This window comes from Lepidochelys kempii, chromosome 2 (genome assembly GCF_965140265.1).
Source record: "Lepidochelys kempii isolate rLepKem1 chromosome 2, rLepKem1.hap2, whole genome shotgun sequence".
In the NCBI taxonomy this organism is placed as follows: domain Eukaryota; kingdom Metazoa; phylum Chordata; order Testudines; family Cheloniidae; genus Lepidochelys; species Lepidochelys kempii.
The window spans coordinates 269452994-269509773 of NC_133257.1; the positions used below are offsets into that span (position 1 = coordinate 269452994).

The 56780-nt window shown below is 52.4% G+C and overlaps 3 protein-coding genes across 4 annotated transcripts; 2 read left to right on the forward strand and 1 right to left on the reverse strand.

Moving 5' to 3' along the window:
* Positions 1–2772: 2772 nt before the first annotated feature.
* Positions 2773–26132, forward strand: LOC140906203 (uncharacterized). Its single transcript, XM_073329695.1, has 4 exons — positions 2773–3173; positions 4568–5716; positions 6403–6412; positions 22768–26132. The coding sequence occupies exons 2-4, from the start codon at positions 4983–4985 to the stop codon at positions 23791–23793; spliced, it is 1770 nt and encodes a 589-aa protein (XP_073185796.1). The 5' UTR covers positions 2773–3173; positions 4568–4982; the 3' UTR covers positions 23794–26132.
* Positions 26133–28813: 2681 nt separating this feature from the next.
* On the reverse strand, positions 28814–35458 carry LOC140905795 (uncharacterized). Of its 2 annotated transcripts, XR_012156942.1 has the most exons (3): positions 34726–35458; positions 32172–33338; positions 28814–31099 (listed from the first exon to the last, which is right to left on the reverse strand). XR_012156942.1 is itself a non-coding variant. In XM_073329283.1 (2 exons), the coding sequence occupies exon 2, from the start codon at positions 33322–33324 to the stop codon at positions 32419–32421; it is 906 nt and encodes a 301-aa protein (XP_073185384.1). In that variant the 5' UTR covers positions 33325–33338; positions 34726–35458; the 3' UTR covers positions 28814–32418. The 2 variants fall into 2 exon arrangements, 1 of the variants encoding a protein (XP_073185384.1); XM_073329283.1 differs by having other exon boundaries at positions 28814–33338.
* A 4561-nt stretch (positions 35459–40019) lies between these two features.
* On the forward strand, positions 40020–53593 carry LOC140905760 (uncharacterized). The gene is made up of 4 exons (XM_073329188.1): positions 40020–40456; positions 42046–42172; positions 45730–45849; positions 48213–53593. The coding sequence occupies exons 1-4, from the start codon at positions 40433–40435 to the stop codon at positions 50585–50587; spliced, it is 2646 nt and encodes an 881-aa protein (XP_073185289.1). The 5' UTR covers positions 40020–40432; the 3' UTR covers positions 50588–53593.
* The last annotated feature ends 3187 nt before the right edge of the window (positions 53594–56780 follow it).

Consider the following 56780-nt stretch of genomic DNA (forward strand, 5'->3'; position numbering starts at 1 on the left):
CCCACACTAGTGCCCCTTGCTGGACATCTTAGGGATTAGCTCAGCAGGTCGGTACTCCCTCTCCCGGTGATGCCTCGCCTGCCATCACATCTTCTCTCTGACCCAGGTTACTCCAGGACCGTGGTTTAGACTCTCTGGCTGTAAGGCTCTGTCTACACTACAGCCTATGTTGGCAAAACTTATGTCACTCAGGGGTATGAATATTCCACCCCCCTGAGCAACATCAGTTACGCCGACATCAACGCTCGTGTGCACAGCGCTATATCAGTGGGAGAGCTTCTCTTGCCAACATAGCTTATGCCTCTCGTGGGGCCGGGGGTTTTATGTGGACGGGAGAGCTCTATCCCATTGGCATAGAGCATCTTCACCAGACGCACTGCAGTGCTGCAAGTGTAGACATGCCCTCAGAGTTCAAACAGCGAAGAGAGAGATGGAAAATTTTTCTGTGGCTTTGTTTTATTTCCTTCATTCAGCTCAGCATTTCGATAGGGTCATGAACCAATCCTTTGTATTGCAATGTTCCTTGATGGCCCATCTGATCTGATAGTCCTTCTGGATGGGTAGGGGACAGGGATGATTTCCTTGCCTGGGTTAACAAGTTCAGAGCAAACATTTTCAAAGTTATAAAGCAAAACTTGTGTATTTTCTTATAGCAGGGAATGCCAACATTACACATGAGATTAATGCAAACAACAACTTACAAACATTTCTTAGAGTCTGAACACTAAATATATTCTTATAAGATTAATAGTTTTGCTCAAAATAGATAACATACAGGTGAATTGGTTTGGTCTCCGGTGATAAGTTTGTTAGTTTTTAGCTACTGCCTGCAGTATTGGCAAGAGCTGGCCCCTGGTTTGCCAGCGACTCAAAATTAACCAAATGTTTGGAACAGTACAAACATACATGCATGGAAGAAGCTTACTGAAAATACAAATACTCAGTGGGAGGGAGAAACCTAGGACTTGTACTGCTTAGAGAAGCAGGGTGTTCAGTAGTAACTAATACCAATTCTGCACTATGGAGACTTTGGGCCAGATCCTCAGTTGGTGTAAATCTATGAAGTCAATGGATTTTGCTCATATGCATCAGATGAGGATCTGGCCGATTGTGTAGGGTCTAGGAGGACTGGAAGGATTGTATAATAAACTCTGTGCATTTCAGTGTAGCCAACACTCATGGTTTTATTGCAAGTCTCATGGTATTGGATGCTTTTCTTACAAGCCCCAGCTCTGGGAGTCATGTCAACGTGCGAATTTCAGCTAGTGCTCATGGCTTTGCAGGAAAGCTTGGAAACATGACCCATCCGCCTCTGAGGCTACGTGTACACAGCCGGTGGCAGCAAATCTCAGCACCTGGGCAGACTCAGGCTTGCATTACAGCTCTAAAATCAATTGCAGAGACATTCGAGCTGGAGCTTGGGCTCTGAAGCCCTTCCCCTTCCCTAGGCTCCAGAGCAGTTTTAGTGCGGAGTCGCCAGTCCTGTGAGTCTGAGCTGCCGACCGGGGGTCTGCAATTCACTGCCGCGGGCTGCCACTCACGGTGTAGATGCACCCTGAAAGGCTCACAAACCAGGCGGCAAATAAAAGAACCAGCCATTTGTGGGTATGAATTTCCATGATTTTTTTTAAAAAAGGAGTACTTGTGGCACCTTAGAGACTAACAAATTCATGAAAAAACTCATACAGATACAGACAGACATCATCTTCCTTTCCAAATGCAGACCAATGGACGTCGTACCAAAAGGAGTGAAGGAAAAAAATGTGTTAGTCTCTAAGGTGCCACAAGTCCTCCTTTTCTGTTTGCGGATACAGACGAACACGGCTGCTACTCTGACACCTGTCATGATTTTTAAGGCAGTCGCATCCTTTGGAGGACCTGGCTTATGTGTTTTGAACACTCGGGGTTTGTACTTTCTGGGATCTCAGGAGGCAGCATGGTGTTCTCTCCATTTCACTTACCGATGGGCCTCGGGAGCAGCGACTGGCTCACCACACTGCAGGAACCGGCTCATTTTGGCCACAGCACATTATATTCACTTTTATCAGACCAGCCTAATAACACGCCCCCCGTCCATTCTCTGTCTAGCTGACCTGTTCATTTCAGAGTGCCCACAGCCAAGTCTGATTATAGGAGGCAGGGAGGCTGCAGCCCCAAACAGCTGGAACCCGTTTCAGTGAGACAGGCAGCCACATTGTCTGGGTTTTAATTTTTAATCCCTTATTTTAAGAAGCCTCGTCAGTGCACAGTGCCATGACCTACCATTGGGCCGGGTATTTCATTGACACCAGGTGTGGATCTGGCGGATCCACAGATGACAGATGACAGAACGAGGAGTAATGGTCTCAAGTTGCAGTGGGGGAGGTTTAGATTGGATATTAGGAAAAACTTTTTCACTAGGAGGGTAGTGAAGCACTGGAATGCGTTACCTAGGGTGGTGGTAGAATCTCCTTCCTTAGAGGTTTTTAAGGTCAGGCTTGACAAAGCCCTGGCTGGGATGATTTAACTGGGAATTGGTCCTGCTTTGAGCAGGGGGTTGGACTAGATGACCTTCTGGGGTCCCTTCCAACCCTGATATTCTATGATTCTATGATTCTATGGCCCCGAGCATCCAGCACGCTATGGTCTGTGTTATACCAGTGCGATACACTCTGATCGGCCTGCGCGGAGGAAACAAAACCAGAAATCCCAACCATCCTCTGCACCAGTAAATCCTTCCAGGAAGGACTACAACTCCCAGGAATACCCTGCAAGAGAGCAGCTCTCCCAACAGAGCAGGCTGGGCGAATTAAACACAGCAACAAGGGAGACCAGAGCCCGGTCCTTCCCCGAGCAAAACCTCTGTGGATTATGCTCTAAATCTAGCCTCTATTTGCTCTCCAAGCAGGGACTAATCCCCCCCCCCCCCCCAGCTCAGCTGCGTTTCTGTTTGCTGTGCAGCTTCCCCTGGTACTTTACTGAGCTGCACACAAGCTGGTGGCCTGAGGCTGAGTTTGCAGCCATGATGAGCTGCAGTGAGAGCAGAGAGCAAGCAGGCATGAGGAATGCTAAGAGAACTGAACCCTGTCAGAGCATGGTCTGGAGCCTTCCTTATTTTCCATTTCTCTGCTGAGAAACCCAGTCTGGCCAGAGGAAGGAGAAGCAAGGAAACGCCTGGAGAGGTTTCTGCTCAGGTAGGAATCTTACCGTGATCTTGGGGCTAATCCAGCTTTCATTCAGATCAATGGGAGTCTTGCTGTGGGTGTTGTTAGAGCAGGACCAAGCATCACTGCATCCAAATGTACTACAGTCTCTGCAGTAAAAATCAGGGCAGCCTAGAGAAATTTGTTTAAGCATCTGCTGCCCACGTGATGGCTAATAACTAGTCAGGATCAGACTGCGGGCTCAGTTCTGCCGTGCAAACTTGGAGTAAATCCCCTGCCCTGCTTTCAAAAGAAATCGCCCAATTCGCACTGAGACCACACCATGACCTGTGCTAGTTTTAGAGAATTTAGAAGCTGTAAAACACAAAGTGATGAGTCAAATCCTGCTCTTGTTTACACCCATGTAAATCGTGAGTAACCCCACTGATGTCAATGGAGTTACTCTAGGTTTACAAGCGTGGAATTCAGAGCAGAGTTTATTATGGCTTCAGTTCTGCAGAGGCACTGAGCACCCCCAACACCCACTGAATTCAGTGCCGGTCCTGAGCACCTCTGTGAGTTTGGCCTAGGATTAGCACTCAGAGGGTCTGATTCACCTCTCACTTCCTGCAGTGCAAATAAGGAGCAGCCCCACTGACCTCACTGCTGTAAAACAGGTCTAAGTGACTGGAAAAACCGGGTCAAGAATTTTTGCTAGGGCCAGAGACATTCTTGCTAAACATTTCTGCCCAGCAAAGGGAGCTGGCTGACACCAACGGAGCTGGCCTTTGGTGTCTGTATGACAATTATTCTATTTTATTGTATTGCTGAGGGGCTTGGCCCTCAGACACACCAATTTAATGACAGGTTCAGTTCTTCTAGCAAGAGGAACACTTTCTGCCCCTGTTGCCCCCAGGGAGATGTAAGCCGTTATTCAAGAAAAAGCCCAGGTGGAGAATTAAGTATATCGTTCACTTTATAGTGAATTGATTTAGAATAAAGCTCTGGCCTTAATTCCCCCCTTGTTGTAAGAAAATAACCCGAATAGCAGCACCCTCTCCCCCTGCTGAAAGAGGGGCTCCACTGGCACCCGAGACTGCTTTGCGGTGGTGTCAGATCCGCGTTTGGGTCTCCGATGATGGTGTGTAACAGCACGCTTTCCTAACGGGCCCAGTCCTGCAGTGCTACTGGCAGAGCCCCATTTGAAACTGCTAAAGTGCGATGTAAGAAGCCCGAGATTGCATTCCCACTGCTCCTCTCCCCCAGTTGACTTTCATTCTGGGCAAGCAACAATTGCAAAACTAGGCTCAAATTATTCCAGTTTCATTCTCACTCACTTCAGCAGTGGGAGGTCTCATGTTTTCAGGCTTATGAAGATATATATGCTTCATGTTGGGACAATTGTATTGCATCACAGTAACCTCCAGAATATCTTTCTTCCCCAGTACCCGAAGGATCCATGAACAAAAAGAAGCAGCAGCATACAGAATACATTGAACTGCAGGGAACAGCCTCAGAAAGACACGATGAGAATGGTTTCTAGGGCTGTGAGAATGGGACAAGCTGCAGGAACTGGTGAAATCTGAAACCAAAGAGTAACCTAGGAGAGAAATCCACTCCTGGTGAAAGAAGACCCAGCACACTTGCTGATATTAGACTATGGAGACTATGTGATGTGGGGAGAGATTCCCAGAGCAGAATCTTCCTAATGCAGCCCCCACTAGACAGAAACCCTATGCATCTGTACAGCCCCTAGCACAATGGGGCCCTGACCAGGTTAAGGCCCCTAGGTGCCATTGCAGTATCAATGTTTAATACTAGAAATACCTTTCCTGTGCCGTAAGCCGGAGGGGAAGGAAGATGCTCAAAGCCCCGCAGAGCCCTGACCTGGACGACAGGCCGTACAAGTGCACCGAGTGCGAGAAGTGCTTCCGGCAGAAGAAAATCCTCAAAGCCCACCAGAGCATCCACACCGGAGAGAAACCGCACACGTGCGCCGAGTGCGGGAAGAGCTTCCGGCAGAAGAACAACCTGCGGAAGCACCAGTGGACCCACACCGGCCAGACTCCCCATCAGTGCGCCGAGTGCGGGAAGCGCTTCAGCGAGAAGCAGCGCCTGCGGAAGCACCAGAAGACGCACACGGGGGAGACGCCGTACGCCTGCCCCGAGTGCGGCACGCGCTTCAGCCACAAGCACAACCTGAAAACCCACCAGCGGGTGCACACCGGCGAGACGCCCTACAAGTGCCCCGAGTGCCAGAAAGGCTTCAAGCAGCAGAACCACCTCGTCAGCCACCTGCGCACCCACCGGGAGGAGAAGCTCTACAAGTGCACCCAGTGTGACAGGTTCTTCAGGAAGAAGCCCAACCTGCTGAAGCACCAGGAGAGCCACGTGGGGGACAGGCCCTATCGCTGCAAGGACTGCGGGAAGACCTTCAAGCAGAACAACCACCTGGTGAGTCACCAGAGGACCCATGCCGCAGGCAGCCTCTACATATGCACCGAGTGCGGGAAGAGCTACAGCCAGTGGGCGCACCTCACCACCCACGGGCAGGCCCACGCTGGGGCGGGCCCGCTGACCTGCAGCGAGTGCCGGTGAGGGCTTCGCACAGACCGTCTCAGAACACATGGATGAGAGACCATCAACAGAACTGAGCATGGTACAGCTTCGTGGAGCAGATGACTAAGGAAAGACCAGGAAAATCAAGACTTTACCCATTTAGATGATATGCTTTTGTTCTGAGTTTGTACAGTGCCTACCACATAGAGCCCTGGTCCATAGCGAGGGTCGTAGGCACTCTGGTAACACAAATAATAAATCATAATATACCCAGAGGTGAATAGGAAAGCTTCATTGTGAAGCCACTAGGATGGTAAGTGGCAGAGAATCATCCACGCAGGAGAGGAATTCTCTAGGTGTGATAATTACTAGACAGTTTCAGCAATAAATCTAATCTTAGTAGGACAGATGACTCTCCGGAGGAGAGGCGCTGTGTGCATTATGTGGAAATCTGAGTAGCAAGAAGTGTGCTGTTAGAATAGACACATGGAGCTGGATAGAGTGTCACTAATGAGTCCTCTCTGCCCCTGCAGAATTTCTAGCAGAGAGAATGGGTATCATTTTGTTAAAGTATTTCATGAAACACGATGGCTATCTGCTGCATTGTATGTAGTTATATGATGGTCATTTTGTTATTCTCCAGAATAACCATCAGGTTTACACACAGTTGTTGATCAGGTTTCCAATTAACAGCCTCTGTTTTCCTTTCTTGTTTATTCAGGAGTTTCCTGGTTTGCCCCAGAATGTTTCCATTTGCATGACTTTCCAGCCCATCCTTTTAAAAACACCATCTGTTCCCCATGGAAAGTTCTGCCTTATGTTTTTTCCCCAAAGATACTGAATTCAATTCCTTCTGGTGTTGTGTTTTATGGAAAAGCAAGGGGAATAACATAACATAAGAATGGCTCTACTGGGTCAGACCAAAGGTCCATCTAGCCCAGTATCCTGTCTTCCAACAGTGGCCAGTGCCAGGTGCCCCAAAGGGAATGAACGGAACAGGGAATCATCAAGTGATCCATCCCCTGTTGCTCATTCCCAGCTTCTGACAAACTGAGGCTAGGGACACCATCCCTGCCCATCCTGGCTAATAGCCATCGATGGACCTGTCCTCCAGGAATTTATCTAGTTCTTTTTTGAACCCTATTATGGTCTTGGCCTTCACAACATCCTCTGGCAAGGAGTTCCACAGGTTGACTGTGTGTTGTTTGAAGAAATACTTCCTTCTATTTGTTTTAAACCTGCTGCCTATTAATTTCATTTGATGACCCCTAGTTCTTGTGTTATGAGAAGTTGTAAACAACACTTCCTTATCTACTTTCTCTACACCAGTCATGATTTTATAGACCTTAATCATATCTCCCCTTAGCCGTCTCTTTTCCAAGCTGAAAAGTCCCAGTTTTATTAATCTCGCCTCATATGGAATCCGTTCCATACCCCTAATCATTTTTGTTGCCCTTTTCTGAACTTTTTCCAATTCCGATATATCTTTTTTGAGATGAGGCGACCACATCTGCACACAGTATTCAAGATGTGGGCGAACCATGGATTTATATAGAAGCAATACGATATTTTCTGTCCTATTATCTATCCCTTTCTTAATGATTCCCAGCATTCTGTTCGCTTTTTTGACTGTCGCTGCACATTGAGTGAATGTTTTCAGAGAACTCTCCACAATGACTCCAAGATCTCTTTCTTGAGTGGTAACAGCTAATTTAGACCCCATTATTTTATATGTAGAGTTGGGATTATGCTTTCCCAACTATACATGAGCGAAAATTGCTAAAATGAGATTCCACAGAGAGCAACATATTATGTGCCTAGTTCACCCTACTGGAACATGGATCAGTGCTCCGCAGGCCAAGTGCTTGGTCGAGTTCCATTCAGGGAATTCTTGTCATCCAGGAGTGAGGCGAGTGAGAAGGTTTAGGGCTTCTGTGTCCATGATGGGCACAGCTGTGACATGACGTGGCGTCTCCTGTCATTCTAGGCCCTGATCCTGGGAACATACTCATGTTTAACCCTTAGCACGTGAGCCACCCCTTTGCAGTCAGGGGGACGATTCACCTGGTTAAAGCCAAACACTTTTGTAAGTGTTTGAAGGATCAGGGCCCTAATTTGTAAACATATTTTTTTCCTTTCTGAGACTAGAAACCTCATTTGAGCCTGGGAAGAGGAACAGAAACAAAGGGATGAATTTTTAACTGTCCCAGCAAAGAACAGGGTGAACAATAGTTTGGGGTGAGTCATTTAAACAAAAGGGCTATTAAAGGGCTCATTGAGATGTATCTATTGTAGAACAATCCCAGCATCAGAGAAAAGATTAATCGGTTTTAAGGGCAATAGGAACCATTCAATCATCTAGTCTGATCCCCTGTATACGGTAGGCGAGAGAATTTCACCCAGTTACTCCTGAACTGAGCTTAAGCATGTTTTCAGGGAAGACAGACCATCCTGATTTGAAGTATCAAAGAATGGCGAAATCCACCACTTCCCTGGGTAATTTGTTCTAGTGTTAAAAATGCATGTCTCATTTCTCATTTTAATTTGTCTGGCTTCCGCTTCCAGCCATTAGTTCTTGTGATGACTTTCGCTGCTGGATTAAAGAGCCGAGCCTGCTAGTACCCAGTGTTTTCTCCCCAGAAGGGTACTTCCAGGCTGTAACCAAGTCAGCTCTCCGTCTTCTTTGTGATAAATTAAACAGACTGAGCTCTTTAACACTCTTGTGTGAAGGCATTTTCTCTAGCCGCTGAGAACCATTTTTATGGTTCTTTTCTGCACCTTCTCCAATTTTTGAACATCCTTTTTAAAATGTCAGTACCAAAATTGGACACAGTAGTCCAGTACCGGTCTCACCAATGCTGTGCACAGAGGTAAAAATTACCTCTCTACTTCTACTCACTGCTCCCCTGTTTATCGAAGGATCACACAGCCCTTTTGTTTGCCACACCATCGCACCAGGAGCTGATGGTTAGTTGTTTGCTCAGCTGACCCCTATGTTTTTTCAGGGTCACCGCTTTCCCGGGTACAGCCCGCAGTCTGTTGCTATGGCTTGCTGTGGCCCACTGCTGCATCCCCAGTCAGGCGCAAAAGACAAAAGGGGTTGAGTTAGCTGTCACCCCTTTCCAGCAGGGCACCACCAGCAACAGTGTTATGCAGCAAAGTCACTGGTAGCAAACCAAACAATCATCCCCCGTCAGGTCTGCTTCTCCTCGGGGAGGCTCTGGCAGGCGCGCTCCCTCGTCAGACTTCTCCTACCTGGCCCTAGCCAGACTTCTCTGGCTCACAGACGGAGAGCTGGAGGTCTGCTCTTCCTCCCAGCCAGTTCACAGCTGAGCTGGGATCTCCCCCTGGTAATTTCCCCCTGCTAGTCCCACACCTATTGCAGGGCTGAATGGGCCCGCAGCAGCTCGTTAAGGCTCTCCAGCCAGCATGGGGCATGTGTACCCCCTCACACCTGCATTCTTTGTTCCTAGCTGTATGACCTCACATGTATTTATCAAATATGGATATAAAATCCCCTCAAATTTCCACCCTTTCGTCTTTGATAATCAAACACTGCTACAAAATCACTCCAAATGTTTGCTTTTATCAAATATGGACATAAAATCCCCTCAGATTTTGATCCGTTTCTCTCATTATCAAATATCAATATAAATGGTATTTTAGATTTTTGCCATTATCCAATTCTCAAATACTGATAGAAAATTTCCTCAGATTTTGGCCCTTTTAATTCTATACTACTGTAAAACCGCTTCAGATGTTGCTTCTTCTCTTCAAAATTTTATTGAATACCCTTAGATTTCCCATTTGGTCTTTCTAATTATTTAATATTGATACAGAATCTCCTCACCCTGCACCAGTTTCCATCAGATTACTGAACTGTGATTAAAATCTCCTCAGATTATGCCATTTTTCATCCAATTTTCAAATATTGACATAAAACCCCCTGAAATGTTCCCTCTCTCTCAGTTATTGAAGAATTATTTAAAACTGCCTTTGCATATTGCCCCTTGTCACTAAATATCAAAATTTGATTTTAAAAGCCTCAAATTTTTCCCATGTTCTCCCCAGTTCTCAAATGTTGGTATAAAATCCACTCATGCTTTGCCTCTCCTCTCTAATTATTAAGTATTTATATAAAATCGCCTCTGTTTTCTATCTAATTTTCAAATACAAATATAAAACTCCCTCTGACTTGGGGTTTCCCATCCTGTCTAACTGCAACAACGTCTCCTCGTTTTGGAGGGAAACTGCTGGCCCTGTGTTTCTAACTCAGATGGGCCCTTGCTCTGGATTAACTGCACGGACGGGCTGACATTGAAACACTGGTGGGAGCGAGACTGGAACCCGGGGCTGCCAAGGCTCAGGCCCCTTCTGTGACACTCGTGCGCTGGGCACCGTGCCATGTCAGCCGCAGCCTGGCGGGACCCTCGCACACTCAGCCGGGCCGTGGGCAGCAGCTGCAGTTCCTGCTCTGGGGCACCTGGCCCTGGATTGGAGGCAGCCCAGTGGTCTCCTTGCCTCTTGGCGTTCTCTGACACCCCGCTCGCCGGCCCTTGGGGAGGAGGTGTAGCAATGGTAGTGGAAGATGATAAGCAGTGGGGGACCTGGGGATCAAGGGAGGGAAGAGAAGAGGGCTGGCGAAGGGGGAGAAAATGGGGCAGGGGCAGAATCATAGACTTTAAGGTCAGAAGGGACCGTTATGATCATCAAGTCTGACCCCCTGCACAACGCAGGCCACAGAATCTCACCCACCCACTCCTGTAACAAACCCCTAACCTATGTCTGAGCCATTGAAGTCCTCAAATCATGGTTTAAGAATGAGGGAGGCTGCCCCAGATCCCCCACTCCCTCAACAGATGCCTGGTTCCCACTGCCCCCTAAGACACTGCCTCTCCCTCTCAACACACACAGCCATTGCCAGGCTGCCACTGCCCTGGAAACCTCCAAGCTCATCTTTCCTCCCCCCACCACCAACAAGCTGTAACCATCACCCCCTGGGATTGCTGTGACACCAGCCCGGCTCCCTGGCAGTGCCCCGGGGGCATCTCTAACCAGGCCAGTGCTGCAAGCCCATATGACTCTAACAGCCGGAGCGGTCTGATACAGCCCTGTGCCAACCAGCTGCGATACTCCACGCTCCTGCTGGGGTCCCCAGACACCCCTTCTAACTCCTCACAGTCACACTGCCCCTTGCTGGTCCACAACCGCTCAGCAAAATCACCACAAATCCCTCTTCCACGCTCCCCACACCTCAGCAGCCCCTGGCTCCTCTCAGTACCTCCTCCCTATTGGCTCCCCAAACACCCCTGGCTCCCCTCCAGTTCCTGCCTCTCCCACACCTGCTCCCCCTGCTTGGAGGGTACCCTGACTTGGAATCAGTGACGATCGGTCCCCAGTGTCACACGTGGGGCTGCACCAGATTTTGCAACTGTAGGAATTGGGCACACTGGGCCCAGTTCTGCTCTCTGTGATAGCAGTGTAAATCCAGAGTAACCCCACTCACGGCACCAGAGTGACTCCAGGCTTACACCAATGTGCCTGGGAGTGGAGTTTTGGCTCATTTGCTGGGCGGGTGGCATGTGTTTGAATCCCAGCCCCTGAACCTCGGGCAATCCTTGTCCCTTTCGCTCCAAGCCAGAGAAACTTTAATTATGGGAGTGGGCCCATTGGACTTTGTTTCAAAATAGGGGTAAAATCCTCATTAGTTCAAATGGTGTAAATCCTTGTATCTCCCTGTACATGCTTAGGGGCCAGCATCTTTACAGCAATGCCGGTGGCTGAATTGGGGTTATTTATGAGGTTAGACAAAGCCACTGTGGTGGGCTGGGATGGGGAAAGCTACTTTGACCAGCCCTTCAGAGTCTGTGCGTCAGCAGCAGCTCCGAGACAGTTGTTTTCAGAATAGTTCCTCTGTTAGAAAGGTAAAATCAAGAGCACAGAAAGCTCCTGATTCAACAAACCTGGAAAACCAGCAGGGCCAGAGTTCACAAGCTCAAAAACAGTAGAGAGAAAGTATCAGAGGGGCGGCCGTGTTAGTCTGGATCTGTAAGAGCGGCAGAGAGTCCTGTGGCACCTGATAGACTAACAGACGTCTTGGAGCAGGAGCTTCCGTGGGTGAATACATGCCATGCAGCCGACGAAGTGGGGATTCACCCATGAGAGCTCATGCTCCAGTACGTCTGTTTGTCTGTCAGGTGCCACAGGACTCTCTGCCGCTTTAGTAGAGAGAAAGTGTCATACGTAAATAGATTTTTTTAAATTAACAATGTTTGTAGTAGCTGCCACTCCATGGGGGTTGCTGTATCGGCCTGTTAATGCACAACACAGCTGGTTACAGGCATTCAAACGCCATGTACCTGAGCCAAGTACTGTCTTAAAAGACCAATAAAATCCACCTTGTTGTGTATTAATGCTGAGTCATAACTTATTCACCATACTGCATGGGTTGATACTAACTAACTCAGGCAGAATGGACTCTTGGGGACCTATTATTAATCCAATTATTTGTTAGGAGAGAGAGCTTGTTTCTTACTAATGATCTTTTCTTTTTAGTACAGCAGATGATGCCGTGTTGAATGGAAAACAAAACAAAAATCAGCATAAAACTTGAGAGAACAACTGAAAGAAGATACAGTCTGCAATAGATATGAGAGAGGTTCGCAGAGCTGTCGTAGGAGAGCCAATGCAAAGTGAAAAATAAGAGGAATCACATCAAATATCAAACCAAATAAATCGATTTCAGCAAAGAATCCAAGACAAAGAGCCAAAAGCTTCATAATTCTAGGCAGAGAGACCAGACCAGAGAAGAACAACATAAATATACTGCAGAACTGAAGACGCAATCAGATTCCTCACTCTGTGGATTATCCAAATGGAAGAGAAACCATTCAAGAGCTCTGAGTGTGGGAAAATCTTCAATCTGAAATGAAATCAAAACACACAAGGCCAGTCACGCAGGAAAAAAAGCCATAAACGTGTACTGACTAATGGGGGGAAACAACATACAAACTGGAACTGGTCTGAAATTTTCCAGCTGGACAACTGTCAGTTCGAAACTGTTGATTCAACTAAATGAGCATATTGATTTCATCGAACATTTCAATTAAACAGTATCCAAACATTTTGTTTTGATTAAGTCCTAGCGCTTTGTCTCAATCATATAAACTATATTATTCATATATTATATCATATATTATATATCATATATATATCATATATCATATATCATATATATATCATATATATATCATATATCATATATCATATATCATATATTCATATTATATTACATTATGATATGATATTTGAATACGGTGGAAACAAAGTGCTTTGACAAGGTTGTTTCAACATTTCCGGAACAACACTCGATCTGAAGCAGGCCGCCCCAGCTCTGAAATAGTCCTGATGCTCCGCTCCTATATTAAACTGATCTCTGCATGTCCTTTACAGTTGTGCCCCCTTGTGTGACGTGTGCTGAACTAAGCCACAGGCTGGTACCCCCAAGCATCCTGCTCAGCCCTGAGCAGGCACTTGGCGTGGACCAGAAGCTGACACAGGCCGCAGCAGCTGCCCCAGATCTCCGCACCTAGTGCCCACCTCAGGGCTGCTGGGAAATGTAGTTTATTTTTTACATCAGCGACCAAGAGAAAGAACAGGAAACTACAGCAATTCCCCCCAGGAAGTGGTGCTGTGCAAGCCAGCCCCGACTGCATAGCGAGGGATGGAGCTCAGAGCATCTGGCGCCGCGCTAAGGATGGTCTGAATGGCTCACTCTGGGAATATCCCTTCCATAGATCTGCCTTCCCTTACCTCCCAGCCTTCCCCTCCCCTAGGCCCCAACATCCCTCCCGCTCGCTCGGTCCCTTTGTTCTACCCTTGCACTCACTGTAGCCTTAGGACAGTCAGACACTGCAAGAGGCAGGAGTGGAAACAGGCTCTCCTAACCCTGAAGAGAGGAGAGATCTGGGAACTCACAGCGGTTATAATCACAGCGTCATCAGGGAACCGGACAGGAAAACACCTGGTGAGATTTCAGCTCAGGTAGGACACTGACTTTCTTGTGTTTGCACCTGGACCATGATGACACAGAGGACTGAACAACGAGCTCTGTCTAGGGAACTGAGCTGCTCAGAAATTTAAAATCTCTTCCACATGTAACCTGCCTTTAAGGGAACAGCTGCATTCCAGGAGAGCTTTCTGCGGGCACTGGGTGGCGCAGGGATGGGTAACTGGGCTGTAGACATGTTTTAGCTCTAGGTTGCTAGTCAAATCCAGACCAAGGTGGCGGTGACTGAAGGTTGCTGCCATCTGAGGCTGTTTGCCGGACTAGCTGTTATACATTCTGGGGATCCCAGTGCAGTTCCTACAGGATGGCGATGGGGTTCTCCTCCCCAAGCCTACCATCACAACTGGCCCACGGTCACAGAGTCCCCGGGCGATGCTCTGGAACTGCTCCCCATGAAGCCAGGCAGGACTCTGGGGAAGTCTCCCTTCTGGGCGCAGCCTGTCTGCAGGACACACAGCTCACCCAGCTTCCACCTTCCTGGGTCTGACCTCGGAGCATTCAGCATCCTCTGCCCCTCCGTGCGCTTCCCACAGCCAGTCCGCCCAGGCGGGATTCTGGGGAAGCCAGAGGGTCCTGCCCCTCAACTCTGCAGTCAGACGGGACTCTCAGCCAGCCAGTAACACAGAAGTTTATTAGATGACAGGAACATGGTCTAACACAAAGCTTGTAGGTGCAGAGAACCGGACCCCTCAGCTGCGTCCATTTTAGGGGCCAGTGAGCCAGACAACCCCGTCTGCACTTCACTCCATGTCCCAGCCAGCCCCAAACTGAAACTCCTTCCAGCCCCTCCTCCTCTGGGCTTTGTCCCTTTCCCGGGCCAGGAGGTCACCTGATTCCTTTGTTCTCCAGCCCTTTAGCTCTCACCTTGCAGGGGGGAAGGGCCCAGGGCATCAGTGGCCAGGAAACAGGGTGTTGGCCATTCTCTGTGTCCAGACCCCTGCAGACACCTGCCCTCTAGGGCTCTGCAATGATCATACACCCTTACCCCACCCCCTAGAGACTTAAGAACTGCCTAGGGGAAACTGAGGCACCCCCACACTACTCAGAGGAAACATTAAGAACAGTCCCACTTCGTCACACCCATCGCAACAGAGCCACTGTAGACCGAACAGTGGCTCTCAACCTTCCCACACGACTGTGTCCCTTGCAGGAGTCTGATTTGTCTGGCGTACCCCCAAGTTTCACCTCACTTGAAAACAACATGCTCACAAAATCAGACATAAAAATACGGAATTGCCACAGCCACGCTGTTACGGAAACGTTGCTGACGTGCTCATTGTTACCATACGATTATCAAATACATCCATTGCAATATATTACTGTCCTTACATTTCAGTGAATAGTGTGCAGAGCAGTATAAACCAGTCATTGCCTGTATGACGTCTTCGCTAGTGCTTTCTATGTAACCTGCTATAAAACCAGGCAAATGTCTAGATGAGCTGATGTGGCCCCTGGAAGACCCCTGCGTCCCCCCAGGGGTACACGTCCCCCTGGCTGAGAACCGCTGGAATAGATCACAGCGAGTCCCCTGCCGCAGGCAGATTCCCGGTCGTTTATAGCTAAGGCACGTGGGCTGGCCCCCGTGGGAAGCGGAGCCCGCTGCTGCACCCGTCACTGGGTGAACCCAGGGTTTCAGTCTCTGGAGATGTCAGGCAGGCGCCTTTCACAAGCAGTCATGTATCTAAGCAGCTGGCTTTTATCCCACACACCTGAGCACACAGAATTTTGCTACCTATATAGGTTGTTTGCTACTCCAGGCAATGGAAACATCACTGACAAATATCTGTATACAACACAAGGGGCCAACCGTCTAATCACACAAACCCAAACATCCTTGCCCTGCCCCTGACCCTGCCCCACTCCTCCCCCAAGGCCATGCTCCTGCCCCGTCCCTTCTCTGAGGCCCCACCCCCCGCTCAGTCCATCCCCCCCTCCGTTGCTCGCTCTCCCCCCCACCCTCACTCACTTTCACCAGGCTGGAACAGGGAGTTGGGGTGCGGGCTCTGGGCTGGGGCTGAGGGGTTTGGAGTGTGGGAGGGGCTCAGGGCTGGGGCAAGAAGTTGGGGTGCAGGAGGGGGTGCAGGCTCTGTGCGGGAGTTTGGATGCAGGAGGAAGCTGAGGTCTGGAGTGCAGGAGGGGGTGAGGGGTGTGAGCTCTGGGAGGGATTTGGGGTCAGGAGGGGGCTCAGGGCTGGGGCAGGGGGTTGGGGTGCAGGAGGGGGTGAGGGATGTGGGCTCCAGATGGGAGTTTGGATGCAGGAGGGGGCTCACGGCTGGGGCCGGCAGGGGGTTGGGGTGCAGGAGGGGATGAAGGGTGCAGGCTCCAGCCGGGCAGTGCTTATCTAGGGCAGCTCCCGGAAGTGGCCAGCATATCTGGCTCCTAGGCTCAGAGGCAACCAGGTGGCTCTGCGCACTGCCCCTGCAGCTCCCCTTGGCTGAAGTTCCTGGCCAATGGGAGCTATGGAGTCTGCGCTCGGGGCGGGGACACCACACAGAGACCCCCTGGCCACCCCTGCACCTAGGAGCTGGACATGCCGGCCACTTCCAGGAGCCGCACGGGACCAGGGCAGGTAGGGAGCCTGCCTTAGTCCCGCTGTGCCGCCCACCGGACTGTTGGCCTATTAAAATCTCCCGGATAGCTTTCAATAGCCGCCGGGAGATTGAGGCCGATTCCGGTGGACTCCTGGCCAATCCAGGAGGGTGGGCAACCCTAGCTGCTGATGCCAGCACTGCCTGGCATTTGTGTTCTCCAAGATGCAGCGGGCGTTTGAGGGAGAGATCGGGGATGTCAAGGCCTCCTTGTCTTGGGAAATACTAAACAAGAAATTTTTATCCTAACCATAGTGTGATGCTTTTTGGGCTCTGCCCAGTGATGAGCTGCCAAAATCTTAACAACTGGTTCCCTATAAAAAGTTCTGATTTAAGGGATGTGCCCCAGTATGTATTTTTTTGTACCAACAGGGTTACCCTACGTCCGTATTTTCCCGGGAGGAATTTTTAAAATTTAAAAAATGTCCGGGGAAATACGGGTGTGTGTTAACCCTGTCGAAAGTTCCTTTTTAAAAAGATGGGCCTGACCTAGCAATGAGCTTGTTTCACATGTGTGGGGCCCCGCCACGCCCTGGGCATGTGCTAGGGTGACCAGATGTCCCGATTTTATAGGGACAGTCCCGGTTTTGGGGTCTTTTTCTTATATAGGCTCCTATTACCCCCCAACCCCTGTCCTGATTTTTCACACTTGCTGTCTGGTCACCCTAGGGTGTGCACAAGTGTGGGTCCCAGCTGCTCCCTTCCCCACTCATTGAAGCAGGTGTGCAGGGTTACTGCCCTGGGAACTGCAGGGCACCAGTGGATGTGGGGCCAGCTGCAGACAGGGGCGTGGGGCAGGGCTAGCTGGAGGCAGGGGGTGCGGAGCTGGCTGGAGACAGGAGGGTGGGGGGTTGGCTGCAGGCAAGGGGGTGCAGGGCTGGCTAGCGACAGGGCAGGGGCTGACTGCAGGCAGGGTAGGGGGGTGCAGGGCTGGCTGGAGACAGGGGCTGGCTGTAGGCAGGGCAGGGGGTGCGGCGGGGCTGGTACGGCAGGGCAGGGGTGCGGCAGAGGCAGAGGCTGGCTGCGGGCAGGGGTGCGGGGGTGGCTGGAGGCAGGGGTTAGCTGCCGGCAGGGCAGGGGGTGCAGCAGGGCCTGTCTGCGGGCAGGGCAGGGGGTGCGGTTATCTCAAGTGCTTATATACGAATGCACAAAGCCTTGGAAACAAGCAGGGAGAACTGGAGGTCCTGGTGATATCAAGGAATTATGACGTGATTGGAATAACAGAGACTTGGTGGGATAACTCACATGACTCGAGTACTGTCATGGATGGTTATAAACTGTTCAGGAAGGACAGGCAGGGCAGAAAAGGTGGGGGAGTTGCACTGTATGTAAGGGAACAGTATGACTGCTCAGAGCTCCGGTACGAAACTGCAGAAAAACCGGAGTGTCTCTGGATTAAGTTTAGAAGTGTGAGCAACAAGAGTGATGTAGTGGTGGGAGTCTGCTATAGCCCACCGGACCAGGGGGATGAGGTGGATGAGGCTTTCTTCTGGCAGCTTGTGGAAGCTACTAGATCGCACGCCCTGGTTCTCATGGGTGACTTTAATTTTCCTGATACCTGCTGGGAGAGCAATACAGCGGTGCACAGACAATCCAGGAAGTTTTTGGAAAGCGTAGGGGACAATTTCCTGGCGCAAGTGCTGGAGGAGCCAACTAGGGGGGGCGCTTTTCTTGACCTGCTGCTCACAAACCGAGTAGAATTAGTGGGGGAAGCAAAAGTGGATGGGAATCTGGGAGGCAGTGACCATGAGTTGGTTGAGTTCAGGATCCTGACACAGGGAAGAAAGGTAAGCAGCAGGATACGGACCCTGGACTTCAGGAAAGCAGACTTCGACTCCCTCAGGGAACGGATGGATAGGATCCCCTGGGGGGCTAACATGAAGGGGAAAGGAGTCCAGGAGAGCTGGCTATATTTCAAGGTATCCCTGTTGAGGTTACAGGGACAAACCATCCCGATGTGTCGAAAGAATAGTAAATATGGCAGGCGACCAGCTTGGCTTAACGGTGAAATCCTAGCGGATCTTAAACATAAAAAAGAAGCTTACAAGAAGTGGAAGGTTGGACATATGACCAGGGAAGAGTATAAAAATATTGCTCGGGCATGTAGGAATGAAATCAGGAGGGCCAAATCACACCTGGAGCTGCAGCTAGCGAGAGATGTTAAGAGTAACAAGAAGGGTTTCTTCAGGTATGTTGGCAACAAGAAGAAAGCCAAGGAAAGTGTGGGCCCCTTACTGAATGAGGGAGGTAACCTAGTGACAGAGGATGTGGAAAAAGCTAATGTACTCAATGCTTTTTTTGCCTCTGTCTTCACTAACAAGGTCAGCTCCCAGACTGCTGCGCAGGGCATCACAAAATGGGGAAGAGATGGCCAGCCCTCTGAGGAGAAAGAGGTGGTTAGGGACTATTTAGAAAAGCTGGACGTGCACAAGTCCATGGGGCCGGACGAGTTGCATCCGAGAGTGCTAAAGGAACTGGCAGCTGTGATTGCAGAGCCATTGGCCATTATCTTTGAAAACTCGTGGTGAACGGGGGAAGTCCCGGATGACTGGAAAAAGGCTAATGTAGTGCCAATCTTTAAAAAAGGGAAGAAGGAGGATCCTGGGAACTACAGGCCAGTCAGCCTCACTTCAGTCCCCGGAAAAATCATGGAGCAGGTCCTCAAAGAATCAATCCTGAAGCACTTACATGAGAGGGAAGTGATCAGGAACAGTCAGCATGGATTCACCAAGGGAAGGTCATGCCTGACTAATCTAATCGCCTCTATGATGAGATTACTGGTTCTGTGGATGAAAGGAAAGCAGTGGATGTATTGTTTCTTGACTTTAGCAAAGCTTTTGACACGGTCTCCCACAGTATTCTTGTCAGCAAGTTAAAGAAGTATGGGCTGGATGAATGCACTATAAGGTGGGTAGAAAGCTGGCTAGATTGTCAGGCTCAACGGGTAGTGATCAATGGCTCCATGTCTAGTTGGCAGCCAGTGTCAAGTGGAGTGCCCCAGGGGTCGGTCCTGGGGCCGGTTTTGTTCAATATCTTCATAAATGATCTGGAGGATGGTGTGGATTGCACTCTCAGCAAATTTGCGGATGATACTAAACTGGGAGGAGTGGTAGATATGCTGGAGGGCAGGGATAGGATACAGAGGGACCTAGACAAATTGGAGGATTGGGCCAAAAGAAATCTGATGAGGTTCAATAAGGATAAGTGCAGGGTCCTGCACTTAGGACGGAAGAACCCAATGCACAGCTACAGACTAGGGACCGAATGGCTAGGCAGCAGTTCTGCAGAAAAGGACCTAGGGGTGACAGTGGACGAGAAGCTGGATATGAGTCAGCAGTGTGCCCTTGTTGCCAAGAAGGCCAATGGCATTTTGGGATGTATAAGTAGGGGCATTGCCAGCAGATCGAGGGACGTGATCGTTCCCCTCTATTCCTCATTGGTGAGGCCTCATCTGGAGTACTGTGTCCAGTTTTGGGCCCCACACTACAAGAAGGATGTGGATAAATTGGAAAGAGTCCAGCGCAGGGCAACAAAAATGATTAGGGGTCTGGAACACATGACTTATGAGGAGAGGCTGAGGGAACTGGGATTGTTTAGTCTGCAGAAGAGAAGAATGAGGGGGGATTTGATAGCTGCTTTCAACTAACTGAGAGGTGGTTCCAGAGAGGATGGTTCTAGACTATTCTCAGTGGTGGAAGAGGACAGGACAAGGAGTAATGGTCTCAAGTTGCAGTGGGGGAGGTTTAGGTTGGATATTAGAAAAAACTTTTTCACTAGGAGGGTGGTGAAGCACTGGAATGTGTTGCCTAGGGAGGTGGTGGAATCTCCTTCCTTAAAAGATTTTAAGGTCAGGCTTGACAAAGCCTTGGCTGGGATGATTTAATTGGGGATTGGTCCTGATTTGAACAGGGGGTTGGACTAGATGACCTCCTGAGGTCCCTTCCAACCCTGATATTCTATGATTCTATGTGACAGGGGCTGGCTGTGAGCAGGGCAGGGGGTGCGGCAGGGGCTGGTGCGGGCGCGGCAGAGGGTGTGGCAGGGGCTGGCTGCGGGCAGGGCGGGGGTGCGGCAGGGGCTGGCTGCAGGCAGGAGGTGCAGGGGTAGCTGGAGACAGGGGCTGGTGCGGGCAGGGGGGCTGGGTGTGTGGCAGGGGCTGGCTGCAGGCAGGGCAGGGGGTGGCTGGAGACGGGGGCTGGCTGCAGGCAGGGCAGGGGGTGGCTGGAGACGGGGGCTGGCTGCAGGCAGGGGGTGTGGGGGTGGCTGGAGGCAGGGGCTGGCTGCAGGCAGGGCGTGCGGCAGTGGCTGGCTGGAGGCAGGGCAGGGGGTGACTGGAGTCAGGGGGTGCAGGGGTGGCTGGATACAGGGGCTGGTGCGGGCAGGGGGTACAGGGGGTGCAGCAGGGGCTGGCTGGAGACAGGGTCTGGCTGCAGGCATGGGGTGCGGGGGTGGCTGGAGGCAGGGGTTGGCTGCAGGCAGGGCAGGGGGTGGCTGGAGATGGGCTGGCTGCAGGCAGGGCAGGGGGTGGCTGGAGACAGGGGTTGGCTGCAGGCAGGGCAGGGGCTGGCTGGGGGCAGGGGCTGGCTGCGGGCAGGGCAGGGGGTGCAGGAGTGGCTGGAGACGGGCTGGCTGCAGGCTGGGCAGGGGGTGCGTGCGGCAGCAGCTGGCTGCAGGCAGGGCAGGGGGTGCGGCAGGGGGTTGCTGAAGGCAGGGCAGGGGATGGCTGGAGGCAGGGGCTGGCTGCAGGCAGGGGGTGCGAGAGTGGTTGGAGACGGGGACTGGCTGCAGGCAGGGCAGGAGCTGGCTGGGGGCAGGGACAGGCTGTGGGCAGGGCAGGGGGTGCAGGTGGCAGGGGCTGGCTGCGGGCAGGGCAGGGAGTGCGTGCGGCGGGGCTGGCTGCGGGCAGGGTGGTGGGGGCTCGCGGGGAGCAGCCCGAGCAGGAGGACGCAGCCCCGGCCCAGCAGAGCAGCCGGGGACCCCCCAGGCAGCAGCGGGAGCCCCAGGGCCGGGGGGGCAGCCCACGTCGCTCCCGCAGTGCAGCGCCCCCGGTGGCCGGAGGAGGAATCACATCACTTCCCGCCAGAGCCCAGCAAAGCCTCAGCGCCCCCTGCAGGGAAGCGGGTTAACAGCCGGTTCTAAAACTGGTTCAGAATTTAACAACCAGTTCGCGCGAACCGGTGCGAACCGGCTCCAGCTCACCCCTGGCTCTGCCATGGCTTTTAATGCCACAGCATGTAATGGGGCTAAAAGTGAACTTACCATGAGCATGCATGTTCCAAGCTATAAACACGTGTGTACACTGTAGGAAGCCACTGCTTTTGCTTTAAGAGGTTTGGTCGGTTAATTGAAGAGGTGACAGTGAGAGGTGTCTGAAATACGACACAAGGGAAATCTCTATACCCATTGGTCCAAATTACCACAGACTCTCAAACATTACACCCGAGAGGCAGCACTTTCAATGTAGCAACAACAGTGAAGAATCAAAAATTTTGGAGACCCCCCTGTGAATAAGAGTTTTCTGGATTATTTTTGCATTTGACGATAGCGCCATTGCTAGCAACAAAATAATTTGCTTTTTCCATTTTCATTACAGTGGGTAAAAGGTCCACGAGTGGAAACTAGAGAAGAGAAACACCATAAAAATATAAAGCAACTGGAGGAACGGGAGTTTCCGAGAGAAAGACACAAAGAGCTGGTTTCTGGAGCAGTGATAATGAGAGAAGCTGAAACAGCTGGAGGAGACTGAGAAAGAAGAGGAAGCCAGCAGAAAACAAGCCAGATACATTCACTGCTGGTGAAAGAAGTTTCAACAAACTCAGCAGCGTTTTTAAGATTCCCGGTGCCGTGCACACAGATCTGGTACACATACAATAATCACACCCATTAGACACCACAGAAAAAAAAACATGTCCGTTTGGGGGAAAAACTCATGGAGTCTTCACAGAATTAACAGAGCTGGTTGAATGATACGAAACATATTTTGGAGACTGGAAGCTATTAATTTGGTTCCATGTTATTCCTGCAGTCACATTCTTTGCTATTCACCAGTATTTGAATAACCATCGGGTATTTGTGAAAATGTCTGCGCACCGCCAGAGTTTCATGAATTTTAACTCCAGTGATTACCTGTCCAAATCTTCATCCGGGGAAACACATTTTTCATTATTTACTATTCATTATTTTTTTAGTTTAAACATTTCAGCCATCCAGTCAGGGAGCAGAAACAATCCCATGGGACCGAGGTGATCAGTCAAACCCCCACGAATAACGAATAGTAAATAACTTGTGGACAACCCATAGACTGAGATTTATTAGCACAAACCCGCTGGTGAACACATGCACATTGCAAAGATGCTCCGGCCGAGGAGAAAGGGCTGAATCCCCAGCACAGGCCGATCGCAATGACCCATCGTTCAGCCAGCTCTAGTAGATAATACCCTGTATGTGGGCCACGAACAGCAACACCATGTTCCAAGCTGCCCAGGTTCTCTGTGGGGATGAGAAGCCCTATAAATGCAGCGAGTGTGGGAAAGGCTTTGGCCAGGAGAAGATCCTCCGAGAGCACCGGCGAATCCACACAGGCGAGAGGCCGCACAAATGCGCTCACTGCGGGAAAAGCTTCACCTGGAGCACCAGCCTGATCAAGCACCAGCAGATCCACACGGGCGGCAAGCTGCACGCCTGCCCCGCGTGCGAGAAGAGCTTCCGGTGGCGGCATAGCCTCCTGCAGCACCAGGCGGTGCACACCGGCGCCAAGCCGCACACCTGCGCCCAGTGCGGCCGCAGCTTTGTGGAGAAGCAGGCGCTGAAGAAACACGAGAGCATCCACACAGGGGAGAAGCCCTTCACCTGCAGCGAGTGTGGGAAGAGCTTCCGGCAGAAGGGCAACCTGGTGTCGCACGAGAGGAGCCACCTGAAGGAGAAGCCGCACCGATGCCCCGAGTGCGGGAAGTGCTTCCGGGAGCAGCGCTTCCTGGCCACCCACCAGCACACCCACACCCAGGAGCGGCCCTACCAGTGCGCCCAGTGCCAGAAGAGCTTCGGTGCCAAGCAGGGGCTCCGCGTCCACCAGCGCCTGCACACCGGGGAGCGGCCCTTCCAGTGCCCCCTGTGCGGGAGGAGCTTCACCGAGAGGAAGAACCTCAACAAGCACCAGCGGACCCACAGCGGGGAGACGCCCTACACCTGCGGGGAGTGCGGGAACAGCTACACCCAGAAGTACAGCCTGAAGGTACACCAGCGAACCCACAGAGGGGAGACCTCCCACACCTGCGGGGACTGTGGGGAGCGCTTCAAGCAGAGGAACCACCTGGTGAGCCACCAGCGGGGCCACAAAGCCGGGAGCCTCTACATATGCGCCGAATGTGGAGAGAGCTACAGCCAGTGGGCGCATCTCACCGCCCACGAGAGAATCCACACCAGGCAGAGCCAGCCAGTGCGCACTGAATACGGGTAACAGAGGCAACGTATCTCAGAGCATGCCAAGGATCCACACGACAGCCCATATCCATACACCAGTTAAAGGCCCCGGCTACGCCCCAGGTATAGGGCATTAGCCAGAGCCATTCTGAAACAGAATGCTTCCCAGAGAGGCGTCAGGACGTCTGGGCCTTCCCGGTCTCTCTAAGGACCTGATCCAATCAATGGGAATCTTTCTGTTGACTTCAGTGAACACTGGATTGGGTCTCAGTTGTGTAGACTGGGTAGAACTTGCCATAAACCATTTTACTAGCCAACTAGGTAACAGTGATAAGCATCATGCACAATTTACGTAGTGTCCTAGACTTGCAGGTACTTGTAAACATCAATTAATTAAATGAGGCAGAATCCTAGTCTAGGAAGCCGTGTAGGTCAACCAGTTTGTCACACAGCCTGTAGCGGGCTGGGGATCCATTTGGAAGTTGTGTTCACGCCTTCCTGAAACAATTTTATTTCAGAAGAGCTCTGTCTAAAATGTTGTCCCTCTCGGGCAGGCAGGGCCAAAGAAACTGGTTCAAAACACAGAGAATGCTTCGCAGAGCCAGTCCTGCTCCCATTGAAGTCCATGGAGAATTTGCAATCGAGCCCTTTATGTTTGCTGTCTGCGCACATGCATTTGGAGTAGAAAGTGCACACTTTAAAGGAAAGTGATTCCATTTCTAAGGCACTTATCTCACACAAGAAACATCTGTCTTGACATTGATGCTGATGGTGTAAACAAAGCTAGAGCTGGGGCAGAGAAGACCTTTAAGCTATAACTTTCCCTGGGTTTAGCTGAGCCGGAAAGGCTGGATCCCCTGGCAGCAAACAGAACACCAGCATCTTCAGAAAAGGACAGTTGGTGAAAGAACTTCTGGGGGATCCTGGCAAGGATGGACCCATGACAAGCATCACTAACCTCCCTACTGGGTATACTTGAAGTCTTAAATTTAAAAAGCTAATGCCCTCAAGGGACAGGCAGTTTGAGACGGGCAACAAACCCAAACGCACAACATACACCATACAAAAACCCACCAGCCACAACTAGCAAAGAGATTACTCCAATAACACAATGTTGTTAATGTATGATTGTCTCCTAGAGAAGAGCCCTGTGATCCAGATTCTCGCTCATCATGAGTGAATGCTGGTATTCCAGTGGGGAAGGAAGCATCCAGTCCCGCCTATTTCATGGAGGAGTTTGAAGGGGACTTCCTGAATTTAGTTACCAAAGATCACCCTTTGCACGTAGAGAAATACCACATATATGCACCACTTTCTGGAGGTGCAGGTCTTGGTGGGACATTTATCAATGACCTTGCTGGACACGAGGGATGGGACCAAGTTCTGGCAGCCACTGGGCAGCAGAAAGCTTAGCTCGAAGCACATGCTAAGATGTTCATTCTTCCAGATTTAAGTCCAACCAGAGCAAATGGAAGCAGAGAGTGCCATGCTGTGAAGTAGAAGTCATGTGGGTGAGGACACAAGGGTTTCCATTCTGTGTCCTGCCAATGCATGGGCAATTCCTAACAAGTCCTTTACCTGTTGGGACGTCGGGTGATGAAATTGGGTGCTGGGAAACATCACACCAGACAAATGCCCGAGAAAAAGAAGGTTTGAAAGGTGACCCGGGAGATGAATGAGCTGTAACTGTGCCATTTGTATGACGCACACTCAGGCTGTGAATGCCGGCTTTCTTAGAATGTATTTCTATTATTTATTATTTGCATAATGGCAGCAGATGCTGAGCAGTTTACGGACAGGTGTAAAGGAAAGGCTTCGCCTCATTGACTTTACAGTTTCGAGTTCCTGTCTACTATATGGTCCTTAATGCACAAACATTAAAATCAGCACTAAGAGTTGCTGATGTCCGTTCCTTACCATTTAATTGTGTTGAGATGGAAGCTACTCGACCCATTGTTCCGTAGAAAGATGGAGCACAGAATTCTCTTTAAATGTGGTATTGATTTTCTAATGTGATAAGGAGAGTGATCCTGGCAATTAAGGTCTGTAACTCATAGCCTAGTAAAAACAGTAAAACATATATTACAGAAAAAAAATCACTGATCAGCCACAAGGAACAGAACCATGAGCAATAATGAGCTTGGGTTAATTATTATGAGGAATATCTTAGGCACAGAGAATGTGTTTCGTGTTGCACAAGACACAGATTGGTTGTCTATAACTAACCCTAAGAGGTGCTGATGGTCTGTAAGACGAATATAGAAAAGATGAGATGTATTCGGAGATTCTCTGTGAAAAGAATAAAATTTCCTGCATAAACACACCTGGCATTTTGGCAGAACGGTGAATTAGTGGGTGAAGTGACTGCAATAAATCAGAAATGTGAAATATATTTGGATTTTAGTCAAACATTTGATTCTGTGACTCACAAAATTTCCTTTCAAAAGTTCATTCAGATTGGTGTGGATTGAAAACCGGCTGGAAGACCAGTCAGTCTAACCTATCTATGTTCTTATTATGGTTCCCATCACTGGGGTATTTTCACAAAGAGTAATCAGAAATGGCCATGTAACCAGTTATAGGGAGGTGTCTCACAGGGTTTACAGGAACTGGTGAGAGGTCCTGTTTTAGTTAACATCTCAGTCAGTGATCTGAAAGATGAGATGACCAGCACACCAATGAAATCTGTACATGATACCAAATTGGAAGGACTTGCTAACATCAATAATCCCAAGGGTCCTAGTGGGATTAGAGACCTGGGCAGGAAATAACTAAATTAAGATCAACTTGGAAAAAAGCAGTTAGTACATGTCAAGGAAAGTAACCAGAATCTCACATACTCAGTGGGGAAGGAGACACCTGGGAAGCAGAAATGGCTGGAATGGACCCAGGTCTGACGGTGGTCAGCAAATTAGACATGTGATGTGGTGGCAAAAAGTTGTGTCCTGCATGCAATTGTTAGCACTGGTTTTCAAAAATCAAATGAGAAGAAAATTCCCAAAGTGACCAGATCATCAGTTATCAGAGCATTTCCTATTGGTCCTTGAAGACTTCATGTTACAATTTTTAAATGGGCTGGGAAGTTCTCGGATACGGCATAACGGTCCATGGCCACATGTCCATAGACGCCACCACAACCAACTCAGCTGCACTCCTGCAGCAGTGGGCTCCTCAAACCCAAGACCACAGGGATGGCCCTGAGAAGACAGTAGCAGCGAGGCTTTCCTCCCTCCCTGGCTCCAGACACACACTAGGGGGTAATGGTGCATGAACCTGCTAGCCTGGATACTGCACAGTTCTCCTTACCTGTGAGCTGAGGCTGGAGAATTTCTTTCTAGATAGTTAAGTGGTTAGAAGAAAATTCTCGGTTTTATTTGGGGTTGGTTTTTTTTTTTTTTGCTTTGTTTTATATAGTTCCTTGTTCTAGCAGCCATGTGGATGCCAGGGGCTGGGGCTCTTGGATTGGTCCCCTGCCCCCAGGCCGGGTAGACTTACCTGCCCCGGGTAGAACACTAAATGCCTCTTGACCCTGGACGTGCAACCCTGTTTCCAAGACAGCTCTGGCCAGAGTGGGGCCTTCCGAGGGTACACGGGAGGGAGTAAAAGAGATGAGCTGCAGGATGGCATCGGAGGACCGCACACTAGGTGTATGCGACTAGCTGAGAATTGCCCTCTCCCTCTCAGGCCATAGGCATACGGACTGGGCCGTTCCGTGGGGTTAAAAAACTTTTCCTCCCACCCCCGGGAAAGAAGCCAACACTTCATTGATTCATACACAGATAAAACAGATGGTGCCTCCTAGCAGCAGGCCCTGCGGCTCAGTACGCACAGAGAAATACCGGCCGGAGCAGCAGCTCAAAGACCCCAGCTGGTGCCATGGGGCTCATAGGGATCAAACCAGACCTGCGCGAGGAGCTGGGGCACATGGAGATGCTACTCTCATTAGCTGCGGCAGAGCCCTCCATCTTGGCTGCAACGGGATTGTGCGGAAGAACTACTCCAGTGGGAGGAGATTAGGTGACAAATTCAGATCCTGAAATGAGTTTCTCAGACTGGCGTTCGCATCGCATTAACAGCGAGGGCACGGAAAATGCGCTCAGTCACGCAGCTCCCCTTGGAAGTACTGTTTGGGAAACCCAGCGGGTGAGTCTTTGGCACATATGTTACGAGGGAGGTCTCTGATCTCCTGAAACTCCACCCTGAAGGCAAGTGATCTCCGAAGAAACCCAGTTTATTGTGTGGATCTCTTCCTTTCATCTGAATAAATCCCATTCGGCTACAGGCACAAGAATACGGCTTTGAGATCATTACTGAACAGAGGTGTTGGGCAGCAGGAGGGAACTGATGAAATAGAGAAAGCTGGGAGGGGGACAAGGGCTTGTTTTCTGCTCCACCCCATATTTGTTCTGGGCATCCCCCATCTTGGGGAGAGGGCCTGGTTTGGTTAACCTCTCAGGGAATGCTCTGGAAGAGAAGGTGACCAGCACACCTGTGGATGGCGTCCCCACGGGGCCTTGAGCTCACAGTGCTCGCTGGAGAAGCTTCCATTGGGGGGGATGATGTGAGGGTGTCATTCCCCCGCACCCAGCATCCCTCCTCCGCCAGCCCCCACGTCCCTTACGCTCATGGAAGCGGAGGGGAGGAACTAGACCGAAGTCTGTGCACTGTTGCATGTGGCCTGGAGTACATTCCATGGGTCCACAGGGCCTCCCACGTGCTGATGGGACGCTGCTTCCGAGGGCCATTGCAGCTCCAGGGCTCAAGGGTTCCCACTGGTTAAGCGCATGTGATTGTGTCTCCCAAGCCCCAGTGACCACCACAGTCTGCTACTGCCTCAAGCTAACGGAGCGTGGTTGTTTTTTTCCCCTTTAGCTGAACGGGTAGAAGCCAGTGGTTTAAGCGCTGATGTTCCTGGGCCGTGAGAGTGGGGATAGCCATATCTGTGCAGCCAGTTCGTTACACCTAACCAGGGGCTGATGCTGGAAGATCATGGGTGAGCCGCGATCAGGACAGATTTTCACATCAATCAATCATCACACAGCGCAAAGTTCCTTTCAAACACACCTTCCTTTATTGATCTCTAGCATTCCAGCTACAGTACCCGAGAGACACCCCCCATTTCACTGCTGCTTCCCCCCAGGATTAACCCTCAGCAGACATGCCCCTCCCCACCATGCTCCTGTCATATTTTCACACCCTTTAAATCAGCCCATCTCCTTCTGCCCAGGCAGGGGTCACTACAAGTATTCAAGCAGATAGTTAAAGACCCAGGATCCTCTATAGAAATACGAGCCATCACATGCCTCTTAATCAGGAATACGGCACTCTCCAGCCATAGAAAGGTCTTGGGGAAATGGTAGCCGTGCCTTCCCAAAGAGAAACTTACCCAGCCAATCCTCTGGGGTTACAGACAACATTCAGATTTTTTTTTTTAAATAAAGGGTGTTGGGAGGGTGAGGATCTCAAAAACCTCGTACCGATCGGAGTGTTTGCATGAATCTCTGACGATGAGATACACGTGCTCTCTCATCCAGGGTGGGTACCCTATCCCTTGGTAGGATAAGGGTGATCAGATTTTCTCCTCGATCACTAAGGCCTCAATCCTGCAAGGTGCTCAGCACTCTGACCCTGATCCAGTGAAGCACTTACGCCCTTGCTAAACCAGTGAGTAGTCCCACTGATGCCAATGCATGTGCCAAAGTGCTTTGCTTTGCTGGATCATGTCCAGAGTATTCAGCACCTTGAAGGATTGAGCCTTTCTGCTCCTGTTCCCACTGAAGTCAATGAGAGCCTGTCCATTTATTTCAACAGGAGTTGGACTGGGCCCTAAAGTCTGATCTATGATGTTAATCTCTGGATGTATCAGCTGTTATGACTTGAAATCCATGGGTTAATTTTACCCCAATACAGCTCCACTGAACCCAGTAACGATATGCCCATGGCGAGACCCGGAAAGTGAAAATGGCTAGAAACTAAAACTGACCAATCTGGTTTCCTTGCCCAGGCAGAGTGAGATGTAACACTGAGCAAACGGCAGAAAACCATGAAAGGAAAATTCATTTTTCCAAACCATTTCTCTTTACTCATCTGAACAGCTGAGTGACACAGGCAGGAACCGTTTGTGTTGGACATCTCTTGAGTTTTATGCTGACTGCACTGATGGCCTTTTCCAGCAGCTGCCTCTCCCAGGGGAAACAGACTGAATTCTTGCCCTCCTCACATGCAGCAGAAACTTGCCTCCTTTTGAAACATTAATGAAACCTTCCCCTTCTGCCCGAAATCTTCAGGCATAGAAAAGAAACATTACAAACACAAACAGAAAGGACCAGAAGAGACTAGAACAGGAGGTGGGAAATATCACAAAGGGAAAAATGTGGATGCAACTACATGCCACTGGCATAGCAACTCTCCTTGAACTGGCCTGTAACAGCAACCAGGGAGCAACACTCCAGTGCAGCCACTTGGAGATTTCTTGCTGTCCTGTACAGCAAGGGGAGCGAACAAGATTTTTCCAACGTACATGACATTTGTATGATGTCTATCCTTGTGTTTTATCAAAATATTTTCCCACCTTCAGGAGGTCTCAGGTGTATATTCAGAATTACAGATTCACAGAATTTAAAGCCAGAAGAAATCACTGTGCTCCTCTAGCCAGACCTCCTGCACCAGCCAGGTCACAGAACCATACCCAGTGATTCCGGCAGAGAGAATTATTCTTAGCTTATCTCTGCAGTTCCTTAGTTCTCCAGTTCTGGTTAAGTGATCTCACTCATGCAGATTCACTGGGGAAGTTTTATCTTATGAGGAGCGTGCCCTCCCTTGGGGCATTTAAATGGTCTCCTCTGGTACGGATTCTCTGGGGTATAATGACAGCTGAGGCATGTCCCGTGCTCAGAGCAGGTAAATGGGGCCCCTCCTTTGCGGATTTTCTCAGATGTCAGCAGGAATATCCTCAGACCAAGCCTCTCCCACATTCAGTTACCTGGGATGGTCTCTCCCAAGTGCAGGTTCTCTGGGGTTTTGTGAGCCTGCTTCTCCCTGAAGGTTTTGCAGCAAGGACTATATTTGCTCAGTCTCTGCTCCGTGTAGGGTCCCTGGTGATTTAGAAGAAATCTCTGGTCTCTGAAGTTTTTTTTTTTTTTAATCAATTATGAGGATAACACAGTTTCTCTGGGTTGGATTCCAGGGGGTGGGATGAGATCCTGCTCCAGGTGCCACCTTCTCTCCTGTGTGGTTTCTAGGAGAGGTGGCTGTGGGCTGAAGCTTTTCCCACATACAGTGTATGAATATTTCACATGAGTCATGAGCTCCTGCTTCTTTTTCACACTCATCCTTCTCGCTCCCTGGGTAAATGAACACATTCAGAGATTAATTCATGCGCTAGTGGAAAATTTCCAACGCAAACAATACCGAGCACATATAAATAGTGCTTTACGGGCCAGTGCCAGGGCCAAACACCCCAGAGCAAGAGCTGGGGGGGGGAAGCCGGGCAAACACGACTGACAACTGCTGTAATTTACACAGCTCTGCAATGGTCACAAGGCACTCTTAATTCAGCCAAGGGCTGGGATGGTGCAGCCACGTTTGCCTTCTCTGGGCACACTCCCCTCTGCTCTGTTCACTGGCACCAGCCACCCTGCCTGCATCCCCTAACGCAGAGCTGCTGGTACCTTCGTGCTTCCGCTGTCCCAAAAGGGGCTGCAGCAGACGCACCCCAACTGCCCAGCTAAGGGTATTTAACCAACAGCCTGGGAGCTGTGTCTAACTGGCAAGAAGTGAGTGCAGCTCCCCTAACCCTTGATATGGAGGAGGGGCTTACAGAGAGCCCCGATCCCAGCATGCCTGGCCTCGACTTGCTCTGAGCAGCCAGGCGAACGCCGTTTGGAAGACCAGGGCCCTTGTGGCCCACGCTGTAGAACACTGGGCCTGCAGTGATCCCAGGGCTGAATATTGGCCAGGCCAGAACTACGGGCTTTAAGGTCCTCAAGGCTGCAATGCTCCATGACAGAGAGAAAGTGAAGAGAGCTGTTCCTAGTTTTCAGGGGTGCTTGGCATTCACCGCTCCCATGGGAGCCAGCAGGAGGAGTGGGTGCTCAGCACCTCTGAAAAGCAGGCCAGACAGGTCTGACCCTGCAAGATGTCAGGTGTCTCCAATGGAGGCTGAAGGGTACTGACGGGACTCAGCACTTCACAGGATCAGTCCCTACAGCAGCAATAAAGAACTTCGCCAGGAGTTTCCCTCATTGTTTAGCTCATCTGCTCCCAAGCACAGGAAGCTGAGCGAGCCAGGACAGGGACAGGGAGCTGGGAGAGGGACGTGGGTGGAGGGCGAGGCCATCACCATGGAGTCGGGGCGCTGGGACTTGGGATTCCTTCTGGGGCTTCTATGTGGGGTGGGCACAGAAGAGCACGAACCTGACCGACCAATGGAAAGAGGAGCTGTACAGGGGGACCCAGAGTCAGTGCGTAAAGACAATCAGTATCCCCTGTGGGGACTCTGGGGTGCGTAAGGAGTGACTGAGGCCTTCTGGACACTCCGAACGTTCACATGGCGTCTCTGCCGTTCAGCCTCTCACGTCCAGTGCAGTCATGGGCCCCTCCAGGAGCTCCCAGTGGAGTTCAGAGCTATCCGCTCTGCAAAGCTTTTAGCACGACATCAGGCTCATGTCAGGGCTTTGTCTCCCAGGTGGGTTCTCTGGTGCGTAGTCAGGTTTATCTTCTGCGTGAAGGTTTTCCCGCACTCGGGGCATGTGAAGGGGGTCTCCCCAGTGTGGATTCTCTGGTGGATTTTCAGAGAGCCTTTCTGGCTGAAGCGCTTCCCGCAGTCGGGGCAGGCGAAGGGCCGCTCCCCGGTGTGGATGCGCTGGTGGGTGACGAGGCCGCTCTTGCAACTGAAGCTCTTCCCGCACTCGTCGCAGGTGAACGGGCTCCCCCCTTGGTGGGTCTTCTCGTGCGTCACCAGGAACGTGCGCTGGCTGAAGCTCTTCCCGCACTCGGTGCACTGGTACGGCCTGTCCCCGCTATGGGTCCTCTGGTGGCTGGCGAGTGTCTGCTTCTCCTTGAAGGCCTTGCCGCAGTCACTGCATTCGTAGGGCCGCTCCTCCGTGTGGGTCCTCTGGTGGTTGAGGAGGAATCGCTGCTCCCGGAAGCTCTTCCCACACTCGGGGCAGGCGAAGGGCCGCTCCCCGGTGTGGATGCGCTGGTGGGTGACGAGGTTCTGCTTCAGGCTGAAGCTCTTCTCGCAGACACTGCACTTGTAGGGCCGCTCGCCCGTGTGCGTGCGCTGATGGATAATCAGGTTGTGCTTGAGGCTGAAGCTCTTACCGCACTCGGGGCAGACGTAGGCCCTCTCCCCCGTGTGGTTCTTCTGGTGCCGGGTCAGGCTGGGCTGCTGGTTGAAGCATTTCCCGCACAGAATGCATTTGTACTCCCGTTCCTCCGCCTGGCTGTGAATTATGAGGTTTCTCTCATCGCTAAAGCTTTCGTCGCAAGCGGGAAACGTGAATGGCCTTTCTCCGGGGGGGGGCGTCAGGTGAGTCATGAGATCCTGCTTCTGATCCGCACTCATGGGACCGTCATCTCCTGGATAAACAAACACACTGCAGGTAGTAACCCAGGCCCCAGTGGAAAAGAGCCGTGAACACACCCTTAGACACTGAACAGACTCCTCACGATCACTTCCAGCATCAACAGCCATTAACTCTGCCTGAAGACAGCTGGGTTTTATTATTATTAACAACCCCCCCATTTCATTGATTTGTCCACTTCTACTCAGAATAGCCCCAGTGCGGTTTACAAATATAAACGGATACAGAGATGAAGGGGATCATGCTGAAACGCAGCCTCCTCCAGGGTGGAATACGAGAGCCCTGAAACACCACACAACAACAGCTAAGCACCCAAAAGGAAGACTCCAATTTCAGCTGTGGAGGGAATTTAAATAAAGACAGTGTAACCAATCAAGTCAAATAGGGCACTGACCCTTACCCAGCGTGCCATGGTTCCTGTAATGACTATCAGTGATCAGGGCCTGGCTGTCTTGTATACCTCACCTGAAGGATGGTACCTACAGCAACAGTGACCCGTGCATGTCTACACCCTGGTATTTATTCAGTACTGGAGTAGAGGGAAGAGTGACATCTATTCAGTCTCACCACATCTGTGTATCCTGGGAGGTCTCCAACTCTCCTAGCCTGACTGCTTAACGGGAAGGCATGAGGGGATCACAGCACAAGGTGGGGGGGGGGCTGATGGCTGGGGGGTTCCTCCTCATTGGAATATGTTGCAACCAGAGGGAAGTTGTCCCTCTGCTTGAATACGCTCAAGCAGCTGAATTAGGGTGCCCCAGCTTTCCCCAGCAGGCGACTGCATGGAGACCCAGGAGCCCAAGTGATGAAGGTCCTGCCCACAAAGTGGGGCTGGTAGCAGCCAAACTCCCCCTTCACAGTGCCGCCCACAGAGACTACAAGTCCCAGCATGCAACGAATCAGGCTTAGCCCTGGACCAGCAAGTGCTGCCCGCTGGGGGCAGCCTAGGACCCCGCACTGTGTCCGCACGGAGACAGGGCAGCCGCGTGTGACAGCCAGGAGCAAACGCGGAGCCCCACGATGCCCCCGCCAGGCGTGTTAGCCTCGCCCACGGCGAAGTGACTTGCCCAAGGCCGTGCAGCCAGGCGGTGGCAGAGCTCGCGCTCCACGGGAGCCGGGCAGCGCCTCGCACTCCCTTGGGCTGGCAGCCCGCTCGCGCCCGTGGGCCTGCGGCGTGGGCGGGACCCGTCTCCCCTCTGCTGGGCCGTGTGAATGCCCCGGCGCGTGCTGCCCCCCGACGCCCACCCGCGTCCAGCCCGGTACTGCCCCACCCCCACCCCTCGGCGCGGCCGCAGGGCCCCGGCCACGCAGAGCAGCCAGTCACTGGGCCGGGGTTCCCCCCCACGCGCCTTACTGCGGAATCCCCAAGCGACCGCTCTTACCCAGATCCGCTTTCACTCCGGCGTGGCCGCGCGCAGACGCTGCACCGGTGCGGGACCCGCAGCGAGCGCCGGGAGGTTTGTGTACAGCAACCCAGCCCGGGCTCTTCCCCGGGAGGCAGAGGCTGGGTCCCGGGTGCAACTCCCCGGCTCCCTCGGTGCAAGCAGGCGGCGAGCTGGCTGGAAGCGTCCGACGGGAGCGGAGGTGGCTGGGCCTTCCTCGGGCGGATTCCCCGCTTCGGCTCGGTGCGCCGGGCTCCCGGGCTCGGCTGCAATGCGGAGCTTGTGCCTCGCTCCGCTTCCTTCTCCTCCCCCAGCCCCGCGCCGCTGAGAGACTCCCCCGCGGGCAGGGGCGGAGAGGAGCTTGCGGAGCAAGAGGCGGCGTGTGGGAAGCAGGACAGGCTGGATTCACACCGCACGGGCGAGTGCGCCGGTGATGCCGGGAACTCAGCTCGCCCTTGGCGAGTCACACCGAGCCCGCTCCATTGTGCGGGGCTTCCAGCCTCCCAGCGCATCCCTGGGAGCCGCTGGATCACTTCCTGCGAGGGGAAGGAGGCTGGCGATTGCTGCGATTTCCTGTTTTATCACGGCGTGGGGACGGGCTGACAGGCCTCCGCCCTGGCGAGGAGACACCGGCCAGACAAACTGTGACCCCCCAGGGTCAGTCCGGAGAGAAGAGCTGGGTGTATTCAGAGAATCCTAGAATATCAGGGTGGGAAGGGACCTCAGGAGGTCATCTAGTCCAACCCCCTGCTCAAAGCAGGACCAATCCCCAGTTTTTGCCCCAGATCCATAAATGGCCCCCTCAAGGTGCTCCAAAGCTTCTCTTCCCCCCCCCCCCCGCCCCAGAAGTTGGTCCAATAAAAGATATGACCTTCCCCGCCTTGTCGCTGTCCCCCCCTGGCACCCACCGGCTACCACAACGCTGCCTACACACTTCTGTCCGCTGTGCAGTCATGTATGTTGTAGGTATGTATCCTCCCAGATCATCCCGCTTTCTGGGCCAAAGACCATCTGGTCACCGTGTGCAGATGAATCCAGAAAGCGAGCTGCAAAGGGGTGAAATGGGTTTGTGCCTTTTATAAAAAAACATTCTAAGATGTATTAAAAAAGTCAAGTGTCAGGGGGTAGCCATGTTAGTCTGTATCCACAAAAACAACCAGAAGTGCGGTGGCACCTCAAAGACTAACAGATTCATTTGGACATAAGCTTTCGTGGGTAAAAAACCACTTTTTTTTTATTTTGGCATCTGAAGAAGTGGGTTTTTTACCCACCAAAGCTTATGTCCAAATAAATCTGTGAGTCTTTAAGGTGCCTCCGGACTCCTCGCCTCCTCTCCTTGTTTTTTACCTTAGAAATTTAGGTCTTCTTTAATCTGTTTTTTTCGTGGAAGACTCTATGGATGACTAGAAAACTCTGAATCGCTGGAGATGTTCATACACTATGATGATGAGGATGGTATAAAAAGACAGGCAAACAGAACTAGACTTATGGCACTAGAGAGACCATTCAACTGACCCTTGATTAATTGAGTGGGGAGATAATTGTTATTCAGCACGTTTAAAACGCTTTGGTTTTTGTTTGCGTTTGTTGACACATTTAACTCAGATGCCCGAGAAACGCTTGGAAGAAAGATGTCTTTGTTAAAACTTCAGACCTGGCCCCGATCCCTTCCGTTAAGGGCTAGGGAAACTCACAATCCTTATTGGCCCCCTCTGAACACTGCTGCTAACAACACCTCTTTGTGACTTAGCCTCACCCTCTCTGATCTGGTATTTTACCCCACCTTTTCACTGACAAATAACCCAGCCTTTGCTGTCCACCACTCAGCTTCGAGCCTCAGACATGGCTCTGATTTCTTCAGCACCACCTAGTAAAAGTTCCCCAGCAAGGTGGGGATGAGGTGGATGAAGCTTTCTTCCGGCAACTCGCAGAAGCTACTAGATCGCAGGCCCTTGTTCTCATGGGCAACTTCAATCACCCTGATATCTGCTGGGAGAGCAATACAGCGGTGCACAGACAATCCAGGAAGTTTTTGCAAAATGTAGGGGACAATTTCCTGGTGCAAGTGCTGGAGGAACCAACTGGGGGGGAGCTTTTCTTGACCTGCTGCTCACAAACCAGGAAGAATCAGTAAGGAAAGCAAAAGTGGATGGGAATCTGGGAGACAGTGACCATGAGTTGGTCGAGTGCAGGATCCTGACACAGGGAAGAAAGGTAAGCAGCAGAATACGGACCCTGGACTTCAGGAAAGCAGACTTCGACTCCCTCAGGGAACGGATGGGTAGGATCCCCTGGGGGAATAACATGAGGAGGAAAGGAGTCCAGGAGAGCTGGCTGTATTTCAAAGAATCCCTACTGATGTTACAGGGACAAACCATCCCGATGTGTCGAAAGAATAGTAAACAGCAGGCGACCAGCTTGGCTTAACAGTGAAATCCTTGCGGATCTTAAACATAAAAAAGAAGCTTACAAGATGTGGAAGATTGGACAAATGACCAGGGAAGAGTATAAAAATGTTGCTCAGACATGTAGGAATGAAATCAGGAGGGCCAAATCGCACCTGGAGCTGCAGCTAGCAAGAGATGTTAAGAGTAACAAGAAGGGTTTCTTCAGGTATGTTGGCAACAAGAAGAAAGCCAAGGAAAGTGTGGGCCCCTTACTGAATGAGGGAGGCAACCTAGTGACAGAGGATGTGGAAACAGCCAATGTACTCAATGCTTTTTTTGCCTCTGTCTTCACGAACAAGATCAGCTCCCACACTGCTGCGCTGGGCAACACAGCATGGGGAGTAGGTGGCCAGCCCTCTGTGGAGAAAGAAGTGGTTCAGGACTATTTAGAAAAACTGGACGTGCACAAGTCCATGGGGCCGGACGAGTTGCATCCGAGAGTGCTGAAGGAGTTGGCGGCTGTGATTGCAGAGCCATTGGCCATTATCTTTAAAAACTCATGGCGATCGAGGGAAATCCTGGACGACTGGAAAAAGGCTAATGTAGTGCCCATCTTTTAAAAAGGGAGGAAGGAGGATCCTGGGAACTACAGGCCAGTCAGCCTCACATCAGTCCCCGGAAAAATCATGGAGCAGGTCCTCAAGGAATCAATCCTGAAGCACTTACACGAGAGGAAAGTGATCAGGAACAGTCAGCATGGATTCACCAAGGGAAGGTCATGCCTGACTAATCTAATCACCTTCTATGATGAGATTACTGCTTCTATGGATGAAGGGAAAGCAGTGGATGTATTGTTTCTTGACTTTAGCAAAGCTTTTGACACGGTCTCCCACAGTATTCTTGTCAGCAAGTTAAGGAAGTATGGGCTGGATGAATGCACTATAAGGTGGGTAGAAAGCTGGCTAGATTGTCAGGCTCAATGGGTAGTGATCAATGGCTCCATGTCTAGATGGCAGCCGGTATCATGTGGAGTGCCCCAAGGGTCGGTTCTGGGGCCGGTTTTCTTCAATATCTTCATAAATGATCTGGAGGATGGTGTGGATTGCACCCTCAGCAAATTTGCGGATGGTACTAAACTAGGAGGAGTGGTCGATACGGTGGCAGGTAGGGATAGGATACAGAGGAACCTAGATAAATTGGAGGATTGGGCCAAAAGAAATCTGATGAGGTTCAACAAGGATAAGTGCAGGGTCCTGCACTTAGGACGGAAGAACCCAATGCACAGCTACAGACTAGGGACCGAATGGCTAGGCAGCAGTTCTGTGGAAAAGGACCTAGGGGTGACAGTGGACGAGAAGCTGGATATGAGTCAGCAGTGTGCCCTTGTTGCCAAGAAGGGCAATGGCATTTTGGGATGTATAAGTAGGGGCATTGCCAGCAGATCGAGGGAGGTGATCGTTCCCCTCTATTCGACATTGGTGAGGCCTCATCTGGAGTACTGTGTCCAGTTTTGGGCCCCACACTACAAGAAGGATGTGGAAAAATTGGAGAGAGTCCAGCGAAGGGCAACAAAAATGATTAGGAGTCTGGAACACATGACTTATGAGGAGAGGCTGAGGGAACTGGGATTGTTTAGTCTGCAGAAGAGAAGAATGAGGGGGGATTTGATAGCTGCTTTCAACTACCTGAGAGGTGGTTCCAAAGAGGATGGTTCTAGACTATTCTCAGTTGTAGAAGATGACAGGACAAGGAGTAATGGTCTCAAGTTGCAGTGGGGGAGGTTTAGGTTGGATATTAGGAAAAACTTTTTCACTAGGAGGGTGGTGAAGCACTGGAATGAGTTACTTAGGGAGGGGGTGGAATCTCCTTCCTTAGAAATTTTTAAGGTCAGGCTTGACAAAGCCCTGGCTGGGATGATTTAATTGGGGATTGGTCCTGCTTTGAGCAGGGGGTTGGACTAGATGACCTCCTGAGGTCCCTTACAACCCTGATATTCTATGATTCTAAGGTCCGTTGACCTATCAGCCTCTGCCTGTAAATCCCCGAAAACTCACCTCTGCTGTGATGCCTACAGAGCTCTGCCAGCTGACAAAGGGAAGGGAGAGAGGATGAAATGTACAGACAAGGTTAGAGGGCAACTTGGATGTTGTATTTATAGATTCCAAGGCCAAAAGGGACCATTGTGATCATTTGGTCTGACCCCCTGTATAATACAGGCCAGAGGACAACCCCCAAAATAATTCCTAGAGAAGAGCTCTTTAGAAAAACATCCTACCTTGGTTTTAAAATGACCAGTAATAGAGAATCCACAGGACTAAATGGTGGTGAATCATCCTGCAATTTACATGGTCTAATCATATCCACACATTTATAACATGCCCATCACCATAGTATCTAAGCAAAACCAACACACTGGATTTGTAACGAAGCCTATACCAAGCCTCTTCCCCCCAAGTATGTTTGCACCTGCAGTATATAGTGCCAGACTGTTTGCCCCACACTTAAATCTGGGTGCAAGTACATCACTCTCTAAATGCTGCTCTACGTACCCACCGTTAAAAGGCGCCCACCAACATCGGAGGGGGGCCCTGAAAAGCTGGCTCAGACGCGTGCCCAAGTTTCACCAACTCTAGACCTCTGAGGACTCTACTCATGCAAGTGGGTCCATGGAGGGCTGGGGGATCAGACCCTTAGTCTCCTAAATGTAAAGAGACTGATTTGTAATGCAGAGGGGACGGGCTTTGCTGGCAGTGCAAGGGTGGGAAGGTTTGCCACAGCAGCCATGCAGAAAACAAAGGGTTTACATGACTGCTCCGTGGGCTGATGGGAAGTGTAGTTCTCCCTCTCTGATAAGGTTAAACATCTGTGCTGTGATCACAGGCAGCTTCAGTACCTTCCGGGGAAGGACTACAGCTCCCAGGAATGCTTTGCAGCTCTGTAGGAGTAAAAGCTTTACAATAGAAGGGACTCTATGGGGCTAAGACAGCTGCACATGTGATCTCTGTGGGTAACTGCCTTATTCCTCAGCATCCTTAGTTTGTCAGGGTTTGCTTTAAAAAAAAAATCCCTCATAGTCCTGCCTGCAGATCGCCCCCCTTTTTCTTCTGTCTAATCTTTCACTGCCTTTCCTGGTAACCTGAAATCAGACCAGAGTCTCTCTGCACTGGCAGCCATTAAGAGAGAAACAACGGGCAGGGGGAATAGGAATCTCTAAATACTGATTGATTAAAAAAAAAAACCGGATCTGGGGTCCTCATGGTCTGAGGAGTTCCAGCCAAGAAAGCCCATCTACACCCGGTTCATTCCAGCATCAGAGGGGAATGGCTGAGGAGATCTCCGCTCAGGTAGGACATTTACCTTGAACATCGTGTTTGCAGATAAATTAGAAATACACCGAAGAATCTGTCATGAAGCAGATGGCGATCTCAGTTACACTGGTGTAAATCCAGAGCAGCTCTTCTGAATTAAGTGGAGTAGCTCCAGATTTACACCAAGATCAGGATGTGTCTCTGTGTCCTGATACTCAGCCTGAGCCAACCAGTTAGGCTGCAGCTAGGGTGACCAGATAGCAAGTGCAAAAAATCAGGACAGGGATGGGGGGTGATAGGCGCCTGTATAAGACAAAGCCCTAAATATAGGGACTGTCCCTATAAAATCGTGACATCTGGTCACCCTAGCTGCAGCCTGCAGGTTTCTAAATACATAGGTTGAGACTTGGATTTCGTTCTACTTGAGCAGTTTCTAATGAAAGGGTAAAATACCTCTCGGCTGGGACTCCACTATAAAGTCATCGATTCCAATGCCAGGCGGGACTGTTCATTGTAATCATCTCGTCTGACCTCCTGGGTAACACAGGCCAGAGAACGGCCCCAGAGTAATTCCTGGAGCAGAGCTTTTAAAAAACCCTGCCTAGGAGCAGGGAACATATATATTCAAGCTGCCCCATCTGCCCTATGCAGGAAAGCAGTGCCAGGCTGTCATATCTGAGGGGATCTGACCTACAGCACTGCATCTCTCCATAGAGCATTTGTAGCCGTCGTCAGGTGCATGTTCCATTTAAAAACGTGGCCCGAGATGGCTGAGAAGTGCACTTGGGCTGAAGAACCTCATTTTGGAGATGGGGCATGGAAGGGGATAATCTAGATTAGTTTTAGACTGGAGCGCAGGTTAGAAGCTGAACCAGGACTCAGGGTTTATATTCAGCAGCACAGAGCCCGGCTGTTCTTGTGAGATTTCATCCCCAAACGGCAGAGAACTCACGGGAACAGCTGATCTCACAAGTCTTGTGCCACATGAGGCCAAAATCACATGAGAACAGGTTCCAGCTTCATCTTAGCCAGAAGAGGAAAATAAGACCCTGCCAGGTTTAGAATCCAACCTAGAATCAAAACCATAGGGCGAGCTTTGGAGCTGGGAATCCGTATCCAGCCCCTCGGCTTTCGAAGGGGTTTGGATCGTAGGTCGTGCAGCATTAATAGCTATGGTCTTTGGGAAGAGAATTAGAAAAATAACCTGTGGTTATGGTCACCTAAATGTGTTACTGTTCTGCAAAGGCTGGGCATGTTCTTTGGAGGAGCTCAAAGTAACGATCCCTGCAGACAAACCATTCCTTGGCAAGGCAATGCCATGTATTGTAGGTAACCAGCTCTGTATTTGCACCCACAAGACAAGGCATATGCCTGTAGCTAGTTGAAGGGCAAATGGCAGGTTTCAGGAAGGTAAGTACCGCACAAGGGTTCCAGAACTGAGCATTCTCACAATCCCGTTACAAACCCTCGGGTTCCCTGAATTTGTTCACCTGCTTCCTACTTCACACACTGTTAACCCCCCGCCCACACACACACACACACACAGCAGCTTTTAACCTCACACCGATACCATTAGCCCTTCATGTTCCAGGTGGGCACTGAGCGGGTTGCTGTTTGTGTTTCAGAGGCTGGTAACATTTGAGGATGTCAGTGTCTATTTCTCCCCGGAGGAGTGGGCGATTTTGGAAGAATGGCAGAGAGAGTTTTACCGGGACGTCATGAGGGAGAATTATGAGCTTCTGATCTCAATGGGTAAAAATCAACAATCGTTTTGCTTTCACTTTATGGATAGCCTGATTCTGGGCATGTCTGGGGGGACTTCAGTTTAGTCACTTTGGACCACATTTTTAAGGGTTTGATTTCAATAAGAGTTAGGCCCGTAGGTGCTTCTGAAATCCCACTAGGGGCCGATCTGCATCTTTAGGCACCTGAATATCTTTAAACATCTGGCCCTTTCTCTTTCTCCATCATGGTGAAGCTGTGGGCCTGATTCTGAGCTCAGTTACACTAATGTAAATCTGGAGTAACTCCAGTGAAGTCCATGGAGATTCACCACTGTAAACATGGTTTAAGTGAGAGTAGAATCATACTCTGTGAATGGAAATAAGGCAGTAACATGCCTGAAATCTGACCCACTAATCTGGAAATGGGGGTGAACAGTGAAATGGCAAAGTTTACAGATGATACAAAATTATTCAAGACAGTGAAGTTCAAAGCAGACTGTGAAGAGCTACAAAGGGATCTCACGAAGCTGGGTGATGAGGTAACAACATGGCAGATGAAATGCAACCTTGACACGTGCAAAGTAACGCACACTGGAAAAAATAATCCCTACTGCACATCTATAATGATGGGTTCTAAATTAGCTGTTACCACTTAGAGAGATCTTGGAGTCACCATGGATAGTTCAGCTCAATGTGCAGCAATGGTCAAAAAGGCGAAGAGATTGCTAGGAACTATTAGGAAAGGAATAGAAAATAAGGTAGAACATTTCACATACCATTATGTAAGTCCCTGGTGCCCCCACACCTGCTATACTGTGACCAATTCTGGTCACCCCATCTGAGAAAGGATACAGGGGAACTGGAAAAAGTTCAGAGAAGGGAAACAGAGACGATCAAGGGTATGTAACAGCTTCCATATGAGGAGAGACTAAAAAGATTAGGGCTGTTCATCTTAGCAGAGACGACTCATGGGGATATGATAGAGGTCTATAAAATCATGACTGGTGTGGAAAAAAGTGTTATTTGCCCTTTCCCACACTACAAAAACTAGGGATCACCCAATAAAATTAATAGGCAGCAGGTTTAATACAACCAAGAAGTACTTTGTCACACAATGCACAATTAACCTGTGGAACTCATTGCCAGGGGATGTTGTGAAGGCCAAAAATATAACTGGGTTAAAAAAAGAACTAGATAAGTTCATAGAGGATAGGTCCATCAGTCAAGATGGGCATGGATGCAAAACCATGCTCTGAAGTGTTTGCCAGAAGACGGGTGGATCACTCCAGCTGCCCTGTTTTTTACAGTTCCCTGAAGTTCTGGGACCAGCCATTGTTGGAAGACAGGATACTGGGCTAGCGGGACCATTGGTCTGACCCAGCACAGCCGTTCTCATGTTGTTAACTGCTGACTTGTGGCGTATCCCTCCTCAGTACAGTTCTCTGAAAAATGCCCTCTGAGTTGGTTTGTTTTGCAACTTTTTTTCTGCAGATCATCATCGCACTAGATGACGCGTGCAATAGAAACGCCCGTTCATTCATGCATTTACTCCAGAGCGTTCTTCCTCTAGGGCAGCCCACAAACCCACCACCATCCACCGGAACAAATATTCTCTTAAATATTCCTCTTCATTGCTGTAGAGCAGAGGTACCCTCAATTTCTTGCTGCACCCCTTCTCCACAGGAGTCACATAACAGCCCACCCCCAAACTCCCACCCAACTGGGGCAAAAGCAACTCACCAAGCAGGGCAGGCGGCTCACCCCGAGGTCAGGGCAGGACCTGGCTGGCTACGTCTCCAGAGAAGCCCACGGCAGCACAGTGCGGGACTAGACCAGGGCACCTTGTGCTTCCTCCCCCTGCCCAGAGCCTCTAGCTCCTGCAGGCTCCTGCAGCACATGGTGCTGGGGCAGGTCAGGCCTGTGGGCCAGGGCAGGACAGCAGCGGGGACAGTGCACAAGGAGTCCCCAGCAGTCCGGGAGCGGGAGGAAGAAGAGAGCAGCAGGCTGCTGCTAGGATGGGGTGGGGCTGCACTCCCCCTCCCACCCCGAGTGCTAGGGGCTTCCTGCATGTTATTTTTCCACATTTAAACTCCAGGGTCCTGATCTTTCAGAGATTTCGGACCAGGAGTGGTGCTGACTGCCTTGAAAGCAGTGGAATGACTCGTGGCAGTCAGCACCACTCCCTGTAGTGAGTTGTTCGCAAGATAAAACCCTTACACACACAGCAACAGCTCCACGGATGCCAGGTGTAGCAGAGTGCGGCATGGCCCCCTTGGCTCCTGCCCCTGCTAGGTCCATAAAGTCACTCGGTGCAGTTTGTTTACAGGCTTGTTCCCATCTGCAGGCCACCCTCCCTGCTTCCACTCTCTGCCTTTTCCCTGCGGCTTTTATACAGCCCCAGGTTAATCAGGCAGCAGCTGTCTCTGCTTCCCCAGTTAGGACCAGGTTAGCTCCAGCCAGCTCTAATTTATTCCCCTGAATGGGAGCTGGCCTGACAGAGGGCTGAATCAGCAACCCTTTGCCCAGCGCCCTGTCACACAAGGGGTGTTATAATCACTGACATCGGGGTGACTGTCCTTTATTCCACACACGCTGTGACTGGAACAATTCTCAGTGGAATACAGAAGTAGGACATTCTAGGTAACAGAGGGGTGGGTGGTGATGTGGTACTGGAAAGAGACCCTCCGGCCCACCCACCCAGCGGTGTCTGTGCACCACTGTCCCAGGCCACATCCACACCAGTGACCTGGCAGGCATGTTGCCCAGCGCCGGCCAGTCCCCCTGTGTGAGGCCACTGTATTCCCATGCCATGGACCACATTGCCAGCCAGGCTTGGCTGCCTGGCGAGTAGGCCCCGGGCTGCGGCTGTCCAGGCAAGACACCCCCTCCCCATTGAGTCCTGTTGCTGCATGAGGCCAGGAAGGGGATAGCACCATCTCACCCACTTCTCTTGCTGGTGAGATGGGGGGGGCAGGACCGGGAGCTGCAAACGGTGCCCACCCAGACTCCTGGGTTCCCTCCAATTTTGGGCACTGTCTCCCAAGCGGTTGCCATGGCACTGGCTGTCGAGGGTACCGGCCCTGAAGGATGCAGGGCAGCGCAGTGGATAGCCCTATGCTACGTAGGGGGCTGTATCTCTGTATCCAATCCAAGGGAGGGCAGGGGGCAGCCCGCTACACGGGCTCTCTGTGGTGGGAGAGCTGTGCGGGGTGGAGAGGCATGCTAGGCCCGGTCTCTGTGTCCCAGGAGGGTAGCCCCAGCTGGAGGGAGGCCCCTGCCAAGATGAGAGTCCCTGGGGGAGAAGGGGACCAGGCTGAGTGGAGAGATGCTCCCTCAGATGGGGTGGGGGCAACACACAACAAAGCAGGGGACCCTCCTGAGGGGCAGTGGAGCAGGGAAACCCACCCTCGGGAGGGATTAGGAAGAGTGGGGCTTGCAGAAGCAAGACCCTCTCTCGGAGGGGAGTTTTCACCTTGCCAGGGGGCACATTCACCAGGAGGAGGGGACCTTGTCAAGGGGCCACAGAAGACTCTGAAGCCTGGGAGATGCAAAAGGAAACTAACTGGGTCTGCCTTGCGCTCTCAGCAGGTCATTCTGTTACGAAACGTGACCTCCTGCCACAGACCGAGCGAGGGGAGGAGCCGTCACGTCCCAGGGCGTGGAGTGACGTAGAGGAAAAGGGGACTCTGCAGAGCTGCTTCACAGGTGAGGGATCAGACCTGCTCCAGAACGCAGAGGTGTAGGCCCTGCCAGCCCTAGCCAGCGGAAATGGGCTCACAGCTTCCTAGGGAGGAGCTGCATTTAAACACGAATCTCTGAGGGCTGCTCCACTGGTTCTTTCTTGGCGGATGCCGCCAGGGCAGAAACGGAGCAAGGCCACCATTCCACGAGCGCTTCAGGTTACAGGGTTTCTCTTCCGAGCTTCAGATTTTTACCTCTTCATTGTCACATCTTGGTGGGCTGAGCTTTCAAATGCCATTCAAAGATTTTGTTCACCTAGAGCTTCTTGAATTTTTTGCTACAAATTTAGCACCTCGTCGGTTAATCTCGCTCTCAGATCCATCCTTCGTTTCTTCAAATGGTTCGTTATTCTCTGGGCAGTGGGGATGTAGCGACACGGGACTCACTGGCACAGCGCCTCCCGCTGGTCATCCTGGGAATTAGCTCTCCAGCCTCCAGACCACCCCCTGCAGGCCAGGGTCCTGCTTGCCTCAGGCCCCCTGTCCCCCCCAGACCCCAGTGCCCCTCTACATCAGGGTTCTGCCCCCTGCAGTACCCCTGCACACTGGGTCTCCCCTCCCTGGGGAATCCCCACCCCATCTCAGCAGCTACTGCCAGTCCTCACCTAGCCCCCACACACTGGGGCAGACTGCAGCCATCATCGGCAAGGAGGGTTTGGACCTGCTGCCTTTGCCTAACCTTGGGCTGCCCCTTTGCAACCCCAGTACCTGCTTTAGACCTTCAGCAAGGCCTGCAGGCTGGGGATTTTCCAGCCTGGAGCCCCCCAGCTCCTCTGGCCTTTCCCCAGCCCTGCTCCACTTTGGGTACCCTGTTGAGCTCCCAGGCAGCCAGGCCCATCTCTCTCCACAGCTAGAGAGAGACTGCCTGAGCCCCTGGCCCACAGCCTTTTATAGGGCCAGCTGTGGCCTGATTGGGGCGTGGCCCCAGCTGTGGCTGCTTCCCCTTCAGCCTAGCCCTTGGCTCGCAGCCCCAGCCCTCTCCCAGGGCTGGCTGTAACCCTTTCAGGCCCGGAGTGGGTGACCACCCCGCTACAGGGGGCCTATAGTTTTCAGGCTGTTGGCTGTTCGCAAACTGTTCGTTTTGATGATTTCGATTCATTATTAGTGCTTCTTACAGTGCTATGTGGTTGGGAAAATTAAGACACATGACATTGTGTGTGCTTCCTGTCTGGGAGAATAGCAAATAAGAAATCAAGAATAGCACATGATTAATAGCACGCTTTCTGGTGTGGATTTTCCTACTCAATCTTTTCTGTGAAAATTTTTGGAATTTCGGGTAATTTTTACGATACGGTAGACTCTCAGAGTTATGAGCACCAGAGTTACGAACTGACCCATCAACCACACGCCGCATTTGGAACTGGAAGTGCGCAATCAGACAGCCGCAGAGACCTTGAAAAAAACCCCACCAAAGACAGTACGGTCCTGTGTTAATCGTAAACTGCTAAAAAAATAAAGGGAAAGTTTAAAAAAAAGTTTTGACAAGGCAAGGAAGCTGTTTCTGTGCTTGTTCCATTTAAATTAAGATGGTTAAAAGCAGCATTTTGCTTCTGCACAGTAAAGTTTCAACGCAGCATTAAGTCAATGTTCAGTTGTAAACTTTTGAAGGAACAACCCTCGGGCTTTGTTCCGAGTGACAAACATTTCAGAGTTATGAACAACCTCCCTTCCCGAGGGTCTCGTAACTCTGCGGTTCTGCTGTATGTGACAGTCATCTTAATCTTCCTAAGTAACCAGCAGTGCGACCTTCTGGCTCACTGCAAACTGATGTGACCTGACAGCATTTTTTAAAATCTATCTTTCATACATGCCACCTAGTGTTCAAATAATTAAGACGATCCTGGGAGCAATTTTATCTTTAACCAGCAAATTCTAAGAAATCTTGGAAAGGAGGAAGCAGCATGTATGGTGGGAGTACGGTCTCCTGAGTTGTGTTCCCAGCTTTCTGTCACTAACCTATTGTGTGACTTCTGCCAAGCCACTTGATCTCACTGTGCCTCAGTGAGCCACTCTGTAAAACGGGTATGATACCACTACTGCTTACCTACCTATCTCACAGCACGGGTTTGGGGGACTAGATAATGCCAGTAAAATGCTTTGAGATCCTAATATGGAGGCAACATCCTGTTGGCACGATGACTTCCTACAAAAGTTCAAAATCTTTTAAACCTTGTATCTGTAGACATGGAGGTGGTACAAGGGGCCTATAACCAGTGCTGCTTGTGAGACACACCTTCATGGGATTACACTGGAAATCAGACAGAGCTGATATTAAGAGTTTTACCTTCCCTTGCAATAATATTCTGAACTCTTGTCTCTGTGTTGTAGATGATGACAACTCTACTATAAAATCAGAACCACCTGACCCCTTACCAGAGAGATCAGAAGAGAGTCTCTCCATGTCTCCAGACTGGAGAAATGCCTACAAGATCCAGTGCAAACCACAAAGGCAACAGATGTACCATGCAGAAGCCAAGCATGAGAAACTAACTGTAAAATTAGAGCCAAGTGAGCCCTCATCAGAAAAGTCTGAAGAAGATCTTTCCACATCTTCAGACATCTACAGGATCCAGTGCAAACCAGAAAGGCAGCAGATGAACCCCACCGGAGCAGAGAATGAGAACCTTACTGTGAAATTAGACTCACCCGAACTGTCACCGGAACAGTCCAAAGACACTGTTCTTAAGTCTTCAGACTGGGACAGCATCTTCAGGATCCCTTGCAAATCAGGAAGGCAGCCGGTGAGCCTCATTGAAGCAACCCATGAGACCTCTGCTATAAAACTGGAGGTATCGGACCGATCATCGGAAACACGCCAAGAGAATGTGGCCATGAATCCAGACTGGGGGAGTGTCTGCAGGGTCCCATGCAGATCACAAAGGCAGCTGAGGAGCACTCTAGAGGCTGAGGCTGAACAATCCAGCTTTGGCAACATGGAGAATTTTGCACTTTTCCAAGGACACCTGAAGAGAGAAATGCCATACGTGTGCATGGAATACAAAGACAACTTTGCGGATCAGGTTGGCCTGGAACCACACCAGGGAAAGCTCCCACTGGAGGCTCCATTTAACTGGACTGATTGCAGCAGCAGCTTTGGACCGATGTCCCTTCTCATGACTCATCGGGAAACCCACATGGGAGTGAGGCCATACATCTGCACCGAATGCAAGAAGGGCTTCAATCACAAACAAGACTTGATACGGCATTACCGTATCCACACGGGAGAGAGGCCCTATCAGTGCACTGAATGCGGGAGAAGCTTCATCCAGAAAACGCACCTTATAACGCACTTCCGAATCCACACGGGCGAGAGGCCATTTCCATGCACCGAGTGTGGGAAAAACTTCAGGAAGAAAACCCACCTGGTGCGGCACCAGAGGACTCACTCGGGAACCCGGCCGCTTCCCTGCTCTGTATGCCAGAAGAACTTCAGCCACAAGCAAGATCTCGCCAGGCACCAGCAGATCCACACAGGGGAACGGCTGTTCACGTGCATCGAGTGTGGGAAGAACTTCAGCTGGAAGAAGAATCTTATCACCCACCAGCGTATCCACACGGGGGAGCGGCCCTTCAGCTGCGTCAAGTGTGGGAAAAGCTTCAGCTGGAAGAAATACCTCATCACGCACCAGAAGACCCATGAGGAGAAGAGACTGTACAACTGCCCTCACTGCGACAGGAGCTTCTGCCAGAAGTCCGTGCTCACCATGCACCAGAAGACGCACCTCGAGAGGCGATCCTACACCTGCGCCATATGCCAGAGGAGCTTTGGTCACAAGCAGGACCTCATAAGGCACCACCGGATCCACACCGGAGAGAGACCCTTCGCCTGCAGCGAATGCGGGAAGAGCTTCAGCCAGAAGACTCACCTGGTTACCCACTTCAGGATCCACACAGGCGAGAGGCCGTTCCTGTGCAGCGAATGCGGGAAAGGGTTCAGCAAGAAAACCCACCTGATGAGGCACCAGCAAATCCACACAGGGGAGCGCCCCTTCAGGTGCACCCAGTGCGACAAAGGCTTCAGCTGCAAGAAGAAACTCCTCACCCACCAGCTGATCCACTCGGGGGACGTGACCCTCTATGCCTGCGCCGAGTGTGAGAAGAGCTTCACCTGGAAGAAGAACCTCATCACCCACCAGAAGATCCACGCGGGGAAGAAGCCGTTCATCTGCACCGAGTGCGGGAAGAGCTTCAGCCAGAAAACCCACCTGAACGCCCACCAGCGCATCCATACCGGAGAGCGGCCCTTCCCCTGCGCCCAGTGCGGGAAGGCCTTCAGCCAGAAGTCCATCCTCATCACACACCAGAAGACCCACCTGGGCAGCCGGCCCTACGCCTGCACGGAGTGTGAGAAGAGATTCAGCCACAAGCAGGACCTGAAGAGACACCTGAGGATCCACACAGGAGAGAGGCCCTATGCATGCACCGAGTGCGGCAAGAGCTTCAACCAGAGGACACACCTCGTCACGCACTACAGGATCCACACCGGGGAGAGGCCCTTCCCCTGCGACCTCTGCGGGAAGCGCTTCAGCAAGAAAACACACCTCATGAGGCACCAGAGAGTGCACGCAGTGGTAAAGCCGCACGTGCGCTTACTCAACATGGGGGCCATCGCCATGGGGAGCCAGCTTTCGGTCTCGGTTGGAAGTCCTATCTCACTCGGGAATCCGCTGAAGGAGGAGACCATATACATTTACCAGCTGTGAAAGAAGAGCAACACTAGACACCTGCCCAACGGAGCTGAGCAAGGAAGGTGCAAGGAAGAAGCTTCTTGTAAAATAACCACTCAGAATCCAGACACTGCTGAATGTGAGAGAAGCTTCATTCTTGCTCCACAGCAAGGCCACATGCCTGGACCCAGTGTGCAGGAGCAGGTCCAGTCTAACCGTCCAGCTCCTGTTCCCACCAGCAAATGCGCACAGAGCAGAATCCGTGTCTCTTTATCAGGCTGAAGTCTGCAGATAAACTTCATAGCACTCCAGGGACCAGCCTAGCGCTGGGACCCTAGAGGAAAGGTTCGTCTCCTCTCTAAGGTTAATTAGTGGCCTCACACAAAGAACATACTTTGGCCCCAATTTGCAGCAAGTTGCCTTAGTTGCACATGCAGAAGTTGAGTGCATCTGTCTGTGCCCCCAAAAGTGCATCAGCCTACGCAAGACGAGCAACTGCCTGCACAAAGCACGCTGGGGGTGCAGTACTTGTGAGCACTGTTAAAGAGTCCCCCTGGAAACACGTCCCTTTGTATCCTGGATGTGAGAAGAACGTCCATCACAACTGGACATTTTAAAGGTCACAAGACAGTCCACATAGACATTCACGGGAATCTACCGGGAGGAATATAAGCTTCACTACTAGGTCCTGCTTCAGTCTACTCTGCAGATCTGAACCAGGAGAGCAAAGACAGAACTGCAATGAATGTGTGAAAAGCTGCTATCGATGTTTATATGTAAATTTCAAATGGGATCATCGCAGGAATCAACAAACCACAAAGACTGCCCTCAGTTGTACAGTAACCCCTGAAAACATGAGAAATGGGGGGACACAGTGTCCGACATGTAGAATGTTTTCAAAAGAAGAGGAGTAAAGGAATAACCAAGATACCCTGTTATCATCTCTGTCAGCCACTCCCCCTGCACCCCGTATCTGCAGGGTGGCAGAGGACACTGAACACGAGTTGGCAGGAAGCTGTAGTGGGAAACAGTTTCGAACAGTTTCGAACAGAACCATCATTTCTCCTTGAACTGCTCCTGGAAATACTGGAGTGTATTTCAGTGGCGCATCAGCACACACTGCAGTGACCAAACCAGGGGCTTTCCGTTCAGACAGTGGGAATGTCTACCTAGTTCTTCTCTCATTTGGCTCGTACATCCGCAGCAGAGAGCAGCTTGATGGGATTCAGAACCGGGCACACCATGAGAATCCGAGCACCGTCTGCTTCCCCACAGGGACCCAGGGCTGTTATTGCAGATGTTAGATCTTGCTTGCAAAACGAGCGTGCTGAGTATCAGACACGCTCACCACCGTCTAGCCATGACACACTAACAGGGCTTAAATTCGTCCGGAGCAGAGCTCTAGTAAATATTCCCGAGCCCCAGCACCACCCTGTGGGGTGGAGCCCCTGCCTGCCCTGAGACCCGATGTGCCCCTCCTCCCCTACCCCCATTGCGGCTATATCCCAGAGCCCCGCCACAGGGCAGAATCCCCGAGCTCGCCCCACCAGCCCAGCGGCTGGAGCCCTAAGCCTCCCCTCCACCCTGCTGGGCCCTGGAGTTTTTATAGCATGGTGGGGGGAGGTGAGGGGGGCTCTGGGAAATAATCTATAAGAATTCAAGCTTTGCCCACTAATACTGCGGCCTCTGCTACAGGGGATAGCAGAGACTTCGGTGCCTAACATACAACACGAAGACTTGTTCATCCACAGAAGCAGAGAATATCTAAAGTCGCATTCAGTGTCCTGCGTAAAGCGCGGGTACCTTGTCGTGAAAGGGGTGGTACGACTGGTGTTACAGCACTTCCCGCTCCCAGGCGGTCTAGGGGCCAGTCTGAGCTGTCCAGCGTCTAGGGGCTTGTCTCTTCTCCCCACATCGCTGGAGTATCTGAAAGCCTCCCAGTAAAACCAACCCCGCTGTTGCTGCCATTGGAGGGTTTTAAGGGCAGGTTGGACAAACCCTGTCAGGGATGGTCTAGTTATTATGCAGTCCTGCCGTGAGTGCAGGGCACTGGACTAGGTGACCTCTCGAGGGCCCTTCCAGGCCTGTGGTTCTGTTTCTTTCTTCCGTCCCTGCAGGCGAGAAGCCGGTTTGGTGGACACGGACACACAGCCTGGGGCAAATAAAGAACATGGGTTTAATGTTGTGCAATGTAATAATATACGTGGGGGGAAAGTTACTGAGAAGGGGACTGTAGAGATCCATGAGCTCAGAAAATGCCTGCCTTGGTTTGTAAAGGCACCGCGGCGTGAAAACGCAGGAAATCCCCTCCTGTCCCTGCACGTAGTAACGCTCGCTGAAAGGGCTTCCCTCGGTGGTTCATGTGCCACGCTGAACCTGCAGCGTCAGGGGCTGGAGTTTGCTGCTCATTGTAAATGGAGCGAATTTGACCTGGAACCCACTGAGGCAGAATCAGTGTTAACTGCCCCACCCGGCAGTGCTGTTTCAACAGGGGCCTACCTATCTGGCCACACTCACACTCTAGGTAAAGTCCCATAGCAGCAGGCCCGCCAACGCGGGGCAGGAGGGGGCAAAGGGGGCAATGGCCCAGGGGCCCCCAGCCCCCACCCCAACCGCCAACTCCGCAACTCCCATTGGCCGGGAACTGCAGCCAATGGGAGCTGCGGGGGCAGTGTCTGCGGGCAGCAGCGTGCGGAGACACCCTAAGCCCCCCGCCTACGAGCCGCTGCGAGAGGGGTGTGTGGGTCGCTTTCGAGAGCTGCCCAAGATAAGCGCTGACCCCCTCCTACAACCCAGCCCCCTGCCCCAACCTAGAGCCCCGACCCCCTCCCACACCCAACATTCTGCCCCAGCCCAGAGCCTGACCCCACACCCCCTCCCACACCCAAACTCCCTCCCAGAGCCTGACCCCACACCCCCTCCCACACCCAAACTCCCTCCCAGAGCCCCGACCCCTCACCCCCCACCGCACCCAAACTCCCTCCCAGAGCCCCGACCCCTCACCCCCCCCCGCACCCAAACTCCCTCCCAGAGCCCCGACCCCCTCCTGTACCCAAACTCCCTCCCAGAGCCCCGACCCCCTCCTGCACCCAAACTCCCTCCCAGAGCCCGACCCCTCACCCCCTCCCACACGCAAACTCCCTCCCAGAGCCCCGACCCCCTCCTGCACCCAAACTCCCTCCCAGAGCCCGACCCCTCACCCCCTCCCACACCCAAACTCCCTCCCAGAGCCCCGACCCCTCACCCCCTGCTGCACCCAAACTCTCTCCCAGAGCCCGACCCCTCACCCCCTCCCGCACCCAAACTCCCTCCCAGAGCCCGACCCCTCACCCCCTCCCGCACCCAAACTCCCTCCCAGAGCCCGACCCCTCACCCCCTCCCGCACCCAAACTCCCTCCCAGAGCCCCGACCCCTCACCCCCTCCCACACCCAAACTCCTTCCCAGAGCCCGACCCCTCACCCCCTCCCACACCCAACATTCTGCCCCAGCCCAGAGCCTGACCCCACACCCCCTCCCACACCCAAACTCCCTCCCAGAGCCTGACCCCACACCCCCTCCCACACCCAAACTCCCTCCCAGAGCCCCGACCCCTCACCCCCCACCGCACCCAAACTCCCTCCCAGAGCCCCGACCCCTCACCCCCCCCCGCACCCAAACTCCCTCCCAGAGCCCCGACCCCCTCCTGTACCCAAACTCCCTCCCAGAGCCCCGACCCCCTCCTGCACCCAAACTCCCTCCCAGAGCCCGACCCCTCACCCCCTCCCACACGCAAACTCCCTCCCAGAGCCCCGACCCCCTCCTGCACCCAAACTCCCTCCCAGAGCCCGACCCCTCACCCCCTCCCACACCCAAACTCCCTCCCAGAGCCCCGACCCCTCACCCCCTGCTGCACCCAAACTCCCTCCCAGAGCCCGACCCCTCACCCCCTCCCGCACCCAAACTCCCTCCCAGAGCCCGACCCCTCACCCCCTCCCGCACCCAAACTCCCTCCCAGAGCCCGACCCCTCACCCCCTCCCGCACCCAAACTCCCTCCCAGAGCCCCGACCCCTCACCCCCTCCCACACCCAAACTCCTTCCCAGAGCCCGACCCCTCACCCCCTCCCACACCCAACATTCTGCCCCAGCCCAGAGCCTGACCCCACACCCCCTCCCACACCCAAACTCCCTCCCAGAGCCCGACCCCTCACCCCCCACCGCACCCAAACTCCCTCCCAGAGCCCGACCCCACACCCCCTCCCACACCCAAACTCCCTCCCAGAGCCCGACCCCTCACCCCCTCCCGCACCCAAACTCCCTCCCAGAGCCCCGACCCCTCACCCCCTCCCACACCCAAACTCCCTCCCAGAGCCCCGACCCCGCACCCAAACTCCCTCCCAGAGCCCCGACCCCTCACCCCCTCCCACACCCAAACTCCCTCCCAGAGCCCCGACCCCGCACCCAAACTCCCTCCCAGAGCCCCGACCCCGCACCCCCTCCCGCACCCAAACTCCCTCCCAGAGCCCGACCCCTCACCCCCTCCCGCACCCAAACTCCCTCCCAGAGCCCCGACCCCTCACCCCCTCCCACACCCAAACTCCCTCCCAGAGCCCCGACCCCGCACCCAAACTCCCTCCCAGAGCCCGACCCCTCACCCCCTCCCGCACCCAAACTCCCTCCCAGAGCCCCGACCCCTCACCCCCCCCGCACCCAAACTCCCTCCCAGAGCCCCGACCCCCTCCTGTACCCAAACTCCCTCCCAGAGCCCCGACCCCCTCCTGCACCCAAACTCCCTCCCAGAGCCCGACCCCTCACCCCCTCCCACACGCAAACTCCCTCCCAGAGCCCCGACCCCCTCCTGCACCCAAACTCCCTCCCAGAGCCCGACCCCTCACCCCCTCCCACACCCAAACTCCCTCCCAGAGCCCCGACCCCTCACCCCCTGCTGCACCCAAACTCTCTCCCAGAGCCCCGACCCCTCACCCCCTGCTGCACCCAAACTCCCTCCCAGAGCCCCGACCCCTCACCCCCTCCCACACCCAAACTCCTTCCCAGAGCCCGACCCCTCACCCCCTCCCACACCCAAACTCCCTCCCAGAGCCCCGACCCCTCACCCCCTCCTGCACCCAAACTCCCTCCCAGAGCCCCGACCCCTCACCCCCTCCTGCACCCAAACTCCCTCCCAGAGCCCCGACCCCCTCCTGCACCCCAACATTCTGCCCCAGCCCAGAGCCTGACCCCACACCCCCTCCCACACCCAAACTCCTTCCCAGAGCCCGACCCCTCACCCCCTCCCACACCCAAACTCCTTCCCAGAGCCCCCCAACATTCTGCCCCAGCCCAGAGCCCAACCCCACACCCCCTCCCACACCCAAACTCCTTCCCAGAGACCGACCCCTCACCCCCTCCCACACCCAAACTCCCTCCCAGAGCCCCGACCCCTCACCCCCTCCTGCACCCAAACTCCCTCCCAGAGCCCCGACCCCCTCCTGCACCCCAACATTCTGCCCCAGCCCAGAGCCCGACCCCACACCCCCTCCCACACCCAAACTCCTTCCCAGAGCCCGACCCCTCACCCCCTCCCACACCCAAACTCCCTCCCAGAGCCCCGACCCCTCACCCCCTCCTGCACCCAAACTCCCTCCCAGAGCCCCGACCCCCTCCTGCACCCCAACATTCTGCCCCAGCCCAGAGCCCGACCCCACACCCCCTCCCACACCCAAACTCCCTCCCAGAGCCCCGACCCCTCACCCCCTCCTGCACCCAAACTCCCTCCCGGAGCCCCGACCCCTCACCCCCTGCTGCACCCAAACTCCCTCCCAGAGCCCCGACCCCTCACCCCCTCCTGCACCCAAACTCCCTCCCAGAGCCCCGACCCCCTCCTGCACCCCAACATTCTGCCCCAGCCCAGAGCCCAACCCCTCACCCCCTCCCACACCCAAACTCCTTCCCAGAGCCCGACCCCTCACCCCCTCCCACACCCAAACTCCCTCCCAGAGCCCCAACCCCCTCCCACACCCAAACTCCCTCCCAGAGCCCCGACCCCTCACCCCCTCCCACACCCAAACTCCCTCCCGGAGCCCCGACCCCCTCCTGCACCCAAACTCCCTCCCAGAGCCCCGACCCCCTCCCGCACCCAAACTCCCTCCCAGAGCCCCGACCCCCTCCTGCACCCCAACATTCTGCCCCAGCCCAGAGCCGGACCCCACATCCCCTCCCACACCCAAACTCCCTCCCAGAGCCCAACCCCT

What these genes read in the sequence shown, in the direction of transcription:
- LOC140905760 (XM_073329188.1), top strand. Translation starts at nt 40,433, where the DNA reads ATGGCTGAGGAGATCTCCGCTCAG. An exon ending in TGAGCTTCTGATCTCAATGG is followed by an intron (nt 42,173 to 45,729) that starts GTAAAAATCAAC and finishes TTGCGCTCTCAG; the next exon opens with CAGGTCATTCTGTTACGAAA. An exon ending in TCTGCAGAGCTGCTTCACAG is followed by an intron (nt 45,850 to 48,212) that starts GTGAGGGATCAG and finishes TCTGTGTTGTAG; the next exon opens with ATGATGACAACTCTACTATA.
- LOC140905795 (XM_073329283.1), bottom strand. Translation starts at nt 33,324, where the DNA reads ATGAGTGCGGATCAGAAGCAGGATCTCATGACTCACCTGACGCCCCCC.
- LOC140906203 (XM_073329695.1), top strand. Translation starts at nt 4,983, where the DNA reads ATGCTCAAAGCCCCGCAGAGCCCTGACCTGGACGACAGGCCGTACAAG.